This window comes from Oncorhynchus masou, unplaced genomic scaffold (assembly GCF_036934945.1).
Source record: "Oncorhynchus masou masou isolate Uvic2021 unplaced genomic scaffold, UVic_Omas_1.1 unplaced_scaffold_1822, whole genome shotgun sequence".
Taxonomy (NCBI): Eukaryota; Metazoa; Chordata; class Actinopteri; order Salmoniformes; family Salmonidae; genus Oncorhynchus; species Oncorhynchus masou.
Genome location: NW_027008337.1, coordinates 1 through 60,000, shown reverse-complemented (window position 1 = coordinate 60,000; position 60,000 = coordinate 1). Strand labels below are relative to the sequence as shown.

General features: G+C 43.9%; 1 protein-coding gene and 1 pseudogene across 1 annotated transcript in view; one reads left to right on the top strand and one right to left on the bottom strand.

The window, feature by feature from the left end:
• Nucleotides 1-3,123, top strand: part of LOC135532336 (NLR family CARD domain-containing protein 3-like) — a 45,619-nt gene extending 42,496 nt beyond the window's left edge. Inside the window, exons 12-13 of the mRNA XM_064959907.1 lie at nucleotides 1,830-1,876; nucleotides 2,331-3,123. Coding sequence (XP_064815979.1) covers nucleotides 1,830-1,876; nucleotides 2,331-2,875 — 592 coding nt within the window. The 3' untranslated portion in view covers nucleotides 2,876-3,123. The remainder of the gene's footprint in view (nucleotides 1-1,829; nucleotides 1,877-2,330) is intronic.
• A 17,041-nt stretch (nucleotides 3,124-20,164) lies between these two features.
• Nucleotides 20,165-39,563, bottom strand: LOC135532335 (NLR family CARD domain-containing protein 3-like; annotated as a pseudogene).
• Between the last annotated feature and the right edge of the window lie 20,437 nt (nucleotides 39,564-60,000).

The following is a 60,000-nucleotide window of genomic DNA, read 5'->3' as shown; positions in this document are numbered from 1 at the left end:
GTCCAGTGTGTGTTGTGTTTGTGTCCCCAGTGTGTGTGTGTGTGTGTCCATTGTGTGTGTGTCTCCAGTGTGTGTGTTTGTGTCCAGTGTGTTTGTGTTTGTGTCCCTAGTGTGTGTGTGTGTGTGTGTGTGTGTGTGTGTGTGTGTCCATTGTGTGTGTGTCTCCAGTGTGTGTGTTTGTGTTTGTGTCCCTAGTGTGTGTGTGTGTGTGTGTGTGTGTGTGTGTGTGTGTGTGTGTGTGTGTGTCCATTGTGTGTGTGTTTCCAGTGTGTGTGTTTGTGTCCAGTGTGTTTGTGTTTGTGTTGTCCCAGTGTGTGTGTGTGTGTGTGTGTGTGTGTCCATGTGTGTGTGTGTCTCCAGTGTGTGTGTTGTGTCCAGTGTGTTTGTGTTTGTGTCCCTGTGTGTGTGTGTGTGTGTGTGTGTGTGTGTGTGTGTGTGTGTGTGTGTGTGTGTGTGTGTGTGTGTCTCCAGTGTGTGTGTGTGTGTGTGTGTCACCAGTGTGTGTGTGTGTGTGTGTCACCAGAGTGTGTGTGTGTGTCTCCAGAGTGTGTGTGTGTGTCACCAGTGTGTGTGTGTCTCCTGTGTGTGTGTTTGTCTCCAGTGTGTGTGTGTGTGTCCAGTGTGTGTGTGTGTGTGTGTGTGTGTATGTGTGTGTGTGTGTGTCCTGTGTGTGTTCCTGTGTGTGTGTGTGTGTCTCCAGTGTGTGTGTGTGTGTCCATTGTGTGTGTGTATGTGTGTGTGTGTGTGTGTGTGTATGTGTGTGTGTGTGTGTCTCCAGTGTGTGTGTGTGTCTCCAGTGTGTGTGTGTGTGTGTCACCAGTGTGTGTGTGTGTGTGTGTGTGTGTGTGTGTGTGTGTACCAGAGTGTGTGTGTGTGACACCAGTGTGTGTGTGTGTGTGTGTGTGTGTCACCAGTGTGTGTGTGTGTGTGTGTATGTTTGTGTGTAGGTCTCCTGTGTGTGTGTTTGTCTCCAGTGTGTGTGTGTGTATGTGTGTGTCTGTGTGTCTCCTGTGTGTGTGTGTCTCCAGTGTGTGTGTGTGTGTGTATGTATGTGTGTGTGTGTGTGTCTCCTGTGTGTGTGAGTTTCACCAGTGTGTGTGTGTGTGTGTGTGTCACCAGCATGTGTGTGTGTCTCCAGTGTGTGTGAGTGTGTGTATGTGTCCAGTGTGTTTGTGTTTGTGTCCCCAGTGTGTGTGTGTGTGTGTCCATTGTGTGTGTGTCTCCAGTGTGTGTGTTTGTGTCCAGTGTGTTTGTGTTTGTGTCCCTAGTGTGTGTGTGTGTGTGTGTGTGTCCATTGTGTGTGTGTCTCCAGTGTGTGTGTTTGTGTTTGTGTCCCTAGTGTGTGTGTGTGTGTGTGTGTGTGTGTGTGTGTGTGTGTGTGTGTGTGTGTGTGTGTGTGTGTGTGTGTGTGTGTGTGTGTGTCATTGTGTGTGTGTTTCCAGTGTGTGTGTTTGTGTCCAGTGTGTTTGTGTTTGTGTTCCTAGTGTGTGTGTGTGTGTGTGTGTGTGTGTCCATTGTGTGTGCGTCTCCAGTGTGTGTGTTTGTGTCCAGTGTGTTTGTGTTTGTGTCCCTAGTGTGTGTGTGTGTGTGTGTGTGTGTGTGTGTGTGTGTGTGTGTCCATTGTGTGTGTGTCTCCAGTGTGTGTGTTTGTGTCCAGTGTGTTTGTGTTTGTGTCCCTAGTGTCCTGTGTGTGTGTGTGTGTTGTGTGTGTGTGTGTGTGTGTGTGTGTGTGTGTGTGTGTGTGTGTGTGTGTGTGTGTGTGTGTGTGTGTGTGTGTGTGTTCAGGTGTATCCCTCAATGACTGTCTGTTCTTCTGCTTACCGCTACAGTGTGGAACATGGTGGAGAGAACACAATGAAACCTGGACTTAGAAAATGTGAGTGTTGACAGCTGTGAAGAATATGACTAAGAATAAGTCTTAATTCAAGTTAAGTCAAAGACCACCATCATTACTGACTTGGTCATATTAAATATCAGCTGTAGTTCTACAGAAGCAGAAATCAGGGACACCAACGTTTACAAAGAGTTGCTTTGACAATGTGTGTGTGTGCGTGTGTGTGTGTGTGTGTGTGTGTGTGTGTGTGTGTGTGTGTGTGTGTGTGTGTGTGTGTGTGTGTGTGTGTGTGTGTGTGTGTGTGTAATTAATGTGAATAAGTGTGTTTTATATTACCATACAGTATAACATATGATCATTCAACAGTCTCAAGTTACCTTAACTTCTCCTTTTGATACCTAGAAACATCTACATTAAATGAATGAGTGAAAAGTGAGTTAACATTCTAATGTGAATGATGATGATTTCTAATATTGTGTCTGGTTTCATCCATCAGATGTCTGTGATCTCACACTGGACCCAAACACAGTAAACAGACTCCTCTCTCTGTCTGAGGAGAACAGAAAGGTGACAAGGAGGACAGAGGAGCAGCCGTATCCTGATCACCCAGAGAGATTTGAGGACTGTGGACAGGTGCTGTGTAGAGAGGGTCTGACTGGGCGCTGTTACTGGGAGGTAGAGTGGAGTGGGAGAAGGGAGGCAGCGTGGAGTGGGAGGGGGGCTGATATAGGAGTGACATATAAAGGAATCAACAGGAGAGGATGGGGTGATGACTGTTGTCTTGGACACAATGACAAGTCCTGGAGTCTGTCGTGCTCTGACAACAGTTACATTGCCTGGCACAATAGTAATCCCACTACTATAGTCCCCTCCTCCAGCTCCCACAGAGTAGGAGTGTATCTGGACTGGCCAGCCGGCACTCTGTCCTTCTATAGAGCCTCCTCTGACACACTGACCCACCTGATCACATTCACCTCCACATTCACTGAGCCCCTCTATCCAGGGTTTTGGGTTGATTACAACTCCTCAGTGTCCTTGTAAATAATAACCTGACACACACACACACTGAAACACACAAACACTGGACACACACACACAATAGAATTACACACACTGGACACACACACACACACACACTGGACACACACACTGAACACACACATTGGACACACACACGCAAACACACACACACACACACACACACTGGACGCACACAGTGGACACACACACACACTGGACAAACACACACACACACACTGGACAAACACACACACACACACACACACACAGTGGACATACATGCACACACACTGAACACACAAACACAAACTGGACACACACATTAGGCACACACAAACAAACACATACACAAACTGGACACACATTGGACACACACAAACAAACAGATGTTGGACACACACACACACACATTGGACACACACTCACACACACACACACAAACACACAGCGGACACACACACACAGTGGACACACACACACACACACTGGACTCAAAGACACTAACACACACTCACACAAACACACTAGACACACGCACACACACTGGACACACACTCACACACACACACCAAGTGGTATCACAAACACAGATATCACATCAAAACCTGAAAAACTCCAATGGAGAAATAGCCATTCAGGGCACCAGTCTAGTGAGGTACAAGTGGTTGCTAGGCAGTTTCTGGACCACAGGTTCTAGAACAGCTTCTATCCCAGTTCTATCTGCCTGTTCAATCAGTTTCTGGACAACAGGTTCTAGAACAGCTTCTATCCCAGTTCTATCTGCCTATTAAATCAGTTTCTGGACCACAGGTTCTAGAACAGCTTCTATCCCAGTTCTATCTGCCTGTTAAATCAGTTTCTGGACCACAGGTTCTAGAACAGCTTCTATCCCAGTTCTATCTGCCTGTTAAATCATCAACCTAAACTGTTTCCATCAGACTATTAGAACATGACTGAACCTTTTGGTTCCTTTTCTGATCTTTTACCACTTTGCATTTTTATGATATATTTAAATGTTTGTGTTTGTACCACAGGAGGTTGGTGGGACCTTAATTGGGGAGGACAGGCTTGTAATGGGGAGGACAGGCTTGTAATGGGGAGGACAGGCTTGTAATGGGGAGGACAGGCTTGTAATGGGGAGGACAGGCTTGTGATGGGGAGGACAGGCTTGTAATGAGGAGGACAGGCTTGTAATGGGGAGGACAGGCTTGTAATGGGGAGGACAGGCTTGTAATGGGGAGGACAGGCTTGTAATGGCTGGAGGGGAATAAGTGGAATGGTATCAAACACATGGTTTCCATGTGTTCCATTACATTCACTCTGTTCCAGACATTATTATGAGCCATCCTCCCCTCACCAGCCTCCTCTGGTATGTACTGTCCTATATGAGAGAGAGCTCCAACAAGGAATTACAATGTATGTATTACTTTAAATACCTGCAAATGGCAAATAAACTACTAGAACTCCTTCTGAATGTCTGCAGCCGACTTAGACTGTTGGCGTCTGACAAGAGGTGAAAATATTACAGGAATATTCTGCAAATGTTGATGAAGACGTCACTCAATCCCCCCAAAACAACATGCAGTCTTTCCACAAGACTCCCATGAAGTTATAGTGTGACGTTATGAGTTGACGTTAAAGTAACATTCTCAGAACATACTGCACTTGTTTTATACTGTTTTAGATGGATCCTCTGTTTATCATCTTGTTTTATACTGTTTTAGATGGATCCTCTGTTTATCATCTTGTTTTATACTGTTTTAGATGGATCCTCTGTTTATCATATTGTTTTATACTGTTTTAGATGGATCCTCTGTTTATCATCTTGTTTTATACTGTTTTAGATGGATCCTCTGTTATCATATTGTTTTATATTGTTTTAGATGGGTCCTCTGTTTATCATCTTGTTTTATACTGTTTTAGATGGATCCTCTGTTTATCATCTTGTTTTATACTGTTTTAGATGGATCCTCTGTTTATCATCTTGTTTTATACTGTTTTAGATGGATCCTCTGTTTATCATCTTGTTTTATACTGTTTTAGATGGATCCTCTGTTTATCATCTTGTTTTATACTGTTTTTGATGGATCCTCTGTTTAAACATTTAAACTCTTACATAAACACTGTTAAGGAAACTGTAATAGTCTATGGTTGTGGACACGCGAGTGAGACCAATACCATCATCGCCACTGTTGTGGTCGGAGCTAAACTCAACCATTTCGATGTAATTACCTCCTGAATTACCATCTGAGGGACATGTGAACATGTTATTGGCATTCCTGCCATTGAAACAGTAATTGCTGTCATCTTTGGCCCGTTGCTGGGCCAGGTGAGGTGTTACTGTTTCCATCCCAATCCTGGAAGCCAACAAAGCTATGACATGGACCAAAGTAGCACCTTCACTGGGTTTACAATCGAACACAAAGCCGCCTGTCTTGTGGTGACACGTACTGAGCTGTAAACCACCTACAAAGATAGAATACCATTCTTCTAAACTCGATGCTCGAGGTGAGGTTTCTCAGTGAGGTTTCTCAGTGTGTTGTCAACAACTGTGACTACCTTAGACTGGCCTCTCCTGGGCAACGAAGTGCACCACATAGTCAAAACCATCTGTTTCTTCAAGACAAAACAGCACCAATGAAACCTGTAGGACCCAAGTGACACTTTGAACAATCTCGGTAAGGAGTCATCAGGTCCGATCAGCTTCTCCGTTCTGGGTAGAAGACGGGTTCCCACCACAACGTGATCTCAGAACCCAGGTACATGAGGGATGCAGACATATCTGTAGGCCACCTCTTCTGGCATTGCTTCGTTTACCCAGTACCTGAAGGACATGGTGTCATTCACTGTGATGAGATGGTTGAACGCTGCGTGGGAAGAGAACACTGTCAGTCCAGCTACATTATCAGGGCTCGTCATAGTAGTATAACATAGAGAGAGAGATATATCGATAAATGGTCATATACATACCTCTTGTCAGGGTGTCAACTCCAGAGGATTGCTCCTCATTCATAATCAGCTGCACATGGACGTTGACCTCCTTGTCAGTCTTGAACATATCATCTATGTTGAGTTACAGATCCCAGTCTCCTACATTCTCCAGAGCAGGGCAATGTGCAAGGGTGTTGGCTGTGGTGCTTACAGCAGCCCTTGTGGACGATATATTGTGTAGGCGACAACCACTGTTCGCTGTAACACAGTCTGCACAATACACAGCCACCAGCACATTGCATGGGCCTGTTCAGCTGAACCAAGTAGATGTTACAGATGAACGCTCTGTTGAACTTCTTTTTACACGTGGCGCATATAGTCAACTGTTTCACCACAGGGATTCTCATCCCAATGGACGACACGGTAGCCCCGTCCCTGTCCAGGTTATATCTGCTGGGACCAGGCACGGGTTCTTCATAGGGGACAGCTGCTTCGGATTAGGTTAGCCTCCTCATTGGTATCCGTGTAGAACCGCTAATGTGCTATTGTCTACTTCTTCACTGTTGTTCGGTCTTCTGTTGAACAGCCCTCTTTCTGCAACCATGTTTAACGCTCGACTGAGAACCAGGCTGATTGACATGTCGACTGATCTCTTCTTAATAATGTCCACAGTCACAGGTTTCTGATGCCAGTGGACGGTCTATGTGATCTAGGCATGCTGTGGCTTTGTGAAACAAACCTGTTTTTATATCTGCCAATCATTGCTGATGTGACGCTGCTAACGAGACCACCATTGCGGCCGCTGCTACAGGAGACTTCGGGACACAACCTTTGAGCATTAAGGCCTGTATTGTGTTCTCTGCTTCGTCTACGGTTGACAGAACTATGGGTCATGTCTCTGCTGCCGCTGGTGGTGTGAGCTCGGCTGTGGTCCCTGGGAGACTGGGCCCTGATGCTGTCCCTTGGGGGGTGGGACCAACTGCTACCACTGGTGGGCTGGGACCGGCTGTGGTCCCTGGGAGACTGGGCCCTGATGCTGTCCCTTGGGGGGTGGGACCAACTGCTACCACTGGTGGGCTGGGACCGGCTGTGGTCCCTGGGAGACTGGGCCCTGATGCTGTCCCTTGGGGGGTGGGACCAACTGCTACCACTGGTGGGCTGGGACCGGCTGTGGTCCCTGGGAGACTGGGCCCTGATGCTGTCCCTTGGGGGTGGGACCAACTGCTACCACTGGTGGGCTGGGACCGGGCTGTGGTCCCTGGGAGACTGGGCCCTGATGCTGTCCCTTGGGGGGTGGGACCAACTGCTACCACTGGTGGGCTGGGACCGGCTGTGGTCCCTGGGAGACTGGGCCCTGATGCTGTCCCTTGAGGGGTGGGACCAACTGCTACCACTGGTGGGCTGGGGCCTTGCTGCTGACATTGTCATGATGTCCGTGTCTCTCACCAGTCTTGCGTTTTTTGGGGGGCAGGTTGTCCTTTACAGGGTTGCAGTATCCACAGGTACATTGCGTGGAAGGTCATGTTGATATGTGTTGCAGTCCTCTGTGTTTCTGTTTCTCTCTCTCTCTCTCTCTCTGATGTTGTTTTCATCACTTCTGGTTTAACACTGCCATCAAGTGTTGATTGTCCAAAATGCACCACTGTTAAGAGAAAGTGATAGATAGAGAGCAGAGAATGTGAGAGAGAGCAGAGAATGTGAGAGACAGAGCAGAGAGTGTGGGAGAGAGAGCAGAGAGTGTGGGAGAGAGAGAAGAGAGCAGGGAGTGTGTGTGAGAGAGAGAAGAGGGCAGAGCACACAGAGAGAGCAGAGAGCAGGGAAAAGAGAGCAGAGAGAGAGCGGAGAGCAGGCTTCGAGAGCAAAGAGAGAGAGCAGAAAGAGTGGAGAGCAGAGATCAAAGAGAGCAGAGAGAGCAGAGATAATAGAGAGAGCAGAGAGAGTGGGTAGGGAGAGCAGCAGAGCAGAGAGAACAAAGGGCAGAGAGAGCAGAAGAGAGAGAGCAGAGAACAGAGAGAGCAGAGGAAGTGAGAGCAGAGACCAGATAGGGAGAGTGAAAAGAGAGAGAGCAGAGAGCAGATGGAGAGAGTAGAGAGAGAGAGCAGAGAGCGAGAGCAGAGAGAAGAGAGAAGGCTGAGAGAGGGCAGAGAGCATTAGAGAGAGAGAGAGAGGGGGGAGAGAGCAGAGAGCAGGCTGAGAGAGCAAAGAGAGAGAGCAGAGAGTGAGAGAGAGATCAAAGAGAGCAGAGAGAGCAGAGATAAGAGAGTGAGAGAGCAGAGAGAGCGGGTAGAGAGAGCAGCAAAGCAGAGAGCAGAGAGAACAAAGGGCAGAGAGAGAAGAAAACAGAGAGAGAGCAGAGAGAGCAGAGAACAGAGAGAAGAGAGAGCAGAGAGAAGAGAGAGAGCAGAGAACAGAGAGAAGAGAGAAGAGAGAGCAGAGAGAAGAGAGAGCAGAGAACAGAGAGAAGAGAGAGCAGAGGGAGAGAGAGCAGAGAACAGAGAGAGCAGAGGGAGAGAGAGAGCAGAGAACAGAGAGAGATGGAGCAGAGAGAGAACAGAGAAAAGAGAGCAGAAAGCAGGCAGAAAGCAGGCTGAGAGAGCAGAGAGCGAGAGAAGAGAGCGAGAGAGAAGGCTGAGAGAGGGCAGAGAGCATTAGAGAGAAAGAGAGAGAGATCAAAGAGAGCAGAGAGAGCAGAGATAGAGAGTGAGAGAGCAGGTAGAGAGAGCAGCAGAGCAGAGAGCAGAGTGAACAAAGGGCAGAGAGAGAAGAAAACAGAGAGAGAGCAGAGAACAGAGAGAGAGAGCAGAGAGAAGAGAGAGAAGAGAGAGAGCAGAGTACAGAGAGAAGAGAGAGCAGAGAAAGCAGAGGGAGAGAGAGCAAAGAACAGAGAGAGAGAGCAGACAGAGAGAGCAAAGAACAGAGAGAGCAGAGGGAGAGGGAGAGCAGAGAGAAGAGAAAGCAGAGGGGGAGAGAGAGCAGAGAACAGAGAGAGCAGAGGGAGAGAGAGAGCAGAGAACAGAGAGAGCAGAGAACAGAGAGAGAGCAGAGAACAGAGAGAGAGCAGAGAACAGAGAGAGCAGAGAGGGAGCAGAGAGACAGCAGATAATGAGAGCAGAAAGAGAGTGAGCAGAGAGAGAGAGCAGAGAGAGCAGAGAAAAGCAAGAGCAGAGAAAGCAAATGGAGAGGGCAGAGGGAGAGAGAAGAGACCAGATAGGGAGAGAGAAAAGAGAGAGAGCAGAGAGAGAGAGAGCAGATGGAGAGAGAGGGAGATAGAGAGAGTAGAGAGAGCAGAGAGCAGAGAGAAGGCTGAGAGAGGGCAGAGAGCATTAGAGAGAGAGAGAGGGGGGAGGGAGGGAGAGAGCGAAGAGCAGGCTGAGAGAGCAAAGAGAGAGAGCAGAGAGTGAGAGAGAGATCAACGAGAGCAGAGAGAGCAGAGATAATAGAGAGTGAGAAAGCCGAGAGAGCGGGTAGAGAGAGCAGCAGAGCAGAGAGAGAAGAGAGAGAGAGCAGAGAGAACAGAGAAGAGAGAGCAGAGAAAGCAGAGGGAGAGAGAGAGCAGAGAGAGCGGGTAGAGAGAGCAGCAGAGCAGAGAGAACAAAGGACAGAGAGAGAAGAAAACAGAAAGAGAGCAGAGAGAGCAGAGAACAGAGAGAGAAGAGAGAGCAGAGAGAACAGAGAGAAGAGAGCAGAGAACAGAGAGGAGACAGCAGAGAAAGCAGAGGAAGTGAAAGAGCAGAGAACAGAGAGAAGAGAGAGAGAGCAGACAGAGCAGAGGGAGAGAGAGAGCAGAGAACAGTGAGCAGACAGAGCAGAGGGAGAGAGAGCAGCAGAGCAGAGAGAACAAAGGACAGAGAGAGAAGAAAACAGAGAGGGAGCAGAGAACAGAGAGATAAGAGAGAGAAGAGAGAAGAGAGAGAGCAGAGAACAGAGAGGAGACAGCAGAGAAAGCAGAGGAAGTGAGAGAGCAGAGAACATAGAGAAGAGAGAGAGAGAGAGCAGAGAACAGAGAGCAGAGAGAACAGAGGGAGAGAGAGAGCAGAGAACAGAGAAAAGAGAGAGCAGAGAAAACAGAGAAGAGAGCAGAGAGAGAGGGAGAGGGAGCAGAGTGAGACAGCAGATAATGAGCAGAAAGAGAGCGAGCAGAGAGAACAGAGAGAGAGCAGAGAACAGAGAAAAGAGAGAGCAGAGAACAGAGAGAGAGAGCAGACAGAGAAGAGAGAGAGCAGAGAACAGAGAGAGAGAGAGAGCAGACAGAGCAGAGGGAGAGAGAGAGCAGAGAACAGAGAGAGCAGAGAACAGAGGGAGAGGGAGCAGAGAGAGACACCAGATAATGAGAGCAGAAAGAGAGAGCAGAGAGTGCAGAGAGAGCAGAGAAAAGCGAGAGCAGAGAGAGCAAATAGAGAGGGCAGAGGGAGAGAGAAGAGAGCAGAGGGATAGAAAAGAGACCAGATAGGGAGAGAGAGAGCACAGAGAGAGAGAGAGCAGAGAGATGGAGAGAGAGAGAGAGAGAGAGAGAGAGAGAGCAGAGGGAGAGAGAGAGCAGAGGGAGAGAGAGAGCAGAGAAGAGAGAGAGAGAGCAGAGTGTTACGCACGCCTCTATGAAGAGGGAACGCACACCCTGCTACAACTAAACTCTCCGTGAAGTGAAAAAGGTATGGACTGTAGGTGCGAGTAAGAATGACAACAGGCAGAATGTGGTACCGTTTACCAGGACTTTATTCCTTCACACGGTAATATGGGGAAAAGGGGCTGGACGGAACCAAAGCAAAGAAAGTAAATCTCAAAGCCCCCCCCTCTCCTATCTTACCTGCCTACCCACTACTTACCTAATTTAGCACCACCTGGTGCCCTAACCAAAATACAAGGGGGTGGTCCGCCCAGGTCTTACCTAGTATACCTAGACAGTGAATATACTACGGGTATATGTATGCCCGCGGGCCTCTTGCCTAAGCACTCCCTAGGTGCCTTCCCCTTCCCCCCTGGGAACAAATGAAACAGAATATTAAACGGTTTCACAAACAAACTAAGAAACAAAGGACATCAAAAAAGCTCTATCTGAGCAACAAACTCACAGAACATACCAACTGCTACCAACAACTAACATAGTAAATTATCCACAGCCATCAGCCTCCTCTCTCTGCAATGATTCTCTATCACATTCAATCTCTCAGCAATGACCTCCCTCACATTCAATATCTCAGCAATGATCTCCCTCACATTCAATCTCTCTGCAATGACCTCCCTCACATTCAATCTCTCAGCAATGACCTCCCTCACATTCAATCTCTCTGCAATGACCTCCCTCACATTCAATCTCTCAGCAATGACCACCCAGCAATGAGTCTCTCCTGAACACTGGCTTTTATATAGCTTCAGAATGAATGTGTAACTGGAGAGCTGCGTCTTGACGAGGGGGCGGGGTCAGCTCTCCAATTAGCCATGGAGTCGACCAATCAGCTGCTTGAGGGATTTCAGGAAGCCATTTTCTGAAATAAACACATGCAAATACACAAACTACAACACAAACTGGGGAACGTAACACTGGGGAACGTAACACAGAGAGCAGAGAGGAGAGAGCAGAGGGAGAGAGAGAGAAAAGAGAGAGAGAGCAGAGAGGGCAGAGAGAGAGCAGAGAGCAGATAAAATAGAGAGCAGAGAGTAGAGAGAGCAGAGGGAGCAGAGGAAGAGAGAGAGCAGAGAACAGAGAGCAGAGAGAGCAGAGGGAGTGAGAGAGAGCAGAGAACAGAGAAGAGAGAGAGCAGAGAACAGAGAGAACAGAGAACAGAAAGAAGAGAGCGAGAGCAGACAGAGCAGAGGGATTGAGAGAGCAGAGAACAGAGAGAGAGGGAGCAGAGAGAGACAGCAGATAATGAGAGCAGAAAGAGAGAGAGCAGAGAGCAGAGAGAGCAGACAAAAGCGAGAGCAGAGAGAGAGCAAATAGAGAGGGCAGAGGGAGAGAGAAGAGAGCAGAGGGATAGAAAAGAGACCAGAGAGGGAGAGAGAAAAGAGAGAGAGCAGAGAGAGAGCAGAGAGCAGAGAACAGAGAGAGCAGAGGGAGAGAGAGAGCAGAGGGAGTGAGAGAGCAGAGAGAGCAGAGGCAGAGAGAGAGAGCAGAAAGCAGAGAGACGAGTGAGCAGAGGGCAGAGAGAGAGCAGCAGAGTAGAGAGTGCAGAGAGAGCAGAGAACAGAGAGAGCGCAGAGAGAGAAAGAGAGAGAGCAGAGAGAAGAGAACAAAGAGCAGAGGGCGGGAGAGAGCAGAGAGAGAGCAGAGAGCAGGCTGAGAAAGCAAAGAGAGAGTGAGAGAGCAAAGAGTGAGAGAGCAGAGAGCAGAGAAAAGAGAGAGCACAGAGAGCAGAAAGAGAGCAGAGAACAGACAGAGAGAGCAGAGAGTGAGAAGAGAGAGAGCAGAGAAGAGAGAGCAGAGAGCAGATAGTTTTCAAGTATTCAGTATTAATTCAATTCCACATATTTAATTGTTTTGTATTTCATTTCATATTTGTTTCATGTTTCAACCAGTCGCAGGTTAACGTCAACCTGACAGTGTCACGTTCTGACCATTGTTCGTGTGTGTTTTCCTTGTTTTAGTGTTGGTCAGGGCGTGAGATGGGTGGGCATTCTATGTTGTGTGTCTGGTTTGTCCATTTCTATGTTAGGCCTGATATGGTTCTCAATCAGAGGCAGGTGTTAGTCATTGTCTTTGATTGAGAACCATATTTATGTAGCCTGGGTTTCACTGTGTGTTTGTTCCTGTCTCTGTGTTTGTTGCACCAGTATAGGCTCAGTCACTTTGGATTTTATTTTTTCCTGGTTTTGGAAGAGAAGAGTACGAGCGCCATTCTCCTTGCGGAGATGGTGCTAAATACATCAACACGGTCGGTCCCTGGGATTGGGCTGGCTAACACGATTCGTTTTGCTTGGAAGGAAAAGGAGTTGGAGCCTTTAGGACGGGAATCTTTTGGAAGGATAATATTTTTTTTTTTAATTTTACCTTTATTTAACTAGGCAAGTCTGTTAAGAACAAATTCTTATTTTCGATGACGGCCTGGGAACAGTGGGTAAACTGCCTGTTCAGGGGCAGAACGACAGATTTGTACCTTGTCAGCTCGGGGGTTTGAACTCACAACCTTTCGGTTACGAGTCCAACGCTCTAACCACTAGGCTACCCTGCCGCCCCATATTGATGGGGATTCTAAAGCTGACGGTGAAAGACGTGTTTTGTTTCCAAGGCAACTCGTTGGAGGGAGCATACGACGTGGCACTAAATACAGAGGAGAAACATGATGATATCCTGAGAAGAGCAAGAGCAGTGGGAGGTGAGAGGCCGATGAGCCACTACGAAATAACAAGCCTGGCGAGGAACAACTTTAGGGTTGTAACTGTCAACATTTACAACCCATACGTTAAGGATGAAGAGGTGAGGGCTTTTCTGGGGAGATACATGGATAACGTCTCCTCAGCAAGGCACCTCAAAGACTCCCTTGGGTTTTGGAATGGGAGGAGAGGCTTCCAGGCCATCCTCAGAGAGGACCCAAAGGGACATGGTGGCTACCTCCATCCTCCTGCTATGTTCTCCCTAGGGGCTGACAGGGGGACGTTGTTTTATGCACGTCAGCCCCCATTTTGCAGGCGCTGTATGGCCTACGGTCACATATTCGCCTCGTGCAGTACAAGAAAATGCAGATTTTGTGCATCTGAGGATCACAAGGCGAGGGATTGTGACAAGCCTAAGACGTGCCATGGGTGTGGCTCGTCAGCACACCTGTGGCGGGGGTGCCCGGTCCGTCAGAGGTCATATGCGTCTGTGGCTGGGGGGGGAGCAGGGGCGGGGGATGGGGGAAGAAGAGGAGGGGAAGGAAGTACGCCTCATGACCAGAGTACAGGTCCAGAGGGGAAGGCCGCAAGGAAGGAGGAGGAGCAAGAAGCGGCGGATGGAAGAGAGAAGGAAACGGAAGGCACGGGAGTAGGAGAACCAGGAAAAGCGGCAGAAGAAGGCAACCGAGTGGAGGAGCATGAGAGAGAGAAGAAAGCGAGGGAGGAGTGGTGGAGAAGGAGACGGTGGAAGAGCAAGTGGACTGGGGGGAAAGTGACATGGTGGAAGAGATGAGGGGTATGGTGGAGGAGCTGGCGGGGGGGAGGGTGGTATCTCTCCACTGCCGCCATCACCAAAGAAGAGAATGAAGAGGAGGGTGCGATTGGCCGACAGTGAGGGGGAGGGGATGGCCAAGAGAGTGATGGGGGTGGGAGAAACATCTGGGTTGCTGCTGGTTTCCCCAGGCCCTCAACTTCTGTTGGGTGGGGACACACCTAACAAGACTCAGGACTGGGTACAGGAGGAGGTGGGGAGTTTTTTGTTTGGGGACTCAGCCTCCCAATTTTTTCCAAACCAGCTGCAACACTGGGGAGGGGAGGATTGTGGGGGTAGACCCAGGGTGCAGGGCACCCCGGAGCCAAACACTATTCCTGCATCCTGGGTTGGTGAGATGGAGGAAGAGGGGGGGATGTCGGGAGTACGGATGGTGTTCTCACCGGTAGATATGGAGCAGGGGAGCATCGGGTGAGTCTCCTGTTTTTTTTTTCTGTCTGGGTTTAGAATTTGAGTGTATTACGTGTTTTTATTTTTATCATGGAGTCTAATTTTACTTTTGTTAGTTTAAATGTAAGGGGTATAAGGGATTTTGTTAAGAGGAGGGTGGTTTTTAGTTATTTGGAGGGTGTGGGTTTTGATTTTTGTTTTTTACAGGAGGTTCACCTGAGGGATGGAGGGGATGTTAGTAGGTTTAAGAGGGAGTGGGACAAGGGGGAGTCGGTTTGGGGTGTTGGGGGTGCACTCATCGGGGTAGGGATTTTGTGTGGGCACAGGGAGGTAAAAGTGGAGGATTCTTTTGTTGTAATGCAGGGGAGGGTTATAGGGGTGGATGTCACGATAAGGGATTGTAAATTTAGATTAGTGGTGGTGTATGGGCCACAGGTGGTGGCAGACAGGAGGGAGATGGTGGACTGTCTGACGCCCCCTGTGTGTCACAAATAGGAAATACATTTTAATACAGATTTAGGAAGAGGGGGGGATAGCAGTGCAGGCGCCATTTCCAGGCTAATGGCTTGCCATGGTCTGGTAGATGGTGGTCTGCACACTACTCCGAAAATGGACGGTCCTACATGGCGCAACTCCAGGGGGGTTGAGCGGAGGCTCGACTAAATTTTTGGACCCAGGTCTTTGGGTAAGTTGTCTGGGCGGCTGTTGCCTGTTTTCTTTTCGGATCACGACGGGGTGCTCCTGCAGGTGGGGTCGCCAGTCTGCCTCTTTGGTAGGGGGTACTGGAAGCTAGATCGGGATGTGCTGGAGGAGCAGGCTTTTTGTTGACGGGTTTTATGGTTTCTTTTGGAGGCTTGAGGGCCTCCGGTCCATGTGCGAGGGGATGTTAGAGTGGTGGGAATTAGTTAAGGTGAGGATTAGGGCTTTTATAATAGGGTATTGCAAGAGGAAAAAAAGGGAGGAGAGGAGGGAGGTGGATCGTATCCAAAGGTTAATTGAACTCGAATACGAGGCAGGCAACCTCGGCGGGTCGATTGACTGGGAGAGATCCGCAACCCTAAAGGCGCAGCTCAGGGAGTTGCAGGAGCGGAAGGCTCGAGTTTTCCTGGAGCGTGCGCATAGTTTCTTTCTAGAACATAATGAGACTTGTTCTGGTATGTTCTTTAAGTCGGTTAGGGCCAGACAGTGTAGGAAGGTAATGCATGGCGTTAGGGAAGAAAATGGTAGTATAGTTAGAGAACCAGAGGATATGGTCAGGGTGACAACTGATCATTTCCAAGGTTTATTTAAGGAAAGGGAAATATATGTAGAGCAGGGAAATGTGTTTTTAGAACACTTGTCCAGGCGGTTGCCGGAGGACATTAGAGAAGTGATGGAGGCCCAGATCTCACTAAAAGAGGTTGAGAGCGCTCTTAGGAGGATGGGAAAAGGGAAGGTGCCTGGGATGGATGGGTTGCCGGCTGAGTTTTATCTCAAGTTTTGGGGTATACTTGGACCAGTGGTCCTCGAAGTCTTGAAGGCCATCCTTGAGACGGGGGTCCCGGGGATCAATGGCTGTTGGTGCGCTGTCACTTTTATATAAGAAGGGGGAAGTAACAGACCTTGGCAACTGGCGGCCGTTGACCATGCTGTGTGTAGATTACAAGCTACTTGCAAAGGTTTTAGCAGACCGGTTGCGCACAGCCCTTCCCTACGTTGTTCATGAGGATCAGACGTGCGGGGTAGAGGGCCGCTCTATTAGATGGAACCTACAGTTAAATCAGGGACTCCATCGCTTGGGTTGAAGATAGAGGACTGCCTTTTATTGTAGCAGCGCTAGATCAGGCGAAGGCCTTCGATCACGTGAATAGATCCTTTTTATTCAGAGTGTTAGGTCGATTAGGATTTGGGGAGAAGTTTATAGGATGGATTCGTACATTACATGTCGGAGCGGGGTGCCAAGTTAGTGTAAATAGTCACTTGGGTGACGTTTTTGACCTCTCGTCTGGGGTCAGGCAGGGGTGCCCACTCTCGGCTCTCCTCTTCGTTCTGTACATGGAGCCTCTGGGGGCTGCCATTAGGGCAGACACAGGGGTGGAAGGTTTGCTGATCCCTGGAAGTGGTGGGCTGTGTGTTAAGATGACGCAGTACGCCGACGACACTTCCTTGTTTTGTGCAAGGACTCGTGCCTGACAAGGTCCCTTGCCATCTTTGGGGATTTCACCCGAGCGTCGGGAGCAGTTCTGAACCATGCAAAGTCTTCCGTCAAGTTTTTCGGAAGATGGCGCAGTAGAACGGATGTGCCTGGGGGGTTTCTCTCTCTGTGAGGGGTATTTTTCTCGTATCTGGCGAGAAGCATAATGGTGTGGTCTAACACGGGTCCTCGGGCGGAACAGCTGCCGTGGCACTTTGGTCATGCGGCCAAGTGGCTGCGTGCGCACCCTGAGGTTGAAGTTGCCCGAGTAGGTTTAGATCATAGGGCACCTGTACGAGGAGGTCAGAAAGGCAGAGAGTCCAGCGCCTGTAGTGGGCATCTCGGAAGTGGTCTGGGAGGGAGTGCAGGCGCGGGGTCTGGACAGCAGGCTCAAGGACCTGAATTGGTTGAGCCTTCATAAGTGTTTGCCGGTACGTTCCATCTTATACCGGTATAGTTTGGTGCAATCCCCCACCTGTCCAAGATCCTCTTGTGGCAGGGAGGAGACTGTGCGCCATGTCTTTTGGGACTGTGCCTTTGCCGGAGTAGTATGGGCTAGGGCACGGGTGTTGTTAGGTTTGGTAAAGGGGGATTTTGTATTGACGTGGGCCAGGTTAGAGAGGGGTGTAGGGAGAGTGAGAGGGACGGATAGGGACAGGTTTCTGCTCTGGCTTCTCATGAGTCTCTTTAAACGGGGGCTGTGGGAAGCAAGGCAGAACATGGTGAAGACAGGGAGAGATTGGGGGGTGGAAGGGATAGTGAGGAGAGTGGAAGGAGATTTGAGGGGGAGGATGAAGAGGGAGGAGAGGAAGTGGGGGCAGCATGCTGCTCAGGAGAGGTGGAAGGGGGGTTTAGGGCTGGGTGTCATTTAGATTTGTAAGAGGATAGATTAGGGACGGGGAGATAGGGAAAGGTGTTTTGTAGGGTGACGGGGAGGGAAGATGCTCCCCTGAGGTTTTGTTTGGGGTTTATGTTTAGTTTAATTAGTTTAATTAAAATACCATTATTTGAGTATGTATGTAAATTATGAGTTGTAAAGAATGAATGGTTTTGAAGATAATAAATTATTTTTTATAAAAAGAAATAGGGCTGTTTTTGGTTTTCCAGGTTTGTTGTTTTTAATGATTTAGATGCACTATTGTAAAGTGGCTGTTCCACTGGATGTCAGAAGGTGAATTCACCAATTTGTAAGTCGCTCTGGATAAGAGCGTCTGCCAAATGACTTAAATGTAAATGTAGTGTTCATGTTTATCTGTTTTAATTAAACATGAGTCAATATAACCACGCTGCGTTTTGGTCCTCCTCTACTTCACCACAGGAAAACCCTGACAGAGGAAACGTAAAATCAATAAACAAACTGTTTTCACAATTAACAAGCTTTACTTGTTTCAAGTATGTTTTATTATGAAAAAAACAATATATCCTTGTATACTTGTGCAACTATGGAGCGTATGTCCATATATAATTGTATATAATTATACAATTTGTTTTTCAACATTAAAGACAACACATGATCACATTGGTATTTTAACAGTGTTGTTGTAAGAGGTCCTCACAACTATAGAAAGACACGCATGTGTGTGTGTGTGTGTGTCCAGAGTGTGTGTGTGTCCAGAGTGTGTGTGTGTGTCCAGAGTGTGTGTGTGTGTCCAGAGTGTGTGTGTGTGTCCAGAGTGTGTGTGTGTGTCCAGAGTGTGTGTGTGTGTGTGTCCAGAGTGTGTGTGTGTGTGTCCAGAGTGTGTGTGTGTGTGTCCAGTGTGCGTGTGTGTCCAGAGTATGTGTGTGTGTGTCCAGAGTGTGTGTCCAGTGTGTGTGTGTGTCCAGTGTGTGTGTGTATGTGTAAACTGTGTGTGTGTGTGTGTGTGTGTATTTGTCCTATGTTTGTGTGTCCACTGTGTGTGTGTGTGTGTGTGTGTGTTTGTCCAGTGTGTGTGTATCCAGAGTGTGTGTGTTTGTCCTGTGTGTGTGTGTTTGTCCAGTGTGTGTTTGTTTGTCGAGTGTGTGTGTGTGTTTGTCCAGTGTGTGTGTGTTTGTACAGTGTGTGTTTGTTTGTCCAGTGTGTGTGTGTGTGAATCCAGTGTGTGTGTGTCCAGCCAGTGTATGTGTGTGTGTGTATGTCTGTGTGTGAATCCAGTGTGTGTGTGTGTGTGTGTGTCCAGTGTGTGTGTCCAGTGTGTGTGTTTGTCTAGTGTGTGTGTGTGTGTGTGTTTTTGTCCAGTGTGTGTGTGTGTCCAGTGTGTGTGTGTGTCCAGTGTGTGTGTGTGTGTGTCCTGTGTGTGTGTGTGTGTGTCCTGTGTGTGTGTATTTGTCCAGTGTGTGTGTGTGTGTCCACTGTGTGTGTGTGTGTGTATTTGTCCAGTGTGTGTGTGTGTCCTGTGTGTGTGTGTATTTGTCCAGTGTGTTTGTGTGTCCACTGTGTGTGTGTGTGTGTGTATTTGTCCAGTGTGTGTTTGTCCAGTGTGTGTGTGTGGCCTGTGTGTGTGTGTGTGTGTGTGTGTGTATTTTTCCTGTGTATTTGTCCAGTGTGTGTTTGTCCAGTGTGTGTGTGTGTGTGTGTGTGTGTGTATTTGTCCTGTGTGTGTGTCCACTGTGTGTGTGTGTGTGTGTGTGTGTATTTGTCCAGTGTGTGTTTGTCCAGTGTGTGTGTGTGTCCTGTGTGTGTGTGTATTTGTCCAGTGTGTTTGTGTGTCCACTGTGTGTGTGTGTGTGTGTATTTGTCCAGTGTGTGTTTGTCCAGTGTGTGTGTGTGTGGCCTGTGTGTGTGTGTGTGTGTGTGTGTGTGTGTATTTTTCCTGTGTATTTGTCCAGTGTGTGTTTGTCCAGTGTGTGTGTGTGTGTGTGTGTGTGTGTATTTGTCCTGTGTGTGTGTCCACTGTGTGTGTGTGTGTGTGTGTATTTGTCCAGTGTGTGTGTATCCAGAGGGTGTGTGTTTGTTCTGTGTGTGTGTGTGTGTGTATTTGTCCTGTGTGTGTGTGTCCACTGTGTGTGTGTGTGTGAGTGTATTTGTCCAGTGTGTGTGTATCCAGAGTGTGTGTGTGTGTGTGTGTGTGTGTGTGTGTGTGTGTATTTGTCCTGTGTGTGTGTCCAGAGGGTGTGTGTGTGTATTTGTCCTGTGTGTGTGTATCCAGAGAGTGTGTGTGTGTGTGTGTGTGTGTGTGTGTGTGTGTGTGTGTATTTGTCCTATGTGTGTGTGTCCACTGTGTGTGTGTGTGTGTGTGGGTTTGTTTGTCCAGTTTGTGTGTGTTTGTTTGTCCAGTGTGTGTGTGTTTGTTTGTCCAGTGTGTGTGTGTGTGTGTGTTTGTCCAGTGTGTGTGTGTTTGTTTGTCCAGTGTGTGTGTGTTTGTTTGTCCAGTGTGTGTTTGTTTGTCCAGTGTGTATGTGTGTATCACTGACAGAGGGAGTGTGTCCAGTGTGTGTGTCCAGCCAGTGTATATGTGTGTGTGTGTGTATGTCTGTGTGTGAATCCAGTGTGTGTGTGTGTCCAGTGTGTATGTGTGTATCACTGACAGAGGGAGTGTGTCCAGTGTGTGTGTCCAGCCAGTGTATATGTGTGTGTGTGTGTGTATGTCTGTGTGTGAATCCAGTGTGTGTGTGTGTGTCCAGTGTGTGTGTCTTTGTCCAGTGTGTGTGTGTTTTTGTCTAGTGTGTGTGTGTGTGTGTGTTTTTTTGTCCAGTGTGTGTGTGTGTGTGTGTTTTTGTCAAGTGTGTGTGTGTGTGTGTGTGTGTGTGTGTTTGGTTGTCTAGTGTGTGTTTGTCCAGTGTGTGTATCACTGACACAGGGACACTGAGGAGTCACCCCAAACCCAACACCCTGGAAAGAGGGGCTCAGTGAATGTGGAGGTGAATGTGATCAGGTGTGTCAGTGTGTCAGAGGAGGCTCTATAGAAGGACAGAGTGCCGGCTGGCCAGTCCAGATACACTCCTACTCTGTGGGGGCTGGAGGAGGGGACGTCTATGGTAGTGGGATTATTATTGTGACAGGCAATGTTACTGTTGTCAGAGCAGAACAGACTCCAGGACTTGTCATTGTATCCAAGACAACAATCAATACCCCTTCCTCTCCTGTTGATTCCTTTATATGTCACTCCTATATCAGCCCTTCTCCCACTCCACTCTACCTCCCAGTAACAGCGCCCAGTCAGACCCTCTCTACACAGCACCTGCTGCCAGTCCTCAAATCTCTCTGGGTGATCAGGATACGGCTGCTCCTCTCTACTCCATGTCACCTTTCTGTTCTCCTCAGACAGAGAGAGGAGTCTGTTTACTGTGTTTGGGTCCAGTGTGAGATCACAGACATCTGATGGATGAAACCAGACACAATATTAGAAATCATCATCATTCACATTAGAATGTTAACTCACTTTTCACTAATTAATTTAATGTAGATGTTTCTAGGTGTCAAAAGGAGAAGTTAAGGTAACTTGAGACTTGTTGAATGTTATATATGTTATACTGTATGGTAATATAAAACACACTTATTCCCATTAATTACACACACACACACACACACACAAATCAACTCTTTGTAAACTTTGGTGTCCCTGATTTCTGCTTCTGTAGAACTACAGCTGATATTTAATGTGACCAAGTCAGTAATGATGGTGGTCTTTGACTTAACTTGAATTAAGACTTATTCTTAGTCATATTCTTCACAGCAGTCAACACTCACATTTTCTAAGCCCAGGTTTCATTCTGTTCTCTCCACCATGTTCCACACTGTAGCGGTAAGCAGAAGAACAGACAGTCATTGAGTGATACACACGAACTCACACACACACACACACACACACACACACACACACACACACACACACACACACACACACACACATTTACACACACAGATTGAGATTGTATTGAGTGATATTATTTAGTCCAAGTGGTGGTCAGAATGTTTGTCTTAACCAGCCTGATAAGTCCAACATGTCTGATATGAACATTGACATAAACCCTCTACATACTTGAGTTTCTCCAGTCTGCAGTGTGGATCCTCCAGTCCAGCAGAGAGCAGTCTGACTCCTGAGTCTCCTGGGTGATTGTAGCTCAGGTCCAGCTCTCTCAGGTGTGAGGGGTTTGACCTCAGAGCTGAGACCAGAGAAGCACAGCCTTCCTCTGTGACTAGACAGCCTGACAGCCTGCAAAGAGTCAAATCATTTAAAACCACACTGCTTTCTTTGGTGGTGAAAATAGTGGCAGTATATTTTTTCAACATATGGAACCTTCCATGTCTATTCGTAAAATAGTGTATCATCATGATCAATGACAAATGATCAAAGTATTGAATGCAGATAGAAACATGTATAATACAAATATTATAGTAGACTGACCAGACCAGTTTAAAAAGCAGTATCAGTCAAAAGACAGACAGTGAGGAATCAGATTTAGATTGTATTGAGTATACAGTCCACACCATATCTATTTTGACAGTGAGGTATCAGATTTAGATTGTATTGAGTATACAGTCCACACCATATCTATTTTGACAGTGAGGTATCAGATTTAGATTGTATTGAGTATACAGTCCACACCATATCTATTTTGACAGTGAGGTATCAGATTTAGATTGTATTGAGTATACAGTCCACACCATATCTATTTAGACAGTGAGGTATCAGATTTAGATTGTATTTAGTATACAGTCCACACCATATCTATTTTGACAGTGAGGTATCAGATTTAGATTGTATTGAGTATACAGTCCACACCATATCTATTTAGACAGTGAGGTATCAGATTTAGATTGTATTTAGTATACAGTCCACACCATATCTATTTTGACAGTGAGGAATCAGATTTAGATTGTATTGAGTAAACAGTCCACACCATATCTATTTTGTCATGTCTTATTATGTCTGTTCCTGTCCTTTCTCTTCACTCTGTCTCTCTCTGCTGGTCTTATTAGGTTACCTTCTCTTTCTCTCCTTCTCCAGCTGTTCCTCATCTCCCCTAACTAGCTCGTTCACCCTTTCCCCACCTGTTCCCTTTTTTCCCTCTGATTAGGTCTCTATTTCTCTCTCTGTTCCTGCTACTTTCGTTGTGTCAGATTCTCGTTCGTGTTTCTCATGCCAGAAGCAAGCTATCGTCTCGTTTGCTTCCTCCTTGTCCTATCCTGTCGGAGTCTGCCTGGCAGGTGCATCATGTACACTACTAACTGTCTTTCGTTTGCACTTTGTCCAGTTCATCTGATGCTACGTGTGATCAGGTACCACTGTTCCTCTATGACCCACGCCTACCCAGAGCGACCTGCAGCCTGTCGCCGCTACCCAGCTATTCTCCTCAGCTGCTAAGAAGGGGACTCTCTTGCTATTCATCAGAGGGACTTTATGTTTCATTTTGTCGCCCTCTCTGCGGGTAGTCTATTTTGCCATTATCAACGTCTGCAGAGGATCTATGTCTTTCCTGTGTTCTCATTAAAGAACTCTGTTTTTGTTAAACCGCTTTTGGGTCTTCATTCAAGTGCATAACAGGAGAATCTGACCAGAAATGGACCCAGCGACTCCGGATCCTTTTCACTCAGCCGTCGAGATCCAGGGAGCGATGCTAGGCAGACACGAGGAGGAATTGTCTGCTGCTCGACATGCCGTTGAGACCCTGGCCGCCCAAGTCTCCGACCTCACAAGACAGATTCACCATCTCCACCTCGATCCACTGCCCACTTCCAGGGTTTCCGAGTGTCCGGAGCCCAGAATCAATAACCCGCCGTGTTACTCTGGGGAGCCCACCGAATGACGCTCATTCCTCACTCAGTGTGATGTGGTGTTTTCTCTCCAGCCCAACACTTACTCCAGGAGCACAGCTCGCATCGCCTACGTCATTTCTCTCCTTACCGGACGGGCGCGTGAGTGGGGCACGGCAATCTGGGAGGCGAGGGCTGAGTGTATTAACCAGTATCAGGACTTTAAGGAGGAGATGATACGGGTTTTTGACCGTTCTGTTTTTGGGGAGGAGGCTTCCAGGGCCCTGTCTTCCCTATGTCAAGGGAATCGATCCATAACGGATTATTCTATTGAGTTTCGTACTCTCGCGCCTCTAGTGACTGGAACGAGCCGGCTTTGCTCGCTCGTTTTCTGGAGGGTCTCCTCGCGAGGTTAAGGATGAGATTCTCTCCCGGGAGGTTCCTTCCAGCATGGACTCCTTGATAGCACTCGCTATTCGCATAGAGCGACGGTTTGATCTTCGTCGCCGAGCTCGTGGAAAGGAGATTGCGTTCTCCGTTGCCCCCCTCTCCGCATCACTGCCACCTGCCGCATCACTGCCACCTTCCTCCGCCGGCTCGGGTTCTGAGCCTATGCAGCTGGGGGGTATCCGCATCTCGGCTAAGGAGAAGGAACGGAGAATCACCAACCGCCTCTGTCTCTACTGCGGCTCCGCTGGTCATTTTGTCACTTCATGCCCAGTAAAAGCCAGAGCTCATCAGTAAGAGGAGGGCTACTGGTGAGCGCAACTACTCAGGTCTCTCCTTCAAGATCCTGCACTACCTTTCCGGTCCATATCCGCTGGACCGGTTCATCAGCTTCCTGCAGTACCTTGATAGACTCTGGGGCGGAGGGCTGTTTTATGGACGAGACCTGGGCTCGGGAACATGACATTCCTCTCAGACAGTTAAGGGATCCCACGGCCTTGTTCGCTTTAGATGGTAGTTCTCTCCCCAAGATTCAGCGTGAAACGCTACCTTTAACCCTCACTGTCTCTGGTAATCATAGCGAAACCATTTCTTTTTAAATTTTTCATTCACCTTTTACACCTGTTGTTTTGGGCCATCCCTGGCTAGTTCGCCATAACCCTTCTATTAATTGGTCTAGTAATTCTATCCTATCCTGGAACGTCTCTTGTCATGTGACCTGTTTAATGTCTGCTATCCCTCCTGTTTCCTCTGTCTCTTCTTCACAGGAGGAGCCTGGTGATTTGACAGGGGTGCCGGAGGAGTATCACGATCTGCGCACGGTGTTCAGTCGTTCCAAGGCCACTTCTCTCCCTCCACACCGGTCGTATGACTGTAGTATTGATCTCCTTCCGGGAACTACTCCCCCGGGGTAGACTATACTCTCTGTCGGCTCCCGAACGTAAGGCTCTCGAGGATTATTTGTCTGTATCTCTCGACGCCGGTACCATAGTCTCCTCCTCCCTCTCCCACGGAGCGGAGTTTTTTTTTGTTCAGAAGAAGGACGGGTCCCTGCGCCCATCGTGGATTATCGAGGGCTGAATGACATAACAGTTAAGAATCGTTATCCGCTACCTCTTATGTCTTCAGCCTTCGAGATCAAACAGGGAGCCAGGTTTTTCACCAAGTTGGACCTTCACTAACGCTTACCATCTTTCTCTTCACTCTGTCTCTCTCTGCTGGTCTTATTAGGTTACCTTCTCTTTCTCTCCTTCTCCAGCTGTTCCTCATCTCCATAACTACCTCACAGACACCCTTTCCCCACCTGTTCCCTTTTTCCCTCTGATTAGGTCTCTATTTCTCTCTCTGTTCCTGCTACTTTCGTTGTGTCAGATTCTCGTTGTGTTTCATGCCAAAGCAAGCTATCAGTCAATCGTTTGCTTCCTCCTTGTCCTATCCTGTCGGAGTCTGCCTGGCAGGTGCATCCTGTACACTACTAACTGTCTTTCGTTTGCACTGTGTCCAGTTCATCTGATGCTACGTGTGATCAGGTACCACTATTCCTCTATGACCCGCGCCACCCAGAGCGTTACAGGACCTGCAGCCTGTCAAGGCATCAACTACCCAGCTATTCTCCTCAGCTGCTAAGAAGGGGACTCTCTTGCTATTCATCAGAGGGACTTTATGTTTCATTTTGTCGCCCTCTCTGCGGGTAGTCTATTTTGCCATTATCAACGTCTGCAGAGGATCTATGTCTTTCCTGTGTTCTCATTAAAGAACTCTGTTTTTGTTAAACCGCTTTTGGGTCTTCACTCAAGTGCATAACATATTTTGACAGTGAGGTATCAGATTTAGATTGTATTGAGTATACAGTCCACACCATATCTATTTAGACAGTGAAACTAACATTTTTAATGTGGCTCTATACTCCAGCATTTTGGATTTCAGATCAGATGTTTCATATGAGGTGACAGTATATAATGTCACCTTTTATTTGAGGATATTTTAATACATATCTGTTTCACCATTTAGAAAAATAAAGCACTTTATGTTTCCAGTCTCCCTATTAGAAGAAGACATAAGTAATCTGACCAATTTACTTATAGTCTATTAAAAGATTAAAAAGTTTAGTATTTGGTCGTAAACTCGTTGGTTGCATTTGCAGTTTTTTTGGGTTGTGTTTTGAACAATAATAAAATGGTGGATGATGAGTGGAGAAATGTTCTGTCTAAGAGAGTAGATAACATGTTTCTAAACAATAATAAATTCATCCTGATGATGCCATGATTAAGAAAAATCATGAATGAATCATGAAAAATAATGAGTGAGAAAGTTACAGAGGCTACAACAAAACATGCTAACCTCTCACCATTACCAATAACAGAGCCTACAACAAAACATGCTAACCTCTCACCATTACCAATAACAGAGGCTTCAACAAAACATGCTAATCTCTCACCATTAACAATAACAGAGACTACAACAAGACATGATTACCTCTCACCATCACCAATAACAGAGGCGACAACATAACATGCTAACCTCTCACCATTACCAATAACAGAGGCTACAACAAAACATGCTAACCTCTCACCATTACCTATAACAGAGGGGGTCTGATGTTTGTACCTCTGTAACTTTCTCATTTATTTTCATTCATGATTCATTCCTGATTAGTCATCATCATAGTAGCATCCACATGAATGTAGAAGTGTTCAGAAACATCTTCTATTCTTACTGGCAATACAAGTGAAGTGACTCCAAAATGACAGGACATTATTCACCATTCAGTTTCTATTAGGAAAAACATCCAAAACACAACCAAGACAAACTGCAAATTAATTCAACAAGTTAGTAGAATCACAAGCTTGATGTAATCACTGTAGAATATGCGACAAAAAACTAAACTTTTGACTAAAATAATTTATCCAAAATATTATGACTTTTTCAAATGGGAGAACAAGATACATAAATTGTTTTGATTTATAAACTGCAAAATATTTATGTATGAAAATACCTTTAAATACAAGGTGACATTCTGTACTGTCTCCTAATATGAAACATATCTCAAATCCAAAATGCCGGAGCACCACATTTAAAACTGCAAGCCTCATGGTCCAAACACATATGTTGTGGACTATGTGTGTCTGGTAAACACATGTGGATCTGGTGAACAGTTATCACTTGTTGACCAACTATAGGAATACTGACCTCAGAGTCTCCAGTTTACAGTGGGGATTCCCCAGTCCAGCAGAGAGCAGCTTCACTCCTGAATCCTTCAGGTCATTGTTACTCAGATCCAGCTCTCTCAGGTGTGAGGGGTTTGACCTCAGAGCTGAGACCAGAGAAGCACAGCCTTCCTCTGTGACTAGACAGCCTGACAGCCTGCAAAGAGTCAAATCATATTAAAATCACACTGCTATTCTTTCGTGGTGAAAATAGTGGCAGTATATTTCTTCAACATATGGAACCTTCCATGTCTATTCGTAAAATAGTGTATCATCATTATAAATGACAAATGATCAAGGTATTGACTCCAGATAGAAACATGTATAGTACAAATATTATAGTAGACTGACCAGACCAGTTTAAAAAGCAGTATCAGTTAGAAGACAGACAGTGAGGAATCAGATTTAGATTGTATTGAGTAAACAGTCCACACCATATCTATTTAGACAGTGAAGATAACATTTTAAATGTGGCTCTATACTCCAGCATTTGGATTTCAGATCAGATGTTTCATATAAGGTGACAGTATATAATGTCACCTTTTATTTGAGGATATTTTAATACATATCTGTTTCACCATTTAGAAAAATAAAGCACTTTATGTTTCCAGTCTCCCTATTAGAAGAAGACATAAGTAATCTGACCAATTTACTAATAGTGTATTAAAATAGTAAAAAGTTCAGTATTTGCCAGTCGTAAACTCGACTGATTGCATTTGCAGTTTTTTTGGTTGGGTTTTGAGCAATAATAAAATGGTGGATGATGAGTTCAAAATGTTTGTCAATAAGAGAGTAGATAACATGTTTCTAAACAATAATAAATTCATCCTGATGATGCCATGAATAAAACATATAAGAAAAATCATGACTGAATCATGAATAATAATGAATGAGAAAGTTACATAGGCTACAACAAAACATGCTAACATCTCACCATTACCAATAACAGAGGATACAACAAAACATGCTAACCTCTCACCATTACCAATAACAAGAGGATACAACAAAACATACTAACCTCTCACCATTACCAATAACAGAGTCTACAACAAAACATGCTAACCTCTCACCATTACCAATAACAGAGGCTACAACAAAACATGCTAACCTCTCACCATTACCAATAACAGAGTCTACAACAAAACATGCTAACCTCTCACCATTACCAATAACAGAGGCTACAACAAAACATGCTAACCTCTGCACCATTATCCAATAACAGAGGTACAACAAAACATACTAACCTCTCACCATTACCAATAACAGAGGCTACAACAAAACATGTTAATCTCTCACCATTACCAATAACAGAGGCTACAACAAAACATGCTAACCATCTCACCATTACCAATAACAGAGACTACAACAAAATCATGCTAACCTCTCACCATTACCAATAACAGAGGATACAACAAAACATGCTAACCTCTCACCATTACCAATAACAGAGGCTACAACAAAACATGCTAACCTCTCACCATTACCAATAACAGAGGATACAACAAAACATGCTAACCTCTCCTGGTACCATTACCAATAACAGAGGTTACAACAAAACATACTAACCTCTCACCATTACCAATAACAGAGACTACAACAAAACATACTAACCTCTCACCATTACCAATAACAGAGGCTACAACAAAACATGTAACCTCTCACCATTACCAATAACAGAGGCTACAACAAAACATACTAACCTCTCACCATTACCAATAACAGAGGGGGGATGATCTTTGTGCCTCTGTAACTTTCTCATTCATCATCATTCATGATTCATTCATGTTTATTCATAATCATAGTAGCATCCACATGATGTCCTGAAGTGTTCAGAAACATCTTCTATTCTTACTGACAATAAAAGTGAAGTGACTCCAAAATGACAGGACATTATTCACCATTCAGTTATAATCTAAAACACAACCACATTTAAAACTGTAAGCTTCACTGTCCAAACACATATGGTGTGGACTATGTGTGTCTGGTAAACAAATGTGGATCTGGTGAACAGTTGTCACATGTTGACCAACTACAGTAATACTGACCTCAGAGTCTCCAGTTTACAGTGGGGATTCCCCAGTCCAGCAGAGAGCAGCTTCACTCCTGAATCCTTCAGGTCGTTGATACTCAGGTCCAGCTCTCTCAGGTGTGAGGGGTTTGACCTCAGCGCTGAGACCAGAGAAGCACAGCCTTCCTCTGTGACTCCACAGCCTGACAGCCTGACAAAGAGATCATCATGACTTCACAAACACACTGTTCATTTAACACCAGTAGTGTAGAAGGACAGTGGCAGATGCATTTGGTTTATTCTCTCAAATAACATATAGATTAATCTTAGATTTCCTAGAATTGTATGGTCTTATTGTTACACTAATGTGAATTTGTTCAATATGTTTTTCAATATAATATTATATACACGTTATAATACATATTTTTCTCTAAAATGAATATTTCTTCCTGATGATTAGTTCTTATATGTCATGTTATTTACTCACAGAGCAGCTCTGGAGGCTTTGACCACTGGCAGCAGCCTCAGAAGACCTTCCTCTGATCTGGAGTATTTCTTCAGGTCAAACACATCCAGCTCCTTTTCTGAAGTCAGCAACACAAAGACCAGAGCTGACCACTGTGCAGGTGACAGGTTGGGTTCCTGAGAGACTTCCTGATCTCAGGTATCTTTGGATCTCCTCCACTAGAGAATGGTCATTCAGTTCATTCAGACAGTGGAACAGATTGATGCTCCTCTCTGGAGAGGGATTCTCCCTGATCTTCTCCTTGATGTACTTGACTGTTTCTTCATGGCTCTGTGAGCTGCTTCTTGTCTTTGTCAGTAGACCTCGTAAGTGCTTCTGATTGGACTGCAGTGAGAGGCCCAGAAGGAAGCGGAGGAAAAGGTCCAGGTTTCCGTCTCACTTTGTAAGGCTTTATCCACAGCACTCTTGTAGACAGTAACTTCAGACTCGTTGTTTGTTTGCAGTTTGTCCATTAGATTCTCATTGTTGTTGATGAATGAGAGGAACACATATACAGCAGCCAGAAACTCCTGAATGCTCAGATGCACGAAGCAGTACACCTTGTCCTGGTACAGCCCACATTCCTCTTTAAAGAGCTGTGTGCACAATCCTGAGTACACTGAGGCTTCATTGACATCAATGCCAGCCTCTTTCAGGTCTTCTTCATAGAAAATCAGATTGCCCTTCACAAGCTGTTGAAAAGCCAGTTTTCCCAGTGACAGAATGCTCTCTTTATTCCAGTGTGGACCTGTCTCTTCTTTCCCAAGATACTTTTCATTCTTCTGTTTGGTATGAAACACCACAAGGTGTGTGTACATCTCAGTCAGAGTCTTGGGCATCTCTTCTCTCTTATGTTTCAGCATGTGTTCAAGGACTGTTGCAGAAATCCAACAGAAGACTGGAATGTGGCACATGATGTGGAGGCTCCTTGATGTCTTTATGTGTGAGATGATTCTGCTGGCCAGGTCCTCATCACTGAATCTCTTCCTGAAGTACTCCTCCTTCTGTGGGTCATTGAACCCTCGTACCTCTGTCACCTGGTCAACACACCATGAAGGGATCTTATTGGCTGCTGCAGGTCGGGTAGTTATCCAGAGGAGAGCAGAGGGAAGCAGATTTCCCCTGATGAGATTTGTCAGCAGAACATCCACTGAGGTTGACTCTGTGACGTCCCAACAGATCTTGTTCTTCTGGAAGTCTAGGGGCAGTCGGCACTCATCCAGACCATCAAAAATGAACAGAACTTTGTACTTGTTGTAGTTGGAGATTCTTGATTGTTTGGTTTCCATTGAGAAGTGATTAAGAAGTTCAATGAAAGTGTGTTTGTCCTCTTTCATCAAATTCAGCTCCCGGAAAGGGAATGAAAATACAAATTGGACATCCTGATTTGCTTTTCCTTCAGCCCAGTCCAGAATGAACTTCTGCACAGAGACTGTTTTTCCAATGCCAGCGACTCCCTTTGTCAGCACAGTTCTGATACATTTGTCTTGTCCAGTTAAGGGTTTGAAGATGTCGTTACATTTGATTGCAGTCTCTGGTCTTGTTTGTTTCCTGGTTGTTGTCTCAATCTGTCTCAGCTCATGTTCATTATTGACCTCTCCTGTTCCACCCTCTGTGATGTAGAGCTCTGTGTAGATCTTATTGAGAAGTGTTGGGTTTCCTTGTTTAGCGATCCCTCAAATACACATTGAAACTTCTTCTTTAGATTAGATTTGAGTTCACGTTGGCAAATCACAACAAGATCATCTGAATCTAGAAATAACACAGAGGATATTAATATTACCTCTGTTTTAATGCCTACAGTATTGAATGACTGTTATAAAGTCTTAAATTATATTAATTTATTATCTTAACTGACTCTATAAATGTGTGAATGTTTTCATAATGCATTACAGACTGGTGTGACTGATTCTATTATTATTGGTATTATTGATGGTATTATTAATGTTCTCTCTCTCTAAATTAGTCACCACAACACATCCCTGCTGCTACTTGATGAGGTCACTAGGTGTTGTTTTAAGGCTGCTACAATATCATTGAGTTACACAGCTACTTTAGCTGTACTTTAGCTACAGCTTTTAAATGTTATAAAACATCATTCAACATGAGGCAGACAGATCTTACATTTCTCCAGTGTGTCAGCAAGCTCCTTCTGGTTCATTTTCCTCAGGATGTGCAGTGTGATCTTCAGAGCCCCCTCTCTGGCACTGCTCTCCTGCTTCTCATCTTCAGCATCCACCACTTCCTTATCCTGCATCTGACTCTCAAAGCCTTCTGGGAGTTCTGGACTAAGAATCCTCTTGAACATCCTCAGCTCGTTCTTCACAAATGTCATAATTTTCTGTTCAAGCATCTGAAATAAATAAAGTAAATAAGTTAAGCAAGAGACTAAATGCTTTCTCATTAACACATTAATGAATGATTGACAGATCAACTTAACTTGAGGTAAACAAAAACAAATGGACACAACAGGACCACATACACCGAATATGGAGGCCAGGTCTGTTTGATGACCACTGAGAATCTCTGACTCTGATCTCTCCTGTTGGTTTCTGTGGACAAAACATGAGATTACATCTCCTCATCCAGGGAGTACACACACACACACACACACACACACACACACACACACACACACACACACACACACACACACACACACACACACACACACACACACACACACACACACACACACACACGGGAATGTGGTGTTTGTTTAATATTGTTTTAGGACTATGAAAATGGACAAAATGATTAGCCTATGGATTATGAAAACAACAAAATAAATGGGAAAATGGGAGAGGAGAAATGACTAGAGACAGTGTTGTTTAACTCACTGACCAGGACCCATGAGTTCTTCTTACCTTTGTTCAGTAGAAAAGTCTCCCTCTCTAAAGTATAGAGGAGGATTCATAGACCGGTCACTCTTCATGGACACACAGCTGGGAACAGGGGAGGCTGGTCTCTCCTGCTGGATTGGTCTTCAACACAACAGAGACAAACATTACATCTCTCATCTACTCTGAGCTCAGATGGGGAAACATAAGAAGAGTTTTATTCCAAAACGATATATATAACTTTTCAGAAATGTTAGTAAATTAGCTTTTATTGTTTAAAGCATTTCTGAAAGAGATGTATTTGCCTCACTCTCAAATGTTACCGACCGGAATAATGAGGCTATAAGGAGTACCAGTACTGAGTCAATGTGCAGGGTACCAGGTAGTTGAGGTAATAATGAGACTATAAGGAGTACCAGTACTGAGTCAATGTGCAGGGTACCAGGAAGTTGAGGTAATAATGAGACTATAAGGAGTACCAGTACTGAGTACTGAGTCAATGTGCAGGGTACCAGGTAGTTGAGGTAATAATGAGACTATAAGGAGAACCAGTACTGAGTACTGAGTCAATGTGCAGGGTACCAGGTAGTTGAGGTAATAATGAGACTATAAGGAGAACCAGTACTGAGTACTGAGTCAATGTGCAGGGTACCAGCTAGTTGAGGTAATAATGACACTATAAGGAGAAACAGTACCAGTACTGAGTCAATGTGCAGGGTACCAGGTAGTTGAGGTAATAATGAGGATATGAGGAGTACCAGTACTGAGTACTGAGTCAATGTGCAGGGTACCAGGTAGTTGAGCTAATGATGAGACTATAAGGAGTACCAGTACTGAGTCAATGTGCAGGGTACCAGGTAGTTGAGGTAATAATGAGACTATAAGGAGTACCAGTACTGAGTCAATGTGCAGGGTACCAGGTAGTTGAGGTAATAATGAGACTATAAGGAGAACCAGTACTGAGTCAATGTGCAGGGTACCAGGTAGTTGAGCTAATAATGAGACTATAAGGAGTACCAGTACTGAGTCAATGTGCAGGGTACCAGGTAGTTGAGGTAATAATGAGACTATAAGGAGAACCAGTACTGAGTCAATGTGCAGGGTACCAGGCAGTTGAGGTAATAATGAGACTATAAGGAGTACCAGTACTGAGTCAATGTGCAGGGTACCAGGTAGTTGAGGCAATAATGAGACTATAAGGAGTACCAGTACTGAGTCAATGTGCAGGGTACCAGGTAGTTGAGGTAATAATGAGACTATAAGGAGAACCAGTACTGAGTCAATGTGCAGGGTACCAGGTAGTTGAGGCAATAATGAGACTATAAGGTTAACCAGTACTGAGTCAATGTGCAGGGTACCAGGTAGTTGAGGTAATAATGAGACTATAAGGAGTACCAGTACTGAGTCAATGTGCAGGGTACCAGGTAGTTGAGGTAATATGTACATGTAGGTAAAGGTAAAAGTGACTAGAAAATCAGGATAGAGATTACCACTCCTCATCCAGGGAGTGCACACACACACACACACACACACACACACACACACACACACACACACACACACACACACACACACGCACACACACACACACACACACACACACACACACACAGAGGAAACATTGTGTCTGTTTAATATTGTTTTAGGACTATGAAAATGGACAAAATTATTAGCCTATGGATTATGAAAACAACAAAATAAATGGGAAAGTGGGAGAGGAGAAATGACTAGAGACAGTGTTGTTTAACTCACTGACCAGGACCCATGAGTTCTTCTTAACCTTTGTTCAGTAGAAAAGTCTCCTCTCTAAAGTTTAGAGGAGGATTCATAGACCAGTCACTCTTCATGGACACACAGCTGGGAACAGGGGAGGCTGGTCTCTCCTGCTTCATTGGTCTTCAACACAACAGAGACAAACATTACATCTCTCATCTACTCTGAGCTCAGATGGGGAAACATAAGAAGAGTTTCACAAATAGAACTGACTTCCAGACGTTAGTTAATGGCGCGAGAGCAGTGTGTCATTATTAATGACGACATTCATTTAGCGTCACGAGCGTTGTCGTCAGTCTGTCAGCCCCGCTAAAAGGCTGGTGTCGTTACTCTGCCTTCCCCGGGGATGTTGAGGTAAATTTACTAACCGGGAGGGTTGAATGATGTAATTAATTGGAGGGCTGGAAGACGCACTCTCGAGGTTGTTTACTCACAATATCAGATATTAAGATGATTTTTATAATGAATGTATACTGAGGTTGAGGTTCTGACTAGTGATTATTTACCCGGTGTTCAATACCTGCTATTGAGGCGCCCTGAAAATAATATTCAAAAGTTCGGTCCTTGGACACAGACGGGTTAAACACTAAAGTTACCGTCCATCTAGTGAAGAGAGGAGAACCGGACAGAGGTAGACAGCATCCGTCAACGAGAGAGGGAGAAGCCTCACCGGGATTTAACAGGTGGAAGAAACAACCGGGGAGCTCCATCGGTCCACAAGAAATGCAGACAGCCGGTGATGATGTAGTGGTAGCTATGGTAACTAGGATGCTGCTGGTAGAGTAGCTAGCTAGATTACCGAGCTGTACCGACTAGCTAGGATAACTAGGATGCTGCTGGTAGAGTAGCTAGCTAGCTTACCGAGCTGTACCGACTAGCTAGGATAACTAGGATGCTGCTGGTAGAGTAGCTAGCTAGCTTACCGAGCTGTACCGACTAGCTAGGATAACTAGGATGCTGCTGGTAGAGTAGCTAGCTAGCTTACCGAGCTGTACCGACTAGCTTGGTTAGTTAGCAGGTCGTTCGTCTGTCCCTCGTCTCGATGATGAATCCGGTGAAACACAAAATGAAACAAGGATAGAGAGTGAAAAGGATCTGGCTACACTCACACTGTCCCTGACCGTAAAGAAAAAAGCAAATTGAACAGTAAACTTCGGTGTCTCAACACTGTAACAATCTCCGTCGTTATTCCCCAAGATCACCTCAGTCCACTCTGCGCGTAACCGGCTTGGCGCCACACCGAACGGCGGCGCGGACCGTTCTGTACGGGGACGCGGACAGTTCTGTACGGGGACGCGGACAGTTCTGTACGGGGACGCGGACAGTTCTGTACGGGGACGCGGACAGTTCTGTACGGGGACGCGGACAGTTCTGTACGGGGACGCGGACAGTTCTGTACGGGGACGCGGACAGTTCTGTACGGGGACGAGCAGTTCCAGAACGCTGGACATGAGTGGAACACAATCAACTAAACCCAGTCTTTACAGTGGGTTACATTAGTAATATTCATTTTGTATTATTATGTAAAACAAACATTCTATGTTTTTTTATAATAATATGTTGAGATCTGGGTCCACATCCACAAAGTGTCTCAGAGTAGAAAATTGGTCGTATAAGTGCTGAGAATAAAGACATTTTACACTTATGGGTATAAATTACCTAGTTACCTCCCCATTACCTAAATTACCTACCCACCGAGTCGGCAGATATTTAGGACACCTCGTGAGCTGTCCTAAGTAGTTAAGAGTTAACAGCAGGTGTCTTGATAATACTATAGAATAATGCAGTGAGTCAGTGGTTCCTGTGCCACATGTAATTGCATTGCAGTAGTTAAAAATATTGTTTTTATATTTCTATGTGATCAACCCATAAATAATATAGACCTACATGCAACAGTATGTCTTGTGATTTTGGCAATGAGTTATGTATAATAATTATGTATAACTGCATAGCATTTTGTCTTCATTTTGGCAGATTAACTCATGCTTATTTTTGAAGATTAACTCAGGTTGGAGTTGGAGCTGTGACCGAAAGGTGGCTGGTTCGAATCCCGGGCCGGGCGCTGGAAAAAACAGGTGGAATTGATCTGACCACTGGAGGGCTGCTGGGTTCACATCCTCAAAACATGAACCTTTTGTTGATCAGAACTCTAGATGTTCTTCTTCACTGAACCCCAAAATATATATAACTTTTATTGATTTCATATTTTAAGGAAGTGATAGAAGCCTTTTTGGCTCTATAAGGAACCTTGTTTTCTAAACATGTTTTTCTTTTGATGATTTAATTATCTACATCATGTTATTTGAGAGTGTATAATAATAAACACATCATGTTATTTCAAGTTCTCCCTTTGGAGCGCAACATCACATTGTTAAATAATAGTCCTAAATTGGGCATGGCTATACATTGGGCATTTGAAGGCATCTAGGGTGTAATATGAGTTTGATGAAAATGAACATTGTTGCAACGTTGTCCACAGACCCCGGATTGAGAACCCCTGCAGTACCTCCACAGACCCCAGATTGAGAACCCCTGCAGTACCTCCACAGACCCCGGATTGAGAACCCCTGCAGTACCTCCACAGACCCCGGATTGAGAACCCCTGATTTAGCAGATGCTCTTATCCAGAGTGATTTACAGTAAGTGCATTCATCTTAAGATATCAAGGTGAGACAACCACATATCACAGTCAAATATACAGGATACCAACATTCCATTCCTGATTAACAATGGATATATAGTGTTTCATCTTAAGATAGCTATTTTTTTTTTAATTAACTCGATAAATTCATTATAAATGATCATCTTACCTCTTAGCTTTGGTGTCATGTTCCCCAGAGAGATGCGTTTTAGAGGCAGGGCCCCCTCCTCTCTCTCCCCAGAGAGACTCATTTTAGAGCACTGACCCCTAAACAGAGATCCAACATGTTGGTTGTGGTTAATATGGTGACAACTAATTACTGAATGTCAATTGTTCACATTTATCCATTATCTCGTTTGAGAAATAAAACATTTACTAACAGACATATAGAAACAATCAGGTGATTTAATGCAATCACATGAATATGTAGTTGTGACATGTCATCTCCATGGCAACTGTCTGTAATAATAATAAGTCACTGTTTGTTAAGGTAGTTATAGACAGTACAGCAACAATAATAATAATAATAATAATAATAAGTCACTGTTTGTTAAGGTAGTTATAGACAGTACAGCAACAACAATAATAATAATAATAATAATAAGTCACTGTTTGTTAAGGTAGTTATAGACAGTACAGCAACAATAATAATAATAATAATAATAAGTCACTGTTTGTTAAGGTAGTTATAGACAGTACAGCAACAACAATAATAATTATAAGTCACTGTTTGTTAGGGTAGTTATAGACAGTACAGCAACACAAGGTCATGTCTCACACTTCTTTTTATTCATGAAAAGTGGCTATTTATTGTCTTTCAATCTGTTATTTTCTAAATGTTTCTGAGAATGTAGACAGAAGGGATAAAACGGACATGATTGATCTGAGGGGGAAATCATTGATCCATTCAGAAAGGTTTTTTGCAACAAGTAAAGGATGTTATATTATGTAAAGTAGACTAGGTTATAATGTATAGTAGTGGGTTGTCAGTGGTATGTTATATTATGTAAAGTAAACTATATTATAATGTATAGCAGTGGGTTGTCAGTGATATGTAGATGTTATATTATGTAAAGTAGACTAGGTTATAATGTATAGTAGTGGGTTGTTAGTGATATGTAGATGTTATATTATGTAAAGTAGACGAGGTTATAATGTATAGTAGTGGGTTGTTAGTGATATGTAGATGTTATATTATGTAAAGTAGACAAGGTTATAATGTATAGTAGTGGGTTGTTAGTGATATGAAGATGTTATATTATGTAAAGTAGACTAGGTTATAATGTATAGTAGTGGGTTGTTAGTGATATGTTATATTATGTAAAGTAGGCTAGGTTATAATGTATAATAGCAGTTTGTTTGTGATATGCAGATCAAGGTCTATCCCTCGGCTATAGCCTCCATATCATAGATGACCAACCTAAACCTGTTCAGATCAGTTCACATAATGTTATAGTCCTACCAGTAGCAGGACAGAGAATGTACTGTATATAACCTACATATCATAGATGACCAACCTAAACCTGTTCAGATCAGTTCACATAATGTTATAGTCCTACCAGTAGCAGGACAGAGAATGTAGTGTATATAACCTACATATCATAGATGACCAGTCTAAACCTGTTCAGATCAGTTCACATAATGTTATAGTCCTACCAGTAGCAGGACAGAGAATGTACTGTATATAACCTACATATCATAGATGACCAGTCTAAACCTGTTCAGATCAGTTCACATAATGTTATAGTCCTACCAGTAGCAGGACAGAGAATGTAGTGTATATAACCTACATATCATAGATGACCAGTCTAAACCTGTTCAGATCAGTTCACATAATGTTATAGTCCTACCAGTAGCAGGACAGAGAATGTACTGTATATAACCTACATATCATAGATGACCAGTCTAAACCTGTTCAGATCAGTTCACATAATGTTATAGTCCTTCCAGTAACAGGACAGAGCATGTACACTATATATACAGAAGTATGTGGACAACCCTTCAAATTAGTGGATTCGGCTATTTCAGCCACACCCGTTGCTGACCGGTGTATAAAATCAAGCACACTGCCATGCAATCTCCATAGACAAACAATGGTTGCAACAGTTTGGGGAATGGCATTTTCTGTTTCAGCTTGACAATGTCCCCGTGCACAAAGTGAGGTCAATACAGAAATGGCTTCTCGAGATTGGTGTGGAAGAACTTGACTGGCCTGCACAGTGCCCTGACCTCAACCCCATCAAACACCTTTGGGATGAATTGGAACGCCGACTGCGTGCCAGGCCTAATCACCCAACATCAGTGCCCGACCTCCCTAATGCTCTTGTGGCTGAATGGAAGCAAGTCCCCGCAGCAATGTTCCAACATCTAGTGGAAAGCATTCCCAGAAGAGTGGAAAACAAACCTCCCACTGTCACAGAGACACAGAGTTCTAATCCCAGACACGTTTCTTCAAGACATCTCTCGTACATTATTTTTGATAAACATATAATTTACTCGAAACCAAGTTTAGCTGTGTTGTTTCCCTCCAAAATATTACTGTAGGACTATAATAATAGTAAGCAGTCCTACAAACCAAAAAGGTTTTAATTTGAGAATGTTCAAATATTAAACTGTCTTAAAATATGTGATGATTAGTTGAATCAGGTGTGTAAGTGCTGTTAAGAACAAAAGGATGGAGAAACCCTGAGATAAACATAAAACCATATCATTGAAAAGCTCCTCCACCATCTTTACCAGACGTTTTACTGATAACATGTCGGACTACTGATTAGTTTACACTTTGAAAACTGCTGTCTGTCAGCAACTCAGCTCAAGTAGCAGTTCTACTAACTAGTAATATCTCATTACAGGTATCAATTATCTTATTCTGTCCATTAGAATAGATTATTGTTCAGAAATACTTACTTTATTTTTCAATAATCTCCATAGAGTGTTTTCTGCTCTGTCGTCTCAAAATGGATCCTGAACAAAAGAACAACTTTACTTTCTGTTTCATTCAGCTCAGCCGCCTCCCCACCCTGATAATAAAGTGTTATATTGGTATCTTCCACTAGATGGCAGTAAACACCTTGTATCTAGACTTTACAACTATGTGTTCTGTTTCATACAAGCAGTGTCCCAGAGTTGAAGTGCTGATCTAGGATCAGGTCCCCCTCTCCATGTAATCTGATTAATTATGATCTAGGATCAGGTCTCCCTCTCCATGTAATCTGATTCATTATGATCTAGGATCAGTCCCCCTCTCCATGTAATCTGATTCATTATGATCTAGGATCAGGCCTCCCTCTCCATGTAATCTGATTCATTATGATCTAGGATCAGGTCCTCCTCTCCATGTAATCTGATTCATTATGATCTAGGATCAGGTCCTCTCCATGTAATCTGATTCATTATGATCTAGGATCAGGTCCCCCCTCTCCATGTAATCTGATTCATTATGATCTAGGATCAGGTCCCCCACTACTGGATCAGAGCGTCTGCTAAATGACTCACTACTGGATCAGAGCGTCTGCTAAATGACTCACTACTGCATCAGAGCGTCTGCTAAATGACTCACTACTGGATCAGAGCGTCTGCTAAATGACTCACTACTGCATCAGAGCGCCTGCTAAATGACTCACTACTGGATCAGAGCGCCTGCTAAATGACTCACTACTGGATCAGAGCGCCTGCTAAATGACTCACTACTGGATCAGAGTGTCTGCTAAATGACTCACCACTGGATCAGAGCGTCTGCTTAATGACTCACTACTGGATCAGAGCGTCTGCTAAATGACTCACCACTGGATCAGAGCGTCTGCTAAATGACTCACTACTGGATCAGAGCGTCTGCTAAATGACTCACTACTGGATCAGAGCGTCTGCTAAATGACTCACTACTGGATTAGAGCGTCTGCTAAATGACTCACCTCTGCATCAGAGCGCCTGCTAAATGACTCACTACTGGATCAGACTGTCTGCTGAATGACTACAATGTAAATGTAAATGATGCAGCCACCACTATGCTTGAACATATGGAGAATGGCAGTCAGTTAGGGGTTGTATTGGATTTGCCCCAAACATAACACTTTGTATTCAGGACAAAAAGTGAACTGCTTTGCCACATGTTTTTGCAGTTTTGATTTAGTGGCTTGTTACAAACAGGACGCATGTTTTAGAATATTGTTATTCTGTACAGGCTTCCTTCTTTTCACTCTGTCAATGAGGTTAGTATTGAGGAGTAACTATACTGTTGTTGATCCATCCTCAGTGTTCTCCTATCACAGCCATTAAACTCTGTAACTGTTTTAAAGTCACCATTGGCCTCATGCTGAAATCAATGAGTGGTTTCCTTCCTCTCCGGCAACTAAGTTAGGAAGACCAAGAACCAAGCTTTTTACCCAAGTAGCCGAGGACATCAAATAAAGGTATGTACAGTATTTATTACCTCTCTCATCCTGCCTCATTTACACATGCTGTATATAGATCTACTGTATTTATTACCTCTCTTATCCGGCCTCATTTACACATGCTGTATATAGATCTACTGTATTTATTACCTCTCTCATCCTGCCTCATTTACACATGCTGTATATAGATCTACTGTATTTATTACCTCTCTTATCCTGCCTCATTTACACATGCTGTATATAGATCTACTGTATTTATTACCTCTCTCATCCTGCCTCATTTACACATGCTGTATATAGATCTACTGTATGTATTACCTCTCTCGTCCTGCCTCATTTACACATGCTGTATATAGATCTACTGTATTTATTACCTCTCTCATCCTGCCTCATTTACACATGCTATATATAGATCTACTGTATTTATTACCTCTCTCATCCTGCCTAATTTGCACATGCTGTATATAGATCTACTGTATTTATTACCTCTCTCATCCTGCCTCATTTACACATGCTGTATATAGATCTACTGTATGTATTACCTCTCTCATCCTGCCTCATTTACACATGCTGTATATATATCTACTGTATTTGTTACCTCTCTCATCCTGCCTCATTTACACATGCTGTATATAGATCTACTGTATTTATTACCTCTCTTATCCTGCCTCATTTACACATGCTGTATATAGATCTACTGTATGTATTACCTCTCTCATCCTGCCTCATTTACACATGCTGTATATAGATCTACTGTATTTATTACCTCTCTTATCCTGCCTCATTTACACATGCTGTATATAGATCTACTGTATTATTGCTTGTATGTTGGTTCATTCCATGTCAAACTCTGTGTTGTTGTCTGTGTCGAACTGCTTTGCTTTATCTTGGCCAGGTCGCAGTTACAAATGAGAACTTGTTCTCAACTAGCCTACCTGGTTAAATAAAGGTGTTCTCAACTAGCCTACCTGGTTAAATAAAGGTGTTCCCAACTAGCCTACCTGGATAATAAAGGTGTTCTCAACTAGCCTACCTGGATAAATAAAGGTGTTCTCAACTAGCCTACCTGGTTAAATAAAGGTGTTCTCAACAAGCCTACCTGGTTCAATAAAGGTGTTCTCAACTAGCCTACCTGGTTAAATAAAGGTGTTCTCAACTAGCCTACCTGGTTCAATAAAGGTGTTCTCAACTAGCCTACCTGGTTCAATAAAGGTGTTCTCAACTAGCCTACCTGGTTAAATAAAGGTGTTCTCAACTAGCCTACCTGGTTAAATAAAGGTGTTCTCAACTAGCCTACCTGGTTAAATAAAGGTGTTCTCAACTAGCCTACCTGGTTAAATAAAGGTGTTCTCAACTAGCCTACCTGGATAAATAAAGGTGTTCTCAACTAGCCTACCTGGTTAAATAAAGGTGTTCTCAACTAGCCTACCTGGTTAAATAAAGGTGTTCTCAACTAGCCTACCTGGATAAATAAAGGTGTTCTCAACTAACCTACCTGGTTAAATAAAGGTGTTCTCAACTAGCCTACCTGGTTAAATAAAGGTGTTCTCAACTAGCCTACCTGGTTAAATAAAGGTGTTCTCAACTAGCCTACCTGGATAAATAAAGGTGTTCTCAACTAGCCTACCTGGTTAAATAAAGGTGTTCTCAACTAGCCTACCTGGTTAAATAAAGGTGTTCTCAACTAGCCTACCTGGTTAAATAAAGGTGTTCTCAACTAGCCTACCTGGTTAAATAAAGGTGTTCTCAACTAGCCTACCTGGTTAAATAAAGGTGTTCTCAACTAGCCTACCTGGTTCAATAAAGGTGTTCTCAACTAGCCTACCTGGTTAAATAAAGGTGTTCTCAACTAGCCTACCTGGTTAAATAAAGGTGTTCTCAACTAGCCTACCTGGATAAATAAAGGTGTTCTCAACTAGCCTACCTGGTTAAATAAAGGTGTTCTCAACTAGCCTACCTGGATAAATAAAGGTGTTCTCAACTAGCCTAACAGGTAAAATAAAGGTGTTCTCAACTAGCCTACCTGGTTAAATAAAGGTGTTCTCAACTAGCCTACCTGGATAAATAAAGGTGTTCTCACCTAGCCTACCTGGTTAAATAAAGGTGTTCTCAACTAGCCTACCTTGTTAAATAAAGGTGAAATAAAAAAATAACAAATTAAACAGTATGACAGGGTGATAGACTGTTTTGTTCTTCTGGAATTTTGTTGCTGAAGAGAATCTCTTCTCTCACTCTGTTTTGGTTCATGCAGGTGACTGACAGGGTGCCATCTCTTCTCTCACTCTGTTTTGGTTCATGCAGGTGACTGACAGGGTGCCATCTCTTCTCTCACTCTGTTTTGGTTCATGCAGGTGACTGTGACAGGGTGCCATCTCTTCTCTCACTCTGTTTTGGTTCATGCAGGTGACTGTGACAGGGTGCCATCTCTTCTCTCACTCTGTTTTGGTTCATGCAGGTGACTGTGACAGGGTGCCATCTCTTCTCTCACTCTGTTTTGGTTCATGCAGGTGACTGTGACAGGGTGCCATCTCTTCTCTCACTCTGTTTTGGTTCATGCAGGTGACTGTGACAGGGTGCCATCTCTTCTCTCACTCTGTTTTGGTTCATGCAGGTGACTGTGACAGGGTGCCATCTCTTCTCTCACTCTGTTTTGGTTCATGCAGGTGACTGTGACAGGGTGCCATCTCTTCTCTCACTCTGTTTTGGTTCATGCAGGTGACTGACAGGGTGCCATCTCTTCTCTCACTCTGTTTTGGTTCATGCAGGTGACTGTGACAGGGTGCCATCTCTTCTCACTCTGTTTTGGTTCATGCAGGTGACTGACAGGGTGCCATCTCTTCTCTCACTCTGTTTTGGTTCATGCAGGTGACTGACGGTGCCATCTCTTCTCTCACTCTGTTTTGGTTCATGCAGGTGACTGACAGGGTGCCATCTCCTCTCTCACTCTGTTTTGGTTCATGCAGGTGACTGTGACAGGGTGCCATCTCTTCTCTACTGTGGTGCATTGAGGTGGTTTAAACCTCTCCAGTTAACTAAATGATTCATTTAAGTTTGACTTCGAGTGTCCGTGTGTTGAATTTCAACATCAACAACAAGAAGAGAAATCTGCTGAACACACACACACACACACACACACACACACACACACACACACACACACACACACACACACACACACACACACACACACACACACACACACACACACACACACACACACACACACACACACACACACACACACACACACACACACATGAATCAGAACCATGGACTGCCACATATTTAGCTTACGTTGATTAGACTAAATAGTTGTTGGTATCTTTTAGTTGTAACTGTCTGTTACATGCAGTATGTGTTGTGGACTCCATGCTGTATATAGATCTACTGAACTCCACCGGACAGACTCTCTGATTCAGTGATGAAACAAAGGTGTGGTTGAATTTAATCTGCCACTGTGTCTTCTTATTGTCTGGGCCTTAGGCTTATATATCATGGTTACAAAGCACATGATCTAGCAGGTTATAGAGCAAACAATGTGTTGTACCATGTCTTCCCCAGTGATATTACCCACTATTATCACAACACATGTGTTGTAACATGTCTTCCCCAGTGATATTACCCACTATTATCACAACACATGTGTTGTACCATGTCTTCCCCAGTGATATTACCCACTATTATCACAACACATGTGTTGTACCATGTCTTCCCCAGTGATATTACCCAGGCACCACTGCAGCACCACTGCTGATTATTGTGTGACTTGTTAAGCTCATTTCTCCTCCTGAACCTTTTTAGACTTGGGGCCATAACAAAGGGGCTGAATACTTAATGATTCAAGACATTTCAGCTTTTCATTTTAAATACATTTTGTAAAGACTTCATAAAACATAATTCCACTTTGACATTATGGGGTGTTGTGTGTGTAGGCCAGTGACCCCAAAACATCTGAATGAATCCATTTTAAATTCAGGCTTTGACACGACAAAATGTGGAACAATTCAAGGTGTGTGAATACTTTCTGAAGGCAAACCGAAAACCAAAATTGAGAGCTCTCCACTAAAGTTTTACAAACAATTAAATCCTTGAGGCGCCCAAAATAATATTCAAAAGTTTGGTCCATGGACACAGAGGGGTTAAACACTAAAGTTACCGACTAGCTTGGCTCGCTAGCAGGTCGTTCGTCTGAACAACAAACTTCGATATCTCAACACTGTAGCGAACTCCATCGTTATTCCCGAAGATCGCCTCAGCCCACTCTGTGCGATTACTTCAAAGCAAATATGGTAATATTATGGAACTGGACTCCATGGCAGATGCAATGAACTAGTTTTCATCAGAAAAATTCATTGTTAAAAATGTAAGGTGTCCAGCCTACTTGAAGAACCCCGAAAATAATATTCAAAAGTTTGGTCCTTGGATTCAGAGGGGTTAAACACTAAAGTTACCGTCCATCTGGTGAAGAGAGGAGAACCAGACAGAGGAATTGTAAAGATAGCTAACAAACATTTGTATATTGCACTGTTCCGTACAATTGACCTTATTTTAGCGCCCCAAAAACATAACACTTCCAGGTCAACTGTAATATGAATACCAATGTAAAGCACCATTTCTCCCTTTCAGCTAAATCAATGAGGAGACCTTCAGGCTGCCCGCCTCTGCATGAATGAAGGCAATGAGCAGCCAGAGGAAAATACTGAGCATAGGGGTTGGCAATGTTCTGTAGTCAGTCATGATTGGCTCAGTGTTCTGTCACTCATGGAGACACTACGTCACCTCAACATCTACAGTGAGATCTCTAAAATTCAAGCCTATTGGGTGCTGCCATAGAGTTACATTAGTAGTGTCCAACCAAAAGGCTCAAGGTCATTGGCCACAGATAAAATTAACATCACGTTATATCTACCGTGGTTTTGATTGGACCATATCAACATCATGTTATATCTACCGTGGCTTTGATTGGACTGATCATATCAACATCATGTTATATCTACAGTAGCTTTGATTGGACTGATCATGTCAACATCATGTTATATCTACCGTGGCTTTGATTGGACTGATCATATCAACATCATGTTATATCTACAGTAGCTTTGATTGGACTGATCATATCAACATCATGTTATATCTACAGTAGCTTTGATTGGACTGATCATATCAGCATCATGTTATATCTGCAGTAGCTTTGATTGGACTGATCATATCAACATCATGTTATATCTACAGTAGCTTTGATTGGACTGATCATATCAACATCATGTTATATCTACAGTAGCTTTGATTGGATCATATCAACATCATGTTATATCTACAGTAGCTTTGATTGGACTGATCATATCAACATCATGTTATATCTACAGTAGCTTTGATTGGACTGATCATATCAACATCATGTTATATCTACTGTAGCTTTGATTGGACTGATCATATCAACATCATGTTATATCTACAGTAGCTTTGATTGGACTGATCATATCAACATCATGTTATATCTACCGTGGCTTTGATTGGACTGATCATATCAGCATCATGTTATATCTACAGTAGCTTTGATTGGACTGATCATATCAACATCATGTTATATCTACAGTAGCTTTGATTGGACTGATCATATCAACATCATGTTATATCTACTGTAGCTTTGATTGGACTGATCATATCAACATCATGTTATATCTACAGTAGCTTTGATTGGACTGATCATATCAACATCATGTTATATCTACCGTGGCTTTGATTGGACTGATCATATCAGCATCATGTTATATCTACAGTAGCTTTGATTGGACTGATCATATCAGCATCATGTTATATCTACAGTAGCTTTGATTGGACTGATCATATCAGCATCATGTTATATCTACCGTGGCTTTGATTGGATCATATCAACATCATGTTATATCTACCGTGGCTTTGATTGGACTGATCATATCAGCATCATGTTATATCTACAGTAGCTTTAATTGGACTGATCATATCAGCATCATGTTATATCTACAGTAGCTTTGATTGGATCATATCAGCATCGTACTTTCAAAACCGTTGCAAAGCAAATCACTAGTCTGCTATTCAGTGAGAGGGGGTGTGGTCCAAGTCTTTCCAATCACTAGCCTGCTATTCAGTGAGAGGGGGTGTGGTCCAAGTCTTTTCCAATCACTAGTCTGCTATTCAGTGAGAGGGGGTGTGGTCCAAGTCTTTTCCAATCACTAGTCTGCTATTCAGTGAGAGGGGGTGTGGTCCAAGTCTTTCCAATCACTAGTCTGCTATTCAGTGAGAGGGGGTCCAAGTCTTTTCCAATCACTAGTGTGCTATTCAGTGAGAGGGGGTCCAAGTCTTTTCCAATCACTAGCCTGGTATTCAGTGACAGAGGGTCCAAGTCTTTTCCAATCACTAGCCTGCTATTCAGTGAGAGAGGGTTCAAGTCTTTTCCAATCACTAGTCTGCTATTCAGTGAGAGGGGGTGTGGTCCAAGTATTTTCCAATCACTAGTCTGCTATTCAGTGAGAGGGGGTGTGGTCCAAGTCTTTTCCAATCACTAGTCTGCTATTCAGTGAGAGGGGGTCCAAGTCTTTTCCAATCACTAGTCTGCTATTCAGTGAGAGGGGGTCCAAGTCTTTTCCAATCACTAGTCTGCTATTCAGTGAGAGGGGGTCCAAGTCTTTTCCAATCACTAGTCTGCTATTCAGTGAGAGAGGGTCCAAGTCTTTTCCAATCACTAGTCTGCTATTCAGTGAGAGGGGGTCCAAGTCTTTTCCAATCACTAGTCTGCTATTCAGTGAGAGGGGGTCCAAGTCTTTTCAAATCACTAGTCTGCTATTCAGTGAGAGGGGGTGTGGTCCAAGTCTTTTCCAATCTCTAGTCTGCTATTCAGTGAGAGGGGGTCCAAGTCTTTTCCAAGCTTAAAATGATAAACATTCCCCTGCAACACCATGGACCAGAAAAGGTTGAATACATTGGCCATGCTGTGACTTCTGCTGAGTTCAAAACAACTGGAAACGTGGAAATCTCAGATTTCAGTGAGTTAAAGACAACTGAAAAAAATAGCTCCAATTGAGAAAATAGGTCTTGAATCGTCATCCAACTATAAATTCTAAGTCGGGGACTCTGGCCTTTTCGAGAGCTCCGACCTGAAGATCAATTATGCTTTTTTCAGAGTTCCAAGTTGTCTTGAAAGCACCATAAATCCAGAGAAGGCCAGACTTTGATGACAAAGTTCAATGACAAAATTTGCCCACAAGAATCGCCGCGCCGCCCCCACCCTACACAGCCCTTATTTGAAGTGTTTCTACAATTCCCTATGGGAAAAAATGTGGTGGAAAAACTATTGGAACCATTTCCCTGTTTGACCGCTAGGTGTTATGGGTATTATGACACCTCCACTGTGGGGCTCTAAAAACTATTGGAACCATTTCCCTGTTTGACCGCTGGGTGTTATGGGTATTATGACACCTCCACTGTGGGGCTCTATAAAACTATTGGAACCATTTCCCTGTTTGACCGCTAGGTGTTATGGGTACTACAACACCTCCACTGTGGGGCTCTATAAAACTATTGGAACCATTTCCCTGTTTGACCGCTAGGTGTTATGGGTACTACAACACCTCCACTGTGGGGCTCTATAAAACTATTGGAACCATTTCCCTGTTTGACCGCTAGGTGTTATGGGTATTATGACACCTCCACTGTGGGGCTCTATAAAACTATTGGAACCATTTCCCTGTTTGACCACTAGGTGTTATGGGTATTATGACACCTCCACTGTGGGGCTCTATAAAACTATTGGAACCATTTCCCTGTTTGACCGCTAGGTGTTATGGGTATTATGACACCTCCACTGTGGGGCTCTATAAAACTATTGGAACCATTTCCCTGTTTGACTGCTAGGTGTTATGGGTATTATAACACCTCCACTGTGGGGCTCTATAAAACTATTGGAACCATTTCCCTGTTTGACCGCTAGGTGTTATGGGTATTATGACACCTCCACTGTGGGGCTCTATAAAACTATTGGAACCATTTCCCTGTTTGACCACTAGGTGTTATGGGTATTATGACACCTCCACTGTGGGGCTCTATAAAACTATTGGAACCATTTCCCTGTTTGACCGCTAGGTGTTATGGGTATTATGACACCTCCACTGTGGGGCTCTATAAAACTATTGGAACCATTTCCCTGTTTGACCGCTAGGTGTTATGGGTATTATGACACCTCCACTGTGGGGCTCTATAAAACTATTGGAACCATTTCCCTGTTTGACCGCTAGGTGTTATGGGTATTATGACACCTCCACTGTGGGGCTCTATAAAACTATTGAAACCATTTCCCTGTTTGACCGCTAGGTGTTATGGGTATTATGACACCTCCACTGTGGGGCTCTATAAAACTATTGGAACCATTTCCCTGTTTGACCGCTAGGTGTTATGGGTACTATGACACCTCCACTGTGGGGCTCTATAAAACTATTGGAACCATTTCCCTGTTTGACCGCTAGGTGTTATGGGTATTATGACACCTCCACTGTGGGGCTCTATAAAACTATTGGAACCATTTCCCTGTTTGACCGCTAGGTGTTATGGGTATTATGACACATCCACTGTGGGGCTCTATAAAACTATTGGAACCATTTCCCTGTTTGACCGCTAGGTGTTATGGGTATTATGACACCTCCACTGTGGGGCTCTATAAAACTATTGGAACCATTTCCCTGTTTGACCGCTAGGTGTTATGGGTACTACAACACTGTGGGGCTTTATAGATAAAATGAAACGGAAGAATCTAGAGAATGTAACAATATTAGTTTCATCTTGCTGTGATGCAACAATATTCACTGTGATGTAACAATATTCGCCTTGTAATGTAACAACATTCGCTGTGATGTAACAATATTCGCTGTGATGTAACAATATTCGCCTTGTAATGTAACAATATTCGCTGTGATGTAACAATATTCGCTGTGATGTAACAATATTCGCCTTGTAATGTAACAATATTCGCTGTGATGTAACAATATTCGCTGTGATGTTCAGCCCCCAAAATGAAAAATAAATACTAAATAATTTCATAGAATTGAACTCAGACCACTTTCTCTTGGTCACAGACGGACAACAACACTTAGTGTTTCCAGCTGAAGATGTAATGAATCTGAACACATTTGAATGGTGTCTCTGTGCCGCTCAGTTGACGTTTAGGAGAAAATATCAGACACTAAAATCTATCTTAGAACAGTAATATTTTACACATGAAGGTACCCAGAAGACTTCATTTCTGATGAAAAAACACAAGTGTGAAAAAATTATGGATATAAACTCTTCATAAATTCTTAAACAAAATTATATTCTCACCTCTTAACGTTGGTGTCATGTTCCGAGAGACTCATTTTAGAGGCATGGCCCCCCTCCTCCTCTCTCCCCAGAGAGACTCATTTTAGAGGCATGGCCGCCCTCCTCTCTCTCCCCCAGAGACTCATTTTCAAGCAATGACCCCTAAACAAAGATCCAACATGTCATTGAACTATAATACATGAATAAATATACAAATTGTAAAATATCCACAATATACGATATATGAATATGTTTTTTTCATTTAATTGCCTACGCCCAGTTAGCGCCATTTTGTATGATTGAACTGTCACGTAGCTGTCCCAGATGAAATGGACTGTTACATCTGAGTGTTTTACTGTCATTCACTAAACTAAAATTACACCATACATTTAATTTTATCTTCACACTTTATAATAATCCCTGGGAAAAGTCTTACCTTTGTAGCCTGAATTCACAACCAGAACATGTCAAGCCATTGAAATATTCTGCTGAGAGAGCACCTTGCTGATGACAAGTGGCTCTGTATCTTCAACTTTCTACCAACTTTCTACCAACATCCTACATGAATAACTCCTGGTAGTATCCTTACTATCCCAACTTCAACATTCTACCAACATCCTACATGAATAATTCCTGGTAGGATCCTTACTATCCCAACTTCAACATTCTACCAACATCCTACATGAATAATTCCTGGTAGGATCCTTACTATCCCAACTTCAACATTCTACCAACATCCTACATGAATAATTCCTGGTAGGATCCTTACCTTGCAGCCTGAATTCAAAACCAGAACATGTCAAGTCAGTGAGAGTTTCCTTTGTGTTGAGAAAGAAACCAAGGGAACAGTTTATTCACCTCCCCAATGTCAAGAAACTTTGTGTAATTTTTGTTACTGATTAATTTAGGATTTCATCAGTTCTGTTAAAGTTTAGTGGAACTGACCCCATGTCAGCATCATCAGAAACCCAGTTTAACCTGTTTACCAGAAAAGCCTTGGGTTTACAATAACATCACTGTGTAGCTACTGCTTTCCTACAGTCAGATGACCTAGTGACCTCATGGTGGAATGTTATTCATATTGTATCATTATTACCTAGTGACCTCATGGTGGAATGTTATTCATATTGTATCATTATTACCTAGTGACCTCATGGTGGAATGTTATTCATATTGTATCATTATTACCTAGTGACCTCATGGTGGAATGTTATTCATATTGTATCATTATTACCTAGTGACCTCATGGTGGAATGTTATTCATATTGTATCATTATTACCTAGTGACCTCATGGTGGAATGTTATTCATATTGTATCATTATTACCTAGTGACCTCAGGGTGGAATGTTATTCATATTGTATCATTATTACCTAGTGACCTCATGGTGGAATGTTATTCATATTGTATCATTATTACCTAGTGACCTCATGGTGGAATGTTATTCATATTGTATCATTATTACCTAGTGACCTCATGGTGGAATGTTATTCATATTGTATCATTATTACCTAGTGACCTCATGGTGGAATGTTATTCGTATTGTATCATTATTACCTAGTGACCTCATGGTGGAATGTTATTCATATTTTTTATAATTTCATAATTAATAAAGAATAAACATTTTATACCTAAAATCCGGTGTTTCTCTAACAAAGGGGTTTGCTATATTTCAGTCTTCTGTGATTTATATAAAGTGTAATATTGGGGTGAAAAAACCCCAAATGGAATCCATTTCAACTCCATATCTGACATGGTACAGGTGTCTTCTTTCTTTAAGCCCAGAACCATGTGTTTGTGGTGATACCTTTGTTTCAGAGTAGATTTGTTTAAGACTTCCAACAAACACTGTGTGACCCTGATTCAGCCCACTGCATTTCAAGGTTAATCATTAAAAACAACACCGTATGAACAACTAGCAGTTTCTAGTTTCCAAGACCAGTGATTCAAGTCTGAGTTTCTTCCAAAGTGTCACCCTATTCACTATATAGTGCACTACTTTGACCAGGGCCCATAGGGCTGTGTGGTGCATTATGGGGAATAGTAGTGCACTACTTTGACCAGAGCTCTATAACACCCTATTCCCTACATACTGTGGTACACTACTTTAGACCAGAGCTCTAGAACACCCTATTCCCTACATAGTGTAGTGCACTACTTGACCAGAGCTCTATAACACCCTATTCCCTACATAGTGTAGTGCACTACTTTGACCAGAGCTCTATTACACCCTATTGCCTACATAGTGCATTACTTTGACCAGAGCTCTATAAAAAAACAACCGTGAAGCTTACAGGGCAAAGAGCCACTAACAAAGTTAACTTCCCACACTGAAAGGAAGGAAAGGGCTACCTAAGTATGGTTCCCAATCAGAGACAACGATAGACAGCTGTCCCTGACTGAGAACCATACCCAGCCAAAACATAGAAATAAAGAAACATAGAAAACAAAACATAGATTGCCCACCCCAGTCACACCCTGACCAAACCAATCAGAGACAACGATAGACAGCTGTCCCTGAACCATACCCAGCCAAAACATAGAAATAAAGGAACATAGAAAACAAAACATAGAATGCCCACCCCACGTCACACCCTGACCTAACCAATCAGAGACAATGATAGACAGCTGTCCCTGATTGAGAACCATACCCGGCCAAAACATAGAAATAAAGAAACATAGAAAACAAAACATAGAATGCCCACCCCACATCACACCCTGACCAAACCAATTTGAGACATAAATAGGATGACTGAGTGTTATCCAGTCTTCTCTCTCTCTCTCTCTCTGCCACAATGATGGGATTGTTGTGTGACCATTAATGTAAGAATGACAAACTAACAAAACGGTTTACTTGTCTTCCTCTAGTGGTAGGTTGTGATAATGTCTGTAGTGTCTCCCTGTCTCTCTTCGCTCCTCCGTCTCCACATTCCCCTATCTCTCACAAACATAGACTCTGACCTGTCCAATGAGCCAAACTGGTTAAATAATCTCTCTTCCCTCCCTCTCTCTTCCTCCTCTCTCTCCCCCTCTCTCTCCCTCTTCCCTCCTCTCTTCCCTCCCTCTCTCCCCTCTTCTTCTCCCTCTTCCTTCCCTCTCTCTCTTCCCTCTCTCTCTTCCCCCCTGCTCTCTTCCCTCTCTTCCCTCTCTCTTCCCCTCTCTTCCTCCCTCTCTCTCCTCCCCTTACCCCCCTCTCACTGTGTAGACCTTGCCAGGGCTGTTAGGGTTAATGGACCATGGAAACCTACTGAGAATCTGCCATACGGAGAGAGATACAATGAACATGATTAAAACTAAAATACATTAAAACGTGTTGAACTCATTTCCATGTATGTTGTTCTGTTTCTGTTTACAGACCAGAAATGGGATTCAACTGGGTCAATACAGTCAGAGAATTAACTATATATCCTAGACCTTATTCTATAGTCAATACAGTCAGAGAATTAACTATATATCCTCAACCTTATTCTATAGTCAATACAGTCAGAGAATTAACTATATATCCTAGACCTTATTCTATAGTCAATACAGTCAGAGAATTAACTATATATCCTCAACCTTATTCTATAGTCAATACAGTCAGAGAATTAACTATATATCCTCAACCTTATTCTATAGTCAATACAGTCAGAGAATTAACCATATATCCTAGACCTTATTCTATAGTCAATACAGTCAGAGAATTAACTATATATCCTCAACCTTTATTCTATAGTCAATACAGTCAGAGAATTAACTATATATCCTAGACCTTATTCTATAGTCAATACAGTCAGAGAATTAACTATATATCCTCAACCTTATTCTATAGTCAATACAGTCAGAGAATTAACTATATATCCTAGACCTTATTCTATAGTCAATACAGTCAGAGAATTAACTATATATCCTCAACCTTATTCTATAGTCAATACAGTCAGAGAATTAACTATATATAGACCTTATTCTATAGTCAATACAGTCAGAGAATTAACTGTATATCCTCAACCTTATTCTATAGTCAATACAGTCAGAGAATTAACTATATATCCTCAACCTTATTCTATAGTCAATACAGTCAGAGAATTAACTATATATCCTCAACCTTATTCTATAGTCAATACAGTCAGAGAATTAACCATATATCCTAGACCTTATTCTATAGTCAATACAGTCAGAGAATTAACTATATATCCTCAACCTTATTCTATAGTCAATACAGTCAGAGAATTAACTATATATCCTCAACCTTATTCTATAGTCAATACAGTCAGAGAATTAACTATATATCCTCAACCTTATTCTCAAGTCCATCCACATGCTGGCTTCAACCCAACCCAACACGAACCTAACCCTAACCCTAAACCAACCCAACCCTAACCCTAAACCAATCCTAACCCAACCCAGCACTAACCTAACCCTAAACCAACCCTAACCCAACCCAACACTAACCTAACCCTAACCCAACTACATCATTAACCCTAACCCAACCAAACACTAACCTAACCCTAAACCAACCCTAACCCAACCCAACCAAACACTAACCTAACCCTAACCCAACTACATCCTTAACCCTAACCCAACCAAACACTAACCTAACTGTAGACAAGGCCCACAGAGTTGGCGGAATAATCCTTTAATTCATTGCCATTTACTCAGCTGGGCCAGGGGCGCTTTAATTAGGTCAGGTGGAAATGTCCGACAGATCTCAACTCCATAAAAGGAGGAAATTGCCATCGCCTGATCTCGCTGCGTTCTTCCTTAACTCCATCTGATCCAGAAGTTCTGTGCGTCCATGAATCCACATAAGTTCACCGACTCGTACCTTTCATCTGAATTATCTGTGGCGATCGGGAGAGTGGGCCATTCAGTTATTGTTTATAGTTATCACTCATGAGCGCGGCTTGAGCGCACGCCTAAAACATATTGTGTAATGTGAATTGTCAATGATTACGTCCCTACGGATCCTCATAGGTTTTGGTTGGTCAGGGTGTGATCTGAGGGAGCATTCTATGTTGGATGTCTTGTTTGTCTATTTCTATGTCTGTCCTGATATGGTTCTCAATCAGAGGCAGGTGTTAGTCATTGTCTCTGATTGGGAACCATATTTAGGTAGCCTGGGTTTCACTGTGTGTTTGTGGGTGATTGTTCCTGTCTGTGTGTTTTGCACCAGATAGGGCTGTTTTCGTACGTTTGTTATTTTGTTTAATCGTGTATAGTTTCCTTATTAAATAAAATGAATCACAACTAGGCTGCATTTTGGTCCGCTCCTCCTTCCCACAACGAAAGCCGTGACAGAATCACCCACCACAACAGGCCCAAGCGGCGTGGGTAACGGGAAACAGCAAAGGCAGCAGGAGCAGCAGTGAAAAAAGGACTTTTGGACTTGGGAGGAAATCCTCGACGGGAGAGGACCCTGGGCTAAACCAGGGGAGTGTCGCCGCCCCAAGGAGCAACTAAAGGAGGAATGGACATGGGAGGAGGAATTATTGTGGAAGGACCCTGGGATCAGCATGGAGAATATCGCCGTCCCATAGAAGAACTGGAGGTGGAGAGAGCTGAGAGGCGCTGGTATGAGGAGGCAGCGCGGCGACGCGGATGGAAGCCTGAGAGTCAGCCCCAAAATGTCTTGGGGGGAGGCTCACAGGGAGTATGGCGACGCTAGGGTAGGAGACCTGCGCTAACTTCCTGTGGTTACCGGGGCTAGAGAGACCGGGCAGGCACCGTGTTATGCTGTGGTGCACACGTTGTCTCCAGTGCGGGGTGCATAGCCCGGTGCGTTCTATTCCAGCTCCACGTATCGGCCGGGCTAGATTGAGCACGAGCCTAATGCCATGAAGCGGCTCTACGCATCTGGTCCCCAGTGCGTCTCCTTGGGCCGGCTTACATGGCACCAGCCTTGCGCTCGGTGTCCCCGGCCCGCCTGCATAGCCCAGTGCGGGCTATTCCACCTTGCCGCACTGGCAGAGCGACCGGGAGTATTCAACCAGGTAAGGTTGGGCAGGCTCGGTGCTTAAGAGCTCCAGTGCGCGTGCACGGTCCGGGTCTACCCAGTACCACCTCCACACCCCAGCCCTCCGGTGGCAGCCCCGCACCAGGCTTCCTGTGCGTGTCCTCGGCCCAGTACCACCAGTGCCAGCACCACGCATCAGGCCTACTGTGCGCCTCGCCTCTCCTGCGCTGTTGGAGTCTCCCGCCTGTTTAGCGCTGCCAGAGCCTACCGCCTCTACAGCGTTGCTGGAGTCTCCTGCCCGTTTAGTGCAGCCAGAGCTGTCAGGCTGCATGGAGCAGCCAGAGCTGCCAGTCTGCATGGAGCAGCCGGAGCTGCCAGTCTGCAAGGAGCTGCCAGTCTGCAAGGAGCTGCCAGTCTGCAAGGAGCTGCCAGTCTGCATGGAGCAGCCAGAGCTGCCAGTCTGCAAGAAGCCGCCAGAGCTTCCAATCTGCATGGAGCAGCCAGAGCCGTCAGTCTGCCAGGACCCGCCAGTCAACCAGACTCTTCCAGATCCGCCAGACTCTTCCAGATCCGCCAGACTCTTCCAGATCCGCCAGACTCTTCCAGATCCGCTAGACTCTTCCAGATCCGCCAGACTCTTCCAGATCCGCCAGTCAGCCAGACTCTTCCAGATCTGCCAGTCAGCCAGGATCTGCCAGAGCCTTCCTCCTCTCCGCTGCTGCCGGAGTCTCCCGCCTGTCAGGCGCTGCTGCCGGAGTCTGAGGAGCCCCTGTTATTTAGTAGGGTTGCCATGTCTAGGAGGTCACGGAAGAGGACTTGGTGGGGGAGGACTACGGTGAAGTGGGGGCCACGTCCAGCACCGGAGCCGCCACCGCGGACAGATGCCCACCCAGACCCTCCCCGATAGGTTCAGGTTTTGCGGCCGGAGTCCGCACCTTGGGGGGTGCTGTCACACCCTGACCATAGTTTATTTTGTATGTTTCTATGTTTTTGTTGGTCAGGGTGTGATCAGAGTGGGCATTCTATGTTGGATGTCTTGTTATTCTATTTCTATGTCTGTCCTGATAAGGTTTGGCTGCCTGAGGCGGTTCTCAATCAGAGGCAGGTGTTAGTCATTGTCTCTGATTGGGAACCATATTTAGGTAGCCTGGGTTTCAGTGTGTTTGTGGGTGATTGTTCCTGTCTCTGTGTTTTGCACCAGATAGGGCTGTTTTTGGTTTTCGTACGTTTGTTATTTTGTTAGTTTAATCGTGTATAGTTTCCTTATTAAATAAAATGAATCACAACTACGCTGCATTTTGGTCCGCTCCTCCTTCCCACAACGAAAGCCGTGACATATATATTTGTATTGTATTCACTGTTTGTATTTCATGATTTATGATAAATAGTTACGAGCCTAAATGACTCGCGCATGATTACTATTGACTTCTTAATGAACTGTACTGTTGAATCCCTAAATTATGTTAATAATGAATTGATATGATTTGATCTTTGATTATGAATTTGATTGGATACATGTTATTTGTTTCCTTTGTGATGCAGCACAGACTACTCAGTAAATATACCACTTTATGGTTAAAGGAATTCCTGCCTCAGTCTCATCCATTCCTGTCACATGACACGTGACCACCTGTTCACCTTCACTGTCAGTCATCCTACCTGTCCAGCTACCCACACAGATTCCACTAATCTTTCACACATGTACAGTTCCATTCACTTCATTCTAGCCCTTATTATTCATCCTCCCCTCACCAGCCTCCTCTGGTGGTCAGTGGGCACAGCATGGTTGGGGTCAATTTCAATCATTTCAGAAGGTTAACCTAATTAAGAAGCATTGAAGGGAATTGGAATGTTAGTGTACTTCCTGAATTGAATGGAGAACCTCTAGTGACTACAGGCTATAGACTACACTGCTCAGTTAGAGTAATATCTAGTCCACTCAGTGTATAACCTGTAGACTACACTGCTCAGTTAGAGTCCGTCTTTAGTTAACTAGTGACCCCATCCCGCATGCGGGAGCGTAATCATCGCCTGACACTAATTAGCATAACGCAACGGACATAAATATTCCTAGAAAATATTCCTATTCATGAAAATCACAAATGAAATATATTGAGACACAGCTTAGCCTTTTGTTAATCACCCTGTCATCTCAGATTTTCAAAATATGCTTTACAGCCAAAGCTGACAAGCATTTGTGTAAGTTTATCGATAGCCTAGCATAGCATTTTGTCCAGCTAGCATCAGGTAACTTGGTCACAAATCAGAAAAGCAATCAAATTAAATCGTTTACCTTTTGAGCTTCGGATTTTTTCACTCACGAGACTCCCAGTTAGATAGCAAATGTTCCTTTTTTCCAAAAAAATATTATTTTGTAGGCGAAATAGCTCCATTTGTTCTTCACGTTGGCTGAGAAGTCGACCGGAAATTGGGGTCACGACTATGCCGAAAATATTCCAAATTAGCTCCATAATATCCACAGAAACATGGCAAACGTTGTTTATAATCAATCCTCAAGGTGATTTTCAAATATCTATTCGATAATATATCCACCGGGACAATTGTTTTTCAGTAGGACCGATTGAATAAGGGCTACCTCTGTATTTTACGCAAGAATCCCTCTGAGCCATCAGGTGACCACTATATACAGTGCCTTGCGAAAGTATTCGGCCCCTTGAACTTTGCGACCTTTGGCCACATTTCAGGCTTCAAACATAGAGATAAAACTGTATTTTTTTGTGAAGAATCAACAAGTGGGACACAATCATGAAGTGGAACGACATTTATTGGATATTTCAAACTTTTTTAACAAATCAAAAACTGAAAAATTGAGCGTGCTAAATTATTCAGCCCTTAAGTTAATACTTTGTAGCGCCACCTTTTGCTGCGATTACAGCTGTAAGTCACTTGGGGTATGTCTCTATCAGTTTTGCACATCGAGAGACTGAAATTTTTTCCCATTCCTCCTTGCAAAACAGCTCGAGCTCAGTGAGGTTGGATGGAGAGCATTTGTGAACAGCAGTTTTCAGTTCTTTCCACAGATTCTCGATTGGATTCAGGTCTGGACTTTGACTTGGCCATTCTAACACCTGGATATGTTTATTTTTGAACCATTCCATTGTAGATTTTTGTCATGAGAAATTTCAATCCCAATGATGATAACAATCACTATAGCTTTGACCAATTTCCCCAGGTTGTAAAGCTAGGGTTAATAAGAATTAGGCAAAGACTCAGATTCTGCAAAAGGTTTGTTGTAGTTTATTCATGAGAGCTCTAAAAATAATATAATGCTCATAGCCATTTCTATAACTCCTACAAGCACCTACAAGTCTACAAGCACATCTGTTCCTCCCTGGGTGGAGGAACTTTATCTCTTATTACTTTAAACATATACATTCACTTACATAGATACAGGCCAGATACAGTAGGTTATAAACACACCCTGTTATTTCACTATTTAACCAGAACTGACTAACAGACTAACAGATACAGTAGGTTATAAACACACCCTGTTATTTCACTATTTAACCAGAACTGACTAACAGACCAGATACAGTAGGTTATAAACACACCCTGTTATTTCACTATTTAACCAGAACTGACTAACAGGTCAGACTAACAGTAGGTTATGAACACACCCTGTTATTTCACTATTATTTAACCAGAACTGACTAACAGGTCAGACTAACAGTAGGTTATAAACACACACACACACATGTTGTTGCACTATTTACCCAGTTATTTAACTGACTAACAGACCAGATACAGTA